The 72,089-nt window shown below is 38.9% G+C and overlaps 1 protein-coding gene across 1 annotated transcript; it reads right to left on the reverse strand.

Annotated features, from left to right (window-relative positions):
• Nucleotides 1–4,345: 4,345 nt before the first annotated feature.
• COL1A2 (collagen type I alpha 2 chain) lies at nt 4,346–40,887 on the reverse strand. Its single transcript, XM_082632772.1, has 52 exons — nt 40,668–40,887; nt 37,891–37,901; nt 37,243–37,257; nt 36,561–36,596; nt 35,343–35,435; nt 33,979–34,032; nt 31,095–31,139; nt 30,953–31,006; nt 30,808–30,861; nt 30,438–30,491; nt 29,964–30,017; nt 29,385–29,438; nt 27,755–27,799; nt 27,408–27,461; nt 27,263–27,307; nt 26,559–26,612; nt 25,925–26,023; nt 25,755–25,799; nt 25,549–25,647; nt 25,070–25,123; nt 24,803–24,910; nt 24,380–24,433; nt 24,180–24,278; nt 23,210–23,263; nt 22,662–22,760; nt 22,226–22,279; nt 21,679–21,732; nt 21,470–21,523; nt 21,151–21,204; nt 20,126–20,170; nt 18,862–18,960; nt 17,562–17,669; nt 16,835–16,888; nt 15,848–15,901; nt 15,071–15,124; nt 14,920–14,973; nt 14,716–14,823; nt 14,286–14,339; nt 13,352–13,405; nt 11,970–12,131; nt 11,125–11,232; nt 10,345–10,452; nt 9,939–9,992; nt 9,743–9,850; nt 9,544–9,597; nt 9,064–9,171; nt 8,543–8,596; nt 8,314–8,421; nt 7,727–7,985; nt 7,125–7,309; nt 6,153–6,395; nt 4,346–5,328 (listed from the first exon to the last, which is right to left on the reverse strand). Exons 1-52 carry the CDS (start codon nt 40,735–40,737, stop codon nt 5,182–5,184), a joined length of 4,101 nt encoding a protein of 1,366 aa, XP_082488898.1. The 5' UTR covers nt 40,738–40,887; the 3' UTR covers nt 4,346–5,181.
• Nucleotides 40,888–72,089: the final 31,202 nt, after the last annotated feature.

The raw sequence follows: 72,089 nt of genomic DNA on the forward strand, positions 1-72,089 counted from the left end.
TCCCTGAAAAACATGTTCCTATTACTGTCCTTACAACCTCTAATAGTGCCCAGATTTTTAATCCCTTTTAGGTTAAAACTTCTTTTTTTTAAAAAAAATATATAACTTACATATGCATGTTTTACCTAAAAGGAATAACTCATTAATTGATCTCCATTATTGACTTTGTTCTCATTTGAAGAGGGTCCATGGACAGGTGCATTTTGATGTTGCAGAGTATAAGGCTGGGTCATAAAGCATGTGCAAAGACTTGTTAAAGCATAGGATAGAGGTCTTTAGCAACGAAGTGAAAGAATGAATGACAAACCTCTATTTTAATTTGGGCCGTTGTTGGTTCATTCTCTTGGGTCTTAGGATAGGAGAAGCAGCGTGTTGAGTATGAGACCCAAGATGAAATATGAAAGTCTAGTTCAGAAAAGTCCAGGTTTAATGAAGTGAGTAGTACTTCTTTTGGTTATTGGTTTATAACATCTTTTTTGGTCATGTACCCCTTGGCTTAGCTGAAGAAAGTTATGGACCCTTTTCCAATAAATATGCACACACACACAATTTAGCACTCTATTTCAGGAGTTCACTGATGTTCTGTTTTCCCCTGGAGCCCACCATGAGTCCTTGTTTAGAGCAGTAGTCTCTGAAATGGGGGTGGGTAGGTGATACATGCCAAGGTGTGTGCCAAATGATCCAATGGAGTGTGGAATTTTCTATTTGTATTTATTTTCTGTCTTTTAACATTTTTGTCCATGTAGGTTTTATATTGCACATAATATATTAGTGCAACAGTACACATATAACATTTATATATAATTAGATTAACAAAATTCGTTGTAAGAGCTCCCATTTTTACTGATAGGGAGGCACAACTCAAAATTGATAGACTACCAGTTCAGGAATGGTGCTAATTAAATTTAAATTCTAGTCTCTCCTCTCCCTAAACTGGAAGGCCAGGGATAGGAACTTAAATCAAGAGGGGATTACAAGTGACTGGAAGTTTTAGACCTAATGATGACAGGTAACATTTGCCTACACTTCATTAAGCACTTTCACAAATGCCCCACCTAGTCCTCCCAATGGTTCTGTGAGATAGGCACAGTAGGTATGCTGATGGAAATCTCTGAGAGCAGGTATGTTAACCAAATTCTCAGAAAACTTAAGAGACTTTCCCAAGGCCCCATGGCTAGTCGGTGGTGGAGCTGATGCACATAACCTTGGCTGCCGACCACAAATTATATGCTCATTTCACTGAACTGCAGGGATAAGTCAATCATTATGGGCTGTCTGTGGCCCCATTGTTGCAGTTACTGGTGCTTCCCCAGGCCACTGAGTTGTTGATCCCTGGCTGATCCAGGCATAGGGATAGAAAACATATTTAGCTACTTGATCAGAGGGCCAGGAAGCTGAGCTAACAATTCAGCATTAACTCTCTCCTGTTGGTACTGTAATACCAACATATTTCAAAACAGATAGAGGGCTCTGGAAGGGTTTAGATACATCTATGTACAAAAAAGATTTACAATGGGTTATTAAATGGGAGTTTTGAGGCTGGCTTCATGGGAAGTGCCAACCACTGTTTCTCCCAAATTTCCCCTGGTGCCACTGTCAAAGGCAAAGTACTTATCTAGATGGATTGTTGTTCTGACCCAAAATGACATTTCCAACTTTTCTTATATATAATCCAATTTCTGAACTTCCTTTTCAGTGATATTAAGTGGAATAGCATAAAAAAGTCTTTTGGCATTAAAGATAATAAATGTGTTCAGCATTGCTCAGGTGTCTTTGCTCTTTGCCAGTGCATTAGCTGTATTGACTTTGGATTTTAAATGACCGTTTTTACCAGACTTCATTAATATCTCTTCCCCTCATCTTGGCTACCTAGCTCCTTCAACTCTCTCACGTGCAATCTTCTTCCCTCTCACACTAACACAAGTTAGAGGCAGCTGACCTTCACATGACCAAGGGTCGGGAGATGTTGTGAGGAGGTTCCCTTGAGTCTGGTGATTAGCCTCTGAAGAGGGGACCTGCTGTTCAAAGGCCAAGCCTTCAGTACATCGCCCAGGCCCTGGAAACACTAACAGTGGACCTCCTGTCTTGGTAAGTACCAGATCGTTCTAATATGTGGATTCTGGAAAAGAAACATTTAGCCAGACAGAAGGCTAGAAGGTGATATGAGATCTCTGGCAAGAGCTGGCCAGCTCAGTCCAAATATCACTGTTACTGCATGAGGCTAAGGTCAATTTCCTGGGATTCCATCTCCTTAATTAATAGTGTCCTCTGCTATCCTCAGAGGACACTTCGTTTAAAATTGTGTTCAGGCATTATTTTATTCTCTTTCTGCAATTGAACTGCGAGATCCCTGAGGATGCTGCTGCCTGGTATGGCTTTGTACACCCCTCCCCAGTGTCCCCCAGAGTGGCTGGGACATGATGAATGATGACTCTTAGGTTAGGATTTTCCTTCTCTTTCAGAAAGTGGGTGGGCGGGAGGGTGACCACCCTTCCCCTGGAGTTGGTCACTCCTCAACCAGGATTGTTTTCACTGTGACTGCTTATTTCTTTTCATGATATTTTAAGAGTAAATTTGTTGTAAATGATAAAAGTAATATAACTACATTATAGCACATTTGGATAATTTAGAGATAAAAATCATTTCTATCATTACTACATAAATGTACCTACTCAGTATTTTTACTCGCATTTAAAATATTTTTAATGACAGTGTGCTTAAATATTATATTTTAAAGATTGTAACATTCTATTACATTTTTTTGTTTAATTATCCTTGTAAATGTTATTGAGATACAAAAATTTATTTCACTATTTTCCTATTATTATCTGTTAGATATATCATTATTTTTCCTTATTAGTATTTATTAGATATTCTATCATTTATTTCTTTCTTGTTATCTATCAGATATATCATTATTTAACTGTTTTCATATACTATCTCATAAGGATGATTAAATGATTATTAAGTGACTGCTTGCTTAGGAAATCTGCCTATTTGGATACAGTTTGACAAAAGTCATTACTAACATGTAGCATAGTTTTGGCTCGTAGTTGGTACTCAGTAAATGTTGGTTTTCTTCCTGCTCTTTCTCCCTTCCTTATACCAACTTTATCAACTTTATCGTGTGTTCTTGTATTGTGAGCCTGAGGGCATAGCATATGCTTTATCCAGAGATTTCTAACTGGTTATTATGTAAGTTTGTCTTGGCTGTTTCAATTAGTAATTTGTGGGGAGTACTAGTACTCTGATTCCAGAGGTTCAGTTTTCTTTATGTTGCTTGGTTAGGTATATTGATTCGTTCTTGCCAGACATAAAATGTTAAAACTACAAAGGATTGTTGAAATCACCTTATCCAGTGGTTTGCCAATTGGTGCATGTCAGAATTTTTCAAGGTGCTTAAAAGAATACTGATTCCTTACTAAATCTTAATTTGGTGGATGAGGATTGGGAATCTGCATTTTAATAAGCATTCTAGTGTTCTGATTTAGGTGGTGGAAGGACCATAATTTGAAGTTACCATTTGGTTAACAGACCTTGCTAACTTTTTAGAGTTAATTTTAGATTTTTATCATGTTCAGTCTTTTGCTTTAAAAACTAATTGAATCTCGAGATGACTTATAATAGGAGGCAAATATTACAATCACAATTATGTTCTGCAACAGGAAATAAGCTCTAAATGAATCTTAACATTTTACTTGACACATTACTATGTTTAAGTGTATTAAAGATGTCATTGAAAGGTGCAGGGGAGGAAAATGAACTTGATTTGGCAGGTAGGTGTTCATGGTACTATTATCCACAACTGTCTGTGCTGATTGACAGCACACACATTACCTCTTAACAGGCATTGTACTCAGTTGCATCAGATTTAAGTGTATGGCATTTTTACTGAATATTTGAAACTGTTTTAGTTAATAGTATTAATTGTGCATAGACCAACTTTCAGCCACTGTTTCAAAGTGCTTAATAGATAATAAACCAAAAAGTTCTATGGACCTCTACTTAGAATAAACTTAGGTCAACAATTGCCATGTTGCCTAGGTATTATGTATTTTGAGTAGGGCAAATGTTTAACAGTTCAGAGAAGGAATCTTCCCCATGTTATAGATAAACTGAAACTCAGAAAGGTAAAGCGCTCAAGGTCATTTAGCCAGAAGGAGCTGAGCCAGAATTGGAGCTCAGATCTCTAGGGTCCTTGTTCTCTGCTCTTTCTACCATACCAAACTGCCCTTTTTGCATAGTTCCTATCTAATGAGAAATACTTGGTCTAATGGCTGGTTAGAGATGCTATAATCCATATTTATACTGCAAAGAGCATTGAAGCAAGGAATTCTACTCAATATTTTCTTTGGAAAACCAAACATGCTTTATTTCATTTTTTGCACAATTTATTTAAACATCTCACATATACAAAATAGGTACAATTTAATTTTTCTGCTTGTCCGAGAAACAAGGCTTCTTTGGAACCATGGGAGAGGATGAAAATGAGACTGGCAAAGAACAAATGCTGAATTTAAAGAAGAGGACAATGTTGGGCAAATGATCCACTTACTTTTATTCGGGAATAAGATGTAAAGTACTGATGTTAAATCAAATGAAAAAAATACACAATACAACTCAACACAGAGGAGTATTTCTTCTCAAATTCTCCTAGCACCATCAACATTCTTCAAGTATCTGAAATACTATTAGTTAGCACCTTTGTATTTTGAACAAAAAACAGATACCTCAGCTCAACTCTGTCTAGGTCAGCACCTAATGGTGTAGATCACACTCACAGGAAAGTGTTTTGAGGTAGTTTACACCTTTGGAAGTTTGGGTTTTAAACTTCCCTCTGTGGAAGATATTCAAAAGCCACAAGTGGTGCAAATGTTCATGGTTTTTATTTTTCAATTTTTATTTTGGTTTTCTTACAAAGGTTGACATTTTCCACAAGTTTAAGAGTGTTGAAAAAAAAATTCCAAATCTTTTGGAGGGGGGAAAGGGAAAGGGAATTAATTAAATCGTATTGCACAATGCTCTGATCAATCCTTCTTCTTCTCTTTTGCCCACAATTTAAGCAAGTAGATGTGCAGAAGAAATGGAAGGATTCAGCTTTCAGTTAAGAAAGAAGAAAAAGAAATGGCCAAGAGAGAAATTTTTCAGATTTCCTTTTTCTTTAATTTAGGTTGAGTTCATTTATTTGAAACAGACTGGGCCAATGTTCAATCTGATTTCTTGGTCAGCGCCACCGATGTCCAAAGGTGCAATATCAAGGATGGGCAGGCGAGATGGCTTATTTGTTTTATATTCAATGATTGTCTTTCTCCATTCATTTATCTTTTTCTGTTTAAAAAGAGAAGAAAAATATACATAAAGCAGCACTATTATGGAACCTAATCATCTTGTATAATATTATATAATTATATATTGCATACAATTGTATTATATAATATATAATTATATAGAGCATATATTTATATATAATTATATATTAGATAATATTTATATATAATTATATGTTATATAATATTATATACTAGATATTATAATAACCACTTTTTGGCTCATGTCCTTCTGAAGATGTGTGTCTCAGATCAACAAGTGTATCTGTGAAACAGTAGCATCAGTGCTGTCTTTACAGGGAGAGGTTTCCTACCAGTCTAATTTTATTAAAAAAAACGTTCCAAGAGGTTTATTTCTACATTATCTTTTCAGGATGTGTGTGGTCGGGTGGCTATGCAGTACTACTATTAGTGAATTTAAATTTTCTTCAATTTATTGTATATTATAGAGAAAGCATAAAGAAAAATTAAATGTAGGCCATACTAATAAGTAAAATAAAATACATATAACTATAAGTTACAGTTTGGGCCCTTTTAACCGCAAGTAATTTTAAGTTATGGGTATACATCGTCATTTAAGAAACTTATGTTAAAAGACAAATAACTAATACATGGAACAGAGTATATATTTCAGTATTTCAGAAAATTTCAGAAGGCAAGATCTGATAAGAATATTCTGAATTTACCATCTGAATTTAAACAAATACATTTATGAAAGAAAAATCAAATAAGTTCGGTCTCTAATTCATCTGTTCATTTAATGGTCTATGCTCCACTATCCCACTTCCCAAATAAATGTTATTCCCATATTTCACTATTACTTACCGAGCAGCCATCTACAAGAACAGTGTAAGTGAATCTGCTGTTGCCCTCGGCAACAAGTTCAACATCATTGGATCCTTGCAGAATGACAGCCTTTTTCAGGTTGCCAGTCTCCTCATCCATGTATGCAATGCTGTTCTTGCAATGGTAGGTGATGTTTTGAGAGGCATGGTTGGCCAGCAGGCGCATGAAGGCAAGTTGGGTAGCCATTTCCTTGGTGGTTACTCCTTCACCATTATATTCAAACTACAGAGAATAAGATGGGCATTCCAGTTAAATGAAGAAGGACTCAGATACTAAGAGTCAAATTTAAAAAAACAGTCTGGTATAGAGAGGAATAATGGACTCAGATCTGAACTTGTACTTTTAAAGGAAACTCAATTCACTTGTCTTTGAAATATAAGCTACCTAGAAGGAACATAAGAACTACCAAGCTGAGGCAAGTCATCTCAAAAAGGGACCTGTTTCAGATAAAGCCCAGATATACATACACACACACACACACACACACACACACACACACACACACACACACATATGAGTTTCTTTTTTAAAATAAGAGAGCAAGGATCTAGAGATTCAGACCCCTTTAGTTTTCGTTTTCTGTAATTCCCACCAATAAAGTTGATGAAAACTTTTAATTAGAAATTCAGAAAAGCTCATATCTTGAAAATACATGTGGCATGAGTACTGGACTATATGCTGGCCAGTACTCCTTCACACTAAATGACATTAGTCAGTTTCTCCAGTGATTATCAATTAAGTCACATTTGAATAATTATTTTTGAATTATATGGGTATGTCTAATCAATCCATCTTTAACGTGCAATCTAGGATATAACCAAACCCAAGAACAGAGTAGTTTCTTTTAAAAAGCCCATTTTGGTAAAGGGCTAAAATGTAGATAATTAAAAAACAAATAATCCTAACAAGATATTATTTAGTAGGAGAAGGAATGTTTGTAGGATTCCTTACCTGGGTACCACCATTGATAGTTTCTCCTACCCAGACATGCTTCTTGGCCTTGGAACTTCTGTACCAGTTCTTGACTGGGATGTTTTCAGGCTGAGCCCGGATGCAGGTTTCACCAGTAGAGAAATCACAGTATACTTTGATAGCATCCATAGTACATCCTTGGTTAGGGTCAATCCAGTAGTAACCTTTTAAAAAAAACAAGACCCAGATCATAAAACCTCTCATTGAGTGGCACATAGGTTCTAATAATTACTAGTCAAAGATTCTGATACCCATAAGTAACAGTTTTGATTGTACTGTTATATTGTCTACTCCACATTAACAGGAAGAGGGTGGCTATTTTCTAAATTAGACAGTTCCTCCTCTCCTCTCCATGAAAATCAAATCAGGGTACTTACTACCATGAAAAGGGCAAAAACAGATATCAAGACAATCTTGAAAATGGGTGCTGGTTGGGAGAAGAAAATGTTTTATTAAGTGGGTATGATTTCACATAATGCAGTTTTTACCCAAATACCTTTTTACTCTAAATATCAGTGGGAACTGATTTTGAAAAGCCTAACTTGAGAGAAGGGTCATTCTGGTTGGACATCTCAACCTACCACTGCTCCATTCTGGGTGGCTGAGTCTCAAGTCACGGCATGTGCGAGCTGGGTTCTTCCTAGAGCCTTCTGGAGTAAGAAGAGTCTCAATCTGGTTGTTGAGAGATTTCAGAGTAGCATCAACTTCATAATCCTTGGGTCTGAGAGACGGTGGTGAGCGAGGCTGGTCAGCCCTGTAGAAGTCTCCATCAAAACCGAAGTCATAACCACCACCACTTGGGCCAGGAGGGCCAGGAGGACCAGGAGGACCAGGAGGGCCCTGCAAAGTATAAGTAAGAAAGAGGAGGCTTTGTATTTGGTTACAGTGAGAGAGAACGAGAGCAGGTTTTCCGTCGAGATTCACACAAAAGCATGTTCTAATAAGTAAAAAAGAATCAAGTTCATGTAAATAACAACTTGCTCCCAGGCATACTTGCAGGGATGGGCTTATAGAGCTCATTACATAAAGACAATTTTTATATATTTTAGAGAACATACAGAAACAGGGGATTACTTTAACGTGTTGTTGTAATTGTCTTGGTTTAGTCTAAAGAAGATATTCCTTTAGGTCAGTGATGCCCTTTATTATTTCCCTAAATCATACTTACAGCAGGACCTTGGCTACCCTGAGAGCCACGAATGCCAGCAGGTCCGACTGCACCAGGATGTCCAGTGCGACCGTCCTTGCCAGCAGGGCCAGAAGGACCAGAAGGGCCCTAGGGAAGAAGGAAACCAAGTCTGTGTGAGCCAGCAAAAACCCCACAAGGGAGAAGAGGTCTGGGGCTCACTGCCTGCCATAGGCTCCTTTCAGAGATAAACGTCTCTTAGTTGACCTACCCTAGGACCAGCAGGACCCACAGTGCCAGGAGCACCTTGATCGCCATGATGACCCTTTAAAGAGAGAATAGGAAAATCACACTTTCAGAACATGTGTCGATACATAGATTTCAAAAAATTGAATGGAAAACTTTAGTTTCAATGGACTCTGGATTGAGAAAATTGAAAATGTAAAATGGGACTCTTTTCTCTCATTATGTCTATTGTATTCAATTATTTTTTTCTACAAGCCATTTCAGAAGTGCAATATTAGTCATTCCTCTAATTATATTTATTTTAAGTGGGGTTGAAGGACATTGTTGCCAGGAGATTTTAATATATGTATATTTCTATCTCCCCTAACCCTCACCTTTTCATGTTGGGATGAAATCACATTACCTCTGAGCTATGGAGTTAGAGAACGGGAAGTGAATATGATGTAGGACATTTTAGAACAATAGCAGTGAAATTGTGAGGAAGTTCATTCTGAGTTGAAGGACTTTAAGATCTGTGTACATGCTGGATGTCCACATTGTACTTACAGCAAGACCAGGAAGACCCTGCAATCCATTGTGTCCCTTTAAGCCAGGAAGACCTCTAGGCCCCTTATCACCAGGCTCTCCCTTATCACCTCGAATACCTTGTGGGCCCTATAAAGAAAAAGGACAGATAGGACATTTACCTTTGAAAGATGACACTCATTTCTCCACAAATATTGTTCAATCTGTTTACAAAGATAATTCAAGACATACAAAGGTCTAAAAGCTATGTGGGTGCTACTCCCAACTCTTAATCTGCTTTAGTTGAGCTGTCTGTAAAGTGGCTAAGCGTTGTGATAATTTAATACAAATAAGAATAGATTTGAAATATAAGAGATTAAAAGGTATTTGTAGCAACTCTCCACATGGACTAAATTTTAAAAAATATATAAAATCCAGTCTATGTATTATTTATCTTCTTTAATGGACAGTGTGGACTGATTCTCCCTAACTGTTGTACAGAAATCTTCACCATGTACATACACTAGGACCTCTTGGACCAACAGCACCGGCCAGACCAACAGGACCAGAAGGACCCTGTGAATTAGAAAAGAAAAACACAATTTATCAGCCAAGCCAAAGATCCTCCTCCCTAGGCCACCACAGTTCCCAAGTGTGGGGAGGTCAGAGGTAAAGCCTGTTGAGGATGACAGCATTAAGGGACTGGTGTTTATAAACTTACAGATTCACCGCGGTGTCCATGTTTGCCAGTGGGACCCACAGGGCCTTGAGGACCAGGTGCGCCCACAGTACCAGTGGGACCAATGTTACCAGGGTAACCACGCTCCCCCTGCCGAAGGCAGAAATGAAGCTTAGTATCAATCTGGCCTGTAGTTTAGTCCTTTTTAAGTTAGAGAACAACGGTGAGGTGTACTGACCTTGTGTCCAGCTTGACCATCGCGGCCTGGGGGACCGTCACTCCCAGGGTTGCCCTGTGAAGACACCATGCCAATTAAGGTGCTTAGGGAGGCTCTGTAGCTCACTGACCCCTACAGTTCAGCTATCTGCCTTCATTACTCCCAGTGCCCAATGGAGAACCCCCTTTTCAGGCTGTTAAAAATAGGAATAAGAACTTGCCAACCTAGATTTTTATAGAGTTGTTTTTTTTTAATATTTTGGCCAACTTGAAGTATGCTACTTAAAGACTCATTCCCCAGCCCAGGTTATTTTTAGGATTGTCAATACTGGGAGTGGTGAGTACATGTAGACCTCAGCTCAGGATACAAAGTCACACACAAGGAAGTACTGCTAGGTTATATTTTACAAACCAAATGTTGGACTCACATCACGACCAGCTTCACCAGGAGCACCATTGACGCCAGGATTACCCACAGCACCAGGGGGACCACGGGCCCCAGTTGGGCCTGCAATGCCGAGAGGGCCAGGTTCACCCTAAAGAGACAGAGAAGACAACATTCCTCTCATTGGATTGAGTGCCACTCTCATTCTCCCAAAACAGTGTTAGCCAGGGGATTCCAGTTTTAAGCGAGAAGAGGCAGATTGAAAGTGAGTGGGCCACATAATGGTAAGAAGTGTCATTAGTGTCATCTTTGCCCTCCTCCTGCACACTTAGATGGTCAGCTTTATGTACTTTTGGAATGTTGCTCTGTACAAGGTGAGTCTAGTTTCATCTGATTTTTCAAATAAAATGAATTCATAAAGTTGGGAGAGTTTATGGAGATTAGATGGTTCCTAGTTGCTGTCATGTATTAGGTTTAATGGAATGATTCAGAACTTCTAGAGGTTCATTCTTCCTACAGGATAGATGATGCTAGCATTTCACACTGCAGAGGAGTAAATGCAATTAGAGCTTATATCGTTTTTAAGCATGTAAAAAGAACAAAAATTGTTCTGCATAATGTTGAGCTGTGTCTTTATAGCATGTGTCTAAGTAAGGTGGTATTAAAGCCTCTTAGATAAGTGACATGTGATCTGTATAAAGAAAATGCCATGAATAAAAAATCTTAAGTGGAGTTATTCACTGATCAATCTGTCACAGTTGAAGTGGCAGCTTTTAAATCTTTTCTTATGTTAATGAGAATAAGAATGGTGTCAAACACTCACCACAGATCCAGCAACACCTGGTAGACCACGTTCACCTCTAGAGCCTGGGAGACCCAGAAAACCAGGAGCACCAAGAAGACCTTGAGGACCTGGGGTGCCAGGAGATCCCTAAACAACAGTAAAAATAGAGTATTACTGTAAGACCCTAGGAGATAACACAGGTTGGCTTGAGGCTTCTGAGAATGAGTTTATCCTCAGTTTAGAAAAAGGCTAATGACCTCCTATTAGTAGAACATATCTTTGGCTATCTTTTTTCTAGTGAAGACAATGAGTTTACATCTTGGCATGTTTATTTCTTTGTACCTGGTTCCTCCTTGAGACCAATGGAACAACATTTAAAAATATGTGGTTGGGATTAATGAAGCCATCTTGGAGTGAGGGAATAGAGTTCTTATAGAATTTATGCTGGGAAGCAAATTTTGACCTTGGCCTCTAACTGCACCAGGTCTAGTAAAGTCACATTTCAGAGTAGCAATAATACTGCACATTGCATGTTTAAAAAAGTGGTAGCTTACTGATATTGATTAATTTATAGTAGAGTGACCATAGCAATGGGATGCTGTTCTAATCCCAGTACCAGTGAGGTACCCTCACAACAGCTTAAAGGACTGTATTGATAAAACAGTGAGTTCCCTCACTTATTGTCATCTCCATCTAGTGCCTTCTGAGCATCTGCTGAAGCCATGACACCTCAATATCTGTTGGATAGATTTCTTGGCTCAACTGAGCTCTACTTGAGAGCCTGCAATACTCATCAACAAATATATGCCACCTGAAGATTTGTATAAGGGATTTATATTAATTCAACACAAGGTATTAAGAAAGAGGAGTTTGAAATCACTTACAGCAGTACCAGGCTCTCCAGAGGGACCCTTCTCACCAGCAAAGCCAGGAGGGCCAGAAGCACCTGTTTCTCCAGTTCGACCAACTGGACCTTGGTCACCACGAGGCCCACGAAGTCCTTCTTTACCAGGAGGACCAGGGGGACCAGGGGGGCCAGTGATACCCTGTGAACAAATACATGAGGTCATTTACTTTCTGTTAATCATCACGGAATGGGAGAGAGCAGCTGAGGTTCTAAATATTAAGATGCAAACAACTTGAAGCAACAAAATAATATCCTGGTCATTTTGGAGAAATGTTTAGAAGTTTTAACAATCTTTCTTGTAGAAAGAAGCAACTTTCATCTTCCTCTCCTGGGGCTGTAATAAAGTGAACAACTGAGGCAGAAGCTATGGCAAATGTCTGTGAGAAAAAGCAATGCTGTGCCACCAGCCACCTGGCATACTGGAATCAAAACTATGTCGAGTTATAAGAGCTAGCTGTAAATGAATGGGAATTTGGGTTTTGGAGGACTCTGCTTGTTTCTTTTTGAAGAAAGCCAATACAGGCATTTTGCTCATAATTGAGGAATCACATATGCTCTCAACTAGGTTTAATTAAATGCCTACAGGGAATGAAGATTTTTCTGTTATGAACCTGTGAAAGGATTCCAAGAAATCAACATCTTCGCTATTTTTTTTCCCTGAAACCTTAACCAGAAGACTTAATCCTTTGTAATTAATTAAATTCTCTTGAGTCCTGACAGGAGAGTCTGAATCAGAATTAAATTAGAGGCCAAACCACCTTTAAATTCAGGAACAATTATACTTTAACAGCGGAGGCAGAATGTTGGCCATAAAGGGTAATTAGATATAGAAATATCTGATATGTGACTAAAACTGTTCTGTTTTTTATTTTTAACAAAGAGACCATGCCCCTAAAAGGGGACAAGGGGACTTATGTTCACATGAATAAAAGTCTCTTAAACTGATATTTCTAATATAATTTTTGATGATTTTGCCTTAATGATTCAGAAAAACTGATTTCAGATTAGCAAAGTAATAGCAAAATATTAGTAGCATGTTTTTCATAGGGAGTTTCTTACCAGTTTCCTACTAGGGGCTAGGGATTTTGGCCAGAGTAAATAAATGAAGACACATTTTTTTTTTTTTTTTTTTTTTTTTTGCGGTATGCGGGCCTCTCACTGTTGTGGCCTCTCCCGTTGCGGAGCACAGGCTCCGGACGCGCAGGCTCAGCGGCCATGGCTCACGGGCCCAGCCGCTCCGCGGCATATGGGATCTTCCCGGACCGGGGCACGAACCCGTATCCCCTGCATCGGCAGGCGGACTCTCAACCACTGCGCCACCAGGGAGGCCCAAGACACATTTTGAAGTGATTTACTTACAGAGGGTCCAGGAGGACCAGTCCGTCCAGCAGCACCAGGGAAACCAGTAGCACCCTAAGAACCAAGCATATTAAAATTCCACAGTCAGCACCAACTCCAGGAATTTGGGTAAGATGGAAATTTCTCCCTTGGAAAATCCTCAGTACATGTGACCAAGGATGGACCAAAGAGTAGGCAGTGACAGCCTCAGGTAGGGTATTATGTTAAATATACCCAGGACCCCAAAGACCCTCCATCTCTACACATCTTCCTGACCAGCATGCCCCCAGTTGCAATGCCTATATTGTGCATTAAGGCTCTGATAGTTCTTTTTTGAAATGCTAACATATTGCCTGATGGTTGTAAAAGCAAGAAGACAAGACACTATACTATTATTATATATGATCTGTATATATTAATAACTCTTAACCACCTGGCTGGGTGCTAAGGGAATGGACACTGAGTAAGTAATTTTGTTTACAGAAGAAGGTATAATAAAAGACCAAGGGTATTAATTGCTGTCCAATGAGATGAGGAAGAAGTCAGTGGAGTTGATTCCTGGGGAGCTTTGGGTCTCTAGGAAGTCAGTGTGATAGCACTGGACACCAAGGGAAGGGACCTAATCAGGCAGAAGAAGGGGGGCATCAACAAAACGATAAAAGGTACCAAAGAAATATTTTACCCATTTCACAATTAAACTACTTGGGGTTAACTTTGGTTATCACTACCTCAAGTGAAGTGGTAGCAACATACAGTGCACTGAGTTCCAGCTGGGATTAAGTTAACATTCCATGAATCTGATCTTAACTACATTATCAGAATTTCTTTAAATAGTTTAGCTTGACTCTCAAGACTCTCATTATAGTCCAAATTACCCAAAATTTCCAAACTTTCAAGTTGTCCCTAATAGATTCTGAAGAAAGAAAAATTATCAGAATACACTGTAAATACTCACAGGGGGGCCTCCATCACCACGACTTCCAGCAGGACCAGGGGGACCATTTGGACCCTACATGGAAACAAAAAAAGATGGTCAAATCAGAAAACAATCTTTATAAATATTACTCTTTTCTTCAAATGGATCATCCCCATGTCTATTAGAATCAAATCTAGAAATGTAAAATGATTATCTGTGTTATATAAAATAAATGCCCTTACTTCAATATTACCACCTTTATGGGTAATCAAAGAAGTGAGATAAAACAATATTTATGAAACTTTTATAATGTGTAAAGTGGTATGCAAATGTTAACTCTTATTTTAAAATTGTCTTCTATCTGGTATGTTCCCTGATATATAGCAGGCACTTGATTGATTTATGTTGAGTTATAAGATTTCATGGGTAACTGCATAGGCTATGTTGACCATCAGTGAATTCAACTTACAGATGGGCCAGCAGCTCCAACGGGGCCTGTGGGGCCAGTAGGGCCATTTTCACCCTTGGGTCCTTTGGTTCCTCTCTCTCCTTTAGCACCAGCTTGACCAGCAGCGCCCTGTTGGAAAGGAACAGTTATAGTTCAGGTGTTCCAACTTACTCTACTTGCTAACTTGGAATGTTTTCAGATTAACCTGTGTCACATGATACTCACAGCAGGACCAGCAAATCCATTGGGGCCAGCGGGACCAACCTCACCACGTTCACCCTAGGTGGGAAAAGGGATTTTAAAATGTCTTAGCAATCTTAGATTCATCAGTGTCTAGAAGTTATGAGTGTCTAAAGTGACCCAGGTTTTTACTTACAGGGCTACCACGAGGACCAGCAGGACCAGCGGAACCAGCAGGACCAGCTTCACCCTATAAGGGGGCCAAAAATGAGTTTGTCAGTGTTCCTTACACAAATGCTCAAAGAGGTAGGAGGGAGAGGGAACAGGCGTAGACAGTGGGCTCTTGCCAGGGTTTGCAATTGCATCCAAAGAGATAACTAATTCACATCTCACAGAGAAAAGTGAAATGGATTCTTACCCTGCATAATATTGTATTCATTTTGGAGGGTGAAATGGTATTGGTCATACACTTGCCAAAACACTATAAATCAGTGCCCACAATACCAGGAGGAGGACATTTTAATTTTTAGATGGACACAGGGCTGATCTATTTGCTGCAATTTGTGCAATACAATAAATAAGGTCTATTTTAAGTGGACTGTTCAATGTGAAATGGGCACACTATGTATTTTATTGATTTTTTTTTTTTTTACAATGAAGGCTTCAAGAAGGCTCAGTGCATTAGGATATTGTTAATGGGCAACCCCGAAAGACTTTAAAAGACTTTAAAACAAATGATAGGGATTGAAGTATAGATCAGATACCTGGCACGTGTATAGGAAGGGAAAGAGAACTTTAAACACACAGCGTTTGTTTTTGCTGCCCCATACTAATGGATAAGTTTTTAAATAAATGGGCTTTATACCAAGCCATAAAAATGAATTGCCAGGGCCCTTTGGGGCCAGGGTGGCAGGGAATTTTAGATACCGCCATTGGATCAGAGAGCTGCAACTCAGTGAAAATGCATGCTTACCCGGTCCCCATTGGCTCCAGCAGGACCAGGGGCACCTACAGCACCAGGAGCACCCTAGTACCAAAAAGAAAACAAGTCTTGTTAATAACACCCCCATACCGTCAAAAGTGACCCTTGCTGTTTCCCCTTGCTGTGCTTATACAGTGACTGAACACTCTGGGTGGGCACCAAGAAAGCCTTTGAAGCATTTCAGTTCTAATTATCAAGACTATTAGAAGCCACTCTCAGGAGGAGAGTACCCTAGTGGTGAAGGTTATGGAACTAAGTCGTGGGCAGGTTAGGAACACTGGGGAGATCTGAACTCTCTGCTCTTGTAAAATTCCCTGGAAAGTAGCAAATGACTAGCCTTGCTAAGAACTGTGAGGACTGTGTGAGTCGGAGAAAGGATATGATGAATGTGCCACAGGGAGTTATCAGCCCTGGGGGAGAGGTGAGAAGAGCCCAAGTGGCTTATGGCCTGGAAGAGCCATGATATCAACACTCTAGGTAGGATTATTATACCTTTATGGGATTATATTGGCATCTCCATGGCATTAACAGTTAATCTTTGGGGCTGCTCTTTGAGTGATAAATTCTTAGGGTATACATTTGAATAAATAGGACCTTATTAGGGGTTCTGGCTTCCTAAAATGTAAGAATTATTGTTTTTTCTAAAGCCCTATGATAACTTAAACAATCACTTAATGTTCTATTAAACCTAGAGATTTTGGACTGTAGTTTGTACTTGGTATAGTTAACACTAAGGAAGGTAGAAAATTCAGGCTATGACTTTCAAGGGGATAAGTCCTCATTTGAATTTTTCTTTTGGAACATGTAAAATGGTATTATTAGTCATAGATCCAGGAAGGAATGGAATACTCTTTTACAAAACTTGAATCCCTCTTTTGTCAGTTCAGTTTTGGAAAGCTTCTCAACTCAAATTGAGTGAAATGTAAAACAAAACAGAACAGAACAAAACAATCTGAGTACCAACAGAATTCTACTCACACGAGCACCATCTCTGCCGTGGCTACCAGCATCACCTCTGAGACCAGTTTCACCCTGAAAGTAAAAAGCAAGAGCAACTTTTTGTTTTCCGACCAAATTTTTGAATCAAAATTAATCCGCAGTGTTTTTACAGAAGATGCTATAATACTTTTGTTCATTTAAGATCTTTAGTAATGTTTTGATTCCCTACCATTCTATAAAATATTGAATGAGGAAAAAATAATTCAAGGCCCTTTCCAGATTAGTGTTAAATATTCTTTTCTAATTTCCATATACCCTCCTGAAGCGTAATCAAGCAAGGTACAAATTCATGTGGACAGAATTATAAGGCAACATCACAATGGGCTTCAGTGCCTGATCACTCTTATGGCATAACTAATGCAGCAGCACGGTTGACAGCTGTTCAATATAGCTTCTTCCCATTAATTAGGGCAGGCTGAGGCATTATTGTTAGTGGCATTAAAATGAGCCTCATGTATTACTCAACACCATCTGTTTGCGTGAAATTCCATGGTAGCAAGGAATTTTGCCAGATTAGTGAGTTTAGAAATGCGTAGGTGCTAGGTGGCAGAGGGAAATGTATATAGATAGATATCAAAATGCTACCAGACCACCTGCCAAGAACTGTAAAAAAAAAAAAAAAAAAAAAAAAAAGGTTGACCTTGCACAGCCTTCTTTGTGAGAATTCATCAACAATATGTATTGAGGTAAAACACTGAGAGGCTACCTTTTCTCCCTTGCCTCCAGGTATGCCAGCAGCACCTCTTTCTCCTGGGAGTCCACTAGGACCAGATGGACCAGCAGTGCCTGGAGCACCAACCACACCAGGTTCGCCCTTGAATCAAACACATGTGAAATCAGTTATTTCTGTGGTACAAGAAGAAAATGAAAAGCCAAACTCTTGAAGCATTCCAATTTAAACATTTAATGGATAGCATGCTCGCCTGCTTAGAGACACAAAGGAGGCCTACTGAAAGGAGGGAGAATATAACCGAGGAAGATGCTGTTAATGACACAGTGACTAAAGAGAAGAGGGCAGTAGGATGGGTGCCTGTGATTTTTCTATAACCTGCTCCCAGTCCTCTTAAGGAAGTCAGGCATGGGAGAGAAGAGGGTACGACAATGGAAGGCAGAGAGTGAAAAATGCCCACAAACGTTTTTCAAGGTTAAGTCTCTTAGCTCAGACAGGAAATGTGGAAAGAGACCTCATCAACCGGGGAGATGTTTACATTCTAATCTTCTTAAGAGTGTGGACTATAGCTTCCATTTTTTTATAAAACCTTACAATTCCACATATTTAAAACCTGTTGACTAGCTCCTGAGATAAAACCCTTTGAAAGTACTTTCTCACAGAACCAATATTTCCTTTCTTACTTCCTCTCTCCCTCTTACTTTATTTTTATTTTTTCCAATATCCTTCCATATACCAAAATAGCCTTTTATAGCAAATCTTTACCCCTTAAAGGTAAGAATCAGAAGTAGTATGTTATCTTCTCTTTATTGTGGTTGAAGTAATCTGTTTTTCAGAAATGTGTAATTCCATCTATTTTAAGATCTAGACCACAGATTCTATTTTGAAACACAAGTTTTCAGGCTTATGTTTTTGGGATGAATGTACTGTCCAGTTAATTTTTATCATCATAAAATTATCTTATTGTTAAAATTTAGATTACTTTTTGAAATTTTACTTTATGAAGTAGGATGTTGGGAAGGAAAAAGTTCATTCTCTAAAAATAGTGTCCAAATGTATACAATGTTTCTAGATTAAGACAAAAGTATAAATAGTGTGATGAGAAAAGAGTGAAAACTCATACTAATTCATTTATGTGTGTAGAACACTGGGGTTTTGCCTCTTTTGGAATAATTCAGGTCTGTTGGAATCAGATTGTTATTTACTGAGGTGGAAATCATCACAGAACTGGAAATGAATTTTAAAAAATCTGGGAAACAATTCATTTACTACTGTAAAGGATTTACTTATTCTAGAGCACGCTGGGCCAAACCAGCAATATGTAACAAAGTTTTACCTTGTTCCCATCGGGCCCTGCAGGTCCAGAAGGACCTCGGCTTCCAATAGGACCAGCAGGACCAGCAGCACCACTTTCACCTGGGGGACCACGCTCCCCCTGTGAAAAGGAGATTAGAAGAAGTGTCACACTGTTCATCATTTTCAGAGATACCACTTTACACATTAGAGTTCACACTTGTTTAGCTTTTGAATCCTAGTTCTGCCATTTACTAGCAAATTATAGTGATTTTTCCCTTAATTTCTCTACTAGTAAAATGAAGGGATGGGATGAGATAACCTCTAAGGTCTCATTCAGCTCTAATGTTCTATGGCTACAACTCCAAAATTTGTTGCTGTTAGAGTGTAATATTCAACTTTTGGAATTCATTTCCTTTTTTTGTGATAGGTCCATAGGTAAAAATAGATGCCAGTTATGCACAGTAGCATCATTTTAGGTGAATAGCAATGCCAGATGTAAATAAGATTAGACATTTCATATCTATGTTCTCTTTATACAATTGCATGCAATAGTGATGTAACAGCTATAATATAGTTAACAGAGAATATATGTATGAAAATGTGTGTATTTGTATGTGTGTCTCTCTTTCTACCTATCTATCTAAATATTTCCCAATTTGCATGTAAATATCACTACAACATAGTATTCTATGGTCCAGAATATTTAACATGTAAGTCCACATTGCAACTGTTTCAAAGGCCCTTGTTATAATTTGGTTCTATGATACTATGGTTCTATGACAGTAAATTTGTTTGGGCATCCTAGCTATATGGTAACTAGCCACATAACAATATACTTCAGAGGCCAACTAATCTCTCCAGTTATTCTAATGACCACAGACAAATGACATCAATCTATTTAATATTTAAAATAAAAGTAGGCTCATGATTTCATCTTTTAGACTTTGAACACCAACACACATTGGAAAAATTGATTTTAAATCTTAGTAAGATATTACTTTTCCTTAGCTCAGGTCGAGCCACTGTCATAAATTATCATACTTGTTTGTATAAATCACTGAATATAATACATATATTAGTTCATTTATGTTTCTTATAATCCTGTGGTTTTTAAATAAGAAATATGAGCAATTATATAAAAAGTCTACTATCAATTTAGAAATTGAATGTTCTCTGCAGATTATGTTTGACTACAGAAGAGTGTCAGGAATTTGCTGTTACAAGGTCATCAATAGTTTTTAGGAGAAGGCACCATTTGTTTTAAAAACATTGCGAGAATTTTATGAAAGTTAAGTAACACTTACTCTTGGACCAGCAGGACCAGGGAGACCAAATTCACCAGGGGTACCCTAGGCAAAGCATGAGAAAAAATAAAGTGTGAAACTTATTTATGTTCTCTAAATCCACATATGTTTATGATACTTAGAAAAGTTTTGAGAGTGAAATAAAGCCAGATAGGCTCTACCTACGTGACTGTATAAGTACACAGGCTATTAGGAACAAGAAAGCTTTCAGTGGTGTATGGAAAGATTTTTAAAAAGTGAGAATTCCACTGACATTAAATATATATCTATCCTAGAACCTGGTATCAGAAAATTTTAGTCTCTCATTATTTGGTTTATTGCTTTTTAAAAAGTGACAAAAAACGATCTCCTTTGACAATATAATAAATAACGATGATGAACAATATCAGACATTGCCTATTTTTAGTTATATAACAGACTGCTTTCTTAATAGAAATGATCATATTCTGCACATTACCTAGTTAATTGTATACCCAAGTGTATCTCCTTTATTACTGACCAGCTGTCTCCTTAATGTGCCCCACTGTTGACAAAGGAGAGCAGGCCACAGAATGTAACTGAATTGAGGCACATTCATCACAATTACAGATAAAATGACTCAGAACTCATGCCCTGATTGTGAATAGCAGTGTCATGTCTGAATGCCAAGAAAAACATTAAAAGCAATTTTTCAGGGTCTAGTTTGATGGAAAATCAGTGCATTTTTTTTTTTTTAACTATGGAGAGGGAAATAATTTGTATTTTAACATTACCAAGAACAATACAAAAAGTAAAGCTATTAAATGGAATGTTCATGATATTGTACTTCCATAATGTGATGTTTCATTCAATCCTTAAAACAAAGTAATTTGAATGAAAATGAGTAACTTGGCTCATTCTCTCCATCAGTACCAACATATGTAGAACACTATCATTAACATATGAAATATGGAGTTTCCTTTTGCATATTATAATTGCACAGTAGGGTATTAAACAGAGGGAAAGTCCCAAGTTTAGGCGAATTTACTATCACTTGTTTTACTCACCCTTTCTCCTGCTTTGCCAGCTTCACCAGCTGTACCTGCAGGGCCAGGCAGACCCTAGATGAAAAAAAGACAAACCTCAATCTTTATGGCTATATTTGGGGGATTTTCTAATAATTGTTTTTTTGGGGAAAATATCTAATATCAACATGATCACTATTATGTGTTACTAAAGGATTACAGAAAAGTTTGCCTTGAAAAAATGTACGCTTCTTTGCTTCAGTTCTGAAACCATGTTCTGTGTGGTGGGGAGAGTGTTATAGTTATTTACAACTGGATAGTCTGACCAAAAGCAGTAGTCTGTATGTTTTAGCTGACTTACCTGGAAGCCTGGAGGACCAGCGGGACCCTGTTCACCTTTTCCACCCGAGACACCCTGAAAGTGATAGGAAAGATTACATAAATAGAGATATATGCCACCATTGCTATCTAGCTACATAACTTTTAGACTGGACAAAAAAGAGATGGCCATTTTTGTGGGACTAGATTCATTTTAGTGCAAAATAGAGCAAGAGTGAGAGAAATACTCACCTGTGGTCCAGGAGGTCCCTGAGCACCATTGTTTCCATCAGGACCTGGAGCACCCTAAAATGTTCAACAGAAAGGCTCAGAGTTAGTTGCCTGTGAGTCAGACAATTTAAGATACCCCAAAGCCTCCCTCATATATTACTTCCTCACAACAAAGCTTGTTATTTCATCGTGAATTAAACACATTGTGGCCAAGGCCCAAATACTACCTACTAACTTGTGATATGGCTCATAGGAAGTCCATGGATGAAGGGCAATTTATGAAAGTCAGAGAATGCTACTAGTATATTCATAGCCTTTTAATCATAAAATGAATTAAATAAAACCCAAATGCATCCATAAATATTTTTGACTTAATATACATTCTGATTCATCATAGCTCACTGCCTTATAAGTGTGGTTAAAGAGAAAAGACATTTTGTGATGGTAAAAGGAAGCTTGGGGATGCCATCTTAGAAAGAAAGTGATGGAATGATATCAGATGGCCTCAAAAGATGTGTATCCTACGTGAATACTATGTGGATAGAGCCACATAGAAGTTAGTACCTACCCGAGGACCTGCAAGACCAGCATGACCTTTTTCACCATGTTTGCCAGGTTCACCCTATAATAAACATTAAAAAAAAAAATACATTTAATGTCAAATTAACCATGACAATTTTGAAATGTGAATTTCTTGCCTTTTTTCTTTTTTTAGATTCCTAGTCCTTGAATTCTGTTATTTAAGGCATGATCCATCATCATGCAGCTCCAGATACAATAAAGTACACTTATGTCTGCAGGAGCATATGACTCAAGATGTGGATTTTCAGCAGGAACAATGATACACTGGAGGTCAACTTTTGTTGTGGTAAGTGGCTTGCAGTTTCCTTGTGTTGAAAGGAACCCCCTTGAGGTAGAGTGGACTGAGGCAGGAGAGAAATAATGAGTTTTGGTGAAATGTGGCAAAAAAGTGCCAAGGGAGAAGAGGTTGTGGTGATCCTTACAGTGGGGCCTTTGGGTCCAGGGAATCCGATGTTGCCAGGCTCTCCTCTTGTTCCAGCTGCGCCAATTGGTCCAGGCCTGCCATCAATACCAGGGAGGCCCTGAAACCAGAGTTTATTTAAAGTTTACTCAGCACAGGATCTCACAACCTCAAGCTTGTGATACTGCCACAAGATGAAACAGAATCGTTTTCTGATTGTATAGAGCTTCCTGTATAAAGTGTCAATAAATTATGAATCCACTTTCCTTTTCTAAATAGGATGTTGGTACATGCACATCCAAATCAATCTCATATGTACAAAATTCCCTCTTTCTCCTCTCTTTTCATACCCTTGTCACCCTCTTCAATATTCCCTGCCATGTTTTTCTTTTTCCTTCTCTCCTTTTGCTCCTGTGTTCATTTGGACTCTGTAATTACAATCTATTACTTTGCATTCTCAGATATGTATGTGGCTAATATATATTTTCAATGTGTTCACATATAAATAAGCTACAGGAAACACTTGATAAGGGTGCAATAAGTATCCTTGAAAATATAAGCGATACTTACCATCGGACCTTCTTTACCAGCTGGGCCAACATTTCCAGGGGAACCAGGAAAACCCTATAAAATAAATGAGGATGCTTTCCTATTGGCACTTTAACACATATACTCAAGGCTCCAATTAATTGAAATCTCACAAAAGCACTTTCCCCCCACTTTTTGTTTGTTGACTAGGGCAAAACATTAGGGGTATTAGCCACTAGCTGGGAGGTATGAAAGAGCTCTGAAAATTTTCTTCTTTCTATTTTTAATGCCTTTCCTTTTACTGAATTTTAGTGCAACTGATCCATTTAAAGATATCTCAAAAAACTGTTGAGCAAAATACTGTATGTGCAAAATGTGTATGTTTTTAACCTTAGAATAGAAAAACAAATACTTTTAGTAAGTAATTTTCAAAGTGGATTTTTTAAATTGCTATATTTGGTGTCTTTATTACTTGTTTATGGTACAATGACAGTTGATACTCATCCGTAAGAGATGATGGAGGCAAAAAATTACTCTATTGCTATGGATTAGAGTGTCTACAGATCTAAAGGTCATTTCTCCATAGCTAGTGTGATGCTGAATACATTACAGCACTTTGTGATCGCTGGAAAAATGATTCACTTATGAATCTAATAAACTGATAATGTATAGTCCTAATATATTTCATGAACACCTTATATAAAACTCACAAATTGAGATAAAAGATTCATGCTGATAGGAGAACCAACCTAATTTGGATATATTAAAGTAAATCTATTCTTCCAAAAACCTCACAGCCATTGTATCAAGTAATAAATAGGAAATTTATGAACTAAATTCGTCAAAATATCTACTGGGCTTTGATAAAGTTAAATTAAAAAGGGAACCATCAGCAAGTCTACTAACAAATTAACTTTTGATTTTTTTTATTGTTGTCTTCAAATATTAATCATCCCTTTAGAAAAGGAAACAGTGCTAGGTGTGACTTGCTCAAAATCAATCTGAAACTTACTCGGGGTCCCATGAGGCCAGGCTCTCCAGGGCGACCAGAATCTCCACTGGGACCTCGCACACCAGCAGGGCCAGTTCCACCACGACTACCAGGAGGGCCCTATTAAAAAGAAAGGGGAGGGGAGGTTGTTAACTCCAGTGACATACCCACGGCCAGAAGCATCAAGTTCCTTCCCAGGATGTGAGTAATAGACAACTTACCATGACACCAGCTCTGCCATCGGCTCCAGGAAGACCACGAGAACCAGGGTTTCCCTGTAACAAAGTACATGAAATAGAAAAGAATTGGAGAGTATCCTTATATCAGGTAGGGCAGAATTTACTGAAACATGGCATGCATGCAAGAAATCTTGATGACCTTAAGGGGGAGATACAATTACAAACCAAGCCAAAAAACTTCATCCAAACACCAAAGGACTGTGTGGAGGAAACATTCTGCAAAAGTAGGTCAACATTGTTTCCAGACCAATTTTATAACATATCATATTGAGAGTCAGTGATTTAATAAAGCAGATGGAAAGCAGATGTTTCCTTCATCCAGAAAATGCACTCAGTAATTCTGACCAATTCCCAACGAATGGGTGCCTCTGGTGTGTCTGGGTGTCAAGAGCATTTGGAATGTACCCTCAGCCCAGGAGGTCCTGGGGGACCAGCGGATCCAATTTCACCAGTGCTGCCTCTCTTTCCTTCTTCGCCACTGGGACCAGGAGGACCTGTGGGCCCAGCAGCACCCTATTTAATGAAAAAACAAAAGAAGGGGACACAGGAAAAGTAAAATTTGTGTTCATATCTAGCTAGAAAAAAAAGTAATAACTTTAAAAAAGTGAAAATATTACTTTTTGGATTGAAAAATAGTAACTCCATTAAAATTGTGATTATAGAACTACTTACGGGCTCGCCTTTGTTGCCACTCTCCCCTTTGGAACCAGCTGGACCAGGCTCACCCTAAGGTCCAATACAAAACAGTGGTCAAATGACAAACATTTGTCACAACTCTCTGGAAGACAAACATCAGGGGCTATTTACGAATCAAAGTAAAGAGAGCTTTAGTTCTCTAAGAAATATGCTCAGTTCATATTTAAACGACCTACAGGGGAATGGTCTTGGTTGAAAGGACAAGACTGATATAATAGAAGTGTGCCTCACTGACCTTTCGGTAATGTTCTAGGATAGCAGGAGGGGTGTGTCTGTGTGTGGGTGTGAGGGAGAGAGTATACATACGTGTGCATGAACTTACAGAAGAAACACACGCTGAAAATGCTAAGGAAGAAATAAGGATGATAAGATGACAAGACGAAGTCTAGATGGGGATGAAATGATGGTAGAGCTGGTATTTCAGACTGATGAAAGCATCAGCCATGACCACTTACAACAAGTCCTCTGGCACCAGTAGCACCAGCAGCACCAACAGGTCCAGGGATACCCCGGGGTCCAGGGAGGCCAGGAGCCCCAGCAACACCAGGAAGGCCCTGGGAAAGAAACGCAGCATGGTCCCTCATGAGGCAACTGGCAGGAGAGACAGCATCCATTAAAATACCTTTAAAACCACAGCAGCATATTTTAGCCATATACTCACGGCAGCACCCTTAGCACCAGGAAGGCCATTGGTTCCAGGGTTGCCCTGTGACGAAAAGGAAGGGAGAAAGATATGGTTCATAGGAGTATTTCTGTTCTTCTTTGGCCCCACCTTCATTCTTTTTGTTTTCTTCCTTCTACTCAATGAAGTTAATGACAGTGGCTACTTACAGGAGGTCCAACAGGGCCAGAAACACCTGGAAGACCCACTTCACCACGGGAACCCGCGGGACCAGCAGGACCAGGGTTACCGACAGGTCCAAGTTCACCCTAAAAACAGGAATGACATTGAGGCATTAGTCAGCAAATAATGAAATAGCATATCTCTGTTTTTAGGTCGCCAAGTTTTATGAAATTTCTTCAGAATTACAATAATTTCCCTTATCTGATCTGGTACCACAGATTGGGGTTTGTGTTCCTATTTTCCTGGCCTGGTTCTGCCATCTTGGCTACCATTGCTGTCTTCACCTACCTCTGTCTCTCTTGGTAGAGACTCTGGTTCTCAGCCAGTCAGTCCCAACTAGTTTGGGAGTATCCCAGAGGAACCCCAGGGAATCCGTTTCCGTGTTGCCATCTCTATCTATGCTCATAGTGCTCGGGTACAGAGAGATCATCTATTTCAAGTTTAGAGTAAGAAAACTGGTCATTCTGTATCTGAGAAAACTGGTCATTCTGTATCCATTTTGAAGGAGGGACTAATTAAGCTACCTGTTCTGTAATTATCTATATGCAAACACAGTCCCTATCTTTCACATCACAATAAAATGTTTATCAAGGTAATGACAATGGTCACCAGCATTTTTACCTTGGGGCCAGGAGCACCTGGGAAGCCTGGAGGGCCAGCAGACCCAAGAGGGCCCTGAAATCAAAGGAGAAGGTGGAAAGAAGTTTCCTCAGTAAATTAACAAAACAGTGGGATAGGGAGGGTGGGAGGGAGGGAGAAGCAAGAGGGAAGAGATATGGGAACATATGTATATGTATAACTGATTCACTTTGTTATAAAGCAGAAGCTAACACACCATTGTAAAGCAATTATATTCCAATAAAGATATTAAAAAATAAAAAATCAAGTTATTAGTGGAATGTTTAACAAAATACAAGTATGACCTGTGCACTAAAGCCTACAAAACGCTATTGGAAAAAGAAAAGCCCTAAATAAAGTGATCATCAATGGAAAAAAAAAATTAACAAAACAACAACAGAAGATTGAAGTGGCTTAGAGTGGCTTGATCTTAATGTTGGCAAAGAGAAAACTGACAGCTAATCTGTTGTCATTGGTATGTTATCGAAGGGAAGACATTCCAGGTATCCCAGGTGAGGTAGATTTTACTTTATATATCAATTACAAACCTCAGGGATAGTAGTTCTTATAAATAGAACCTTTAAGTGGCCTCTTAGAACATTTGGTAAGGTGTCTAAAATGGTGTTATTTCATAGGGAATTAATAAAGAAGCTAGCTCCCATCCCACACTCTCAGTCCCTTCCAAATTCCTCAGTGTCACCACTTACAGCAGGACCCACAGGACCCACACTTCCATCACTTCCACGGGCACCCTATGAAGAAAATAAAGAAAAAAGTCGAGTGGAAAGTTAAATGGCACCTATTAGAAGATTTTAAAAAAGAATAAAAATGAACAAACGTGGAAGCACTCACAGCTGGGCCAGGGGCACCGACACGTCCTCTCTCACCAGGAAGCCCACGAGCTCCCTAGAAGCAGAAATATTTCCATTGAAATCCAGAATGCTAATTTAAGAAAACGTTACAGGCATCATTTCCTTTTTCCAATTTCCAACATGCGCAAGAATCCACTAGAAATAAATAGGTCTTGTTCTAATTCCAACTAAAAGGTAATGATTTCAATTAGCTATGCAGAAGGCTATTAGAAAAATATCAAAGAATACAATGCCAAGGGAAATGGTAATTAGCAAAAACATTAAAGAAGTTCCAGCTTGCAAAGAGTGTACACATTTTTGATTTACAGTAAAGTAATCAATACTTACTACTTGACCTGGAATTCCATTTTCACCAGGGGCACCAGGTTCACCCTATATGGGAAAGAAAGATTGAGTTTTTTTCATTATATGTGTTAATTATTTTCTTCTGATTTGGTAGTTTTTACACTATTACTTCAATTTCAACCATTCATATATTTTGTAACATTTCTTACATAGATTGTTTCTCAATTATGCCAATCACATACATTTAAAATATTTATAAAATATGGGTTTTTATTTAGATAATACCAAATATCACAGAATCAGGGAGATGTGGTCTAGTGTTATTTACCCTTTCCCCAATTTTCCCCTTAGATTTTGGATATCATTTAGACTAGGCTTATATATTAGCAATGATAACATAAAAAGAGATGATAGGATAAATTGCTTTCAACATAACCATATTTACCCTCTTTAAAGTTATTTTGAACACTCAATATTTTTATTTTTATAAAATATGCATGAAAAATTGAAGTTTCATAATATTTTATAAAACTGTCTTATTTACTTCCAATCTACATTCTTTTTTTTTTCCAATCTACATTCTTATCTTGAGTAAAAACCATGTTGGTGGGGGTAGTGGTGGTAGTGATGCTGGTGCTGGTGGTAATTTAATACAGTGGCACATGAAAAGGAACTTTCCTTCAAGATAATCTAATTTAGATATAGAAGAAACCTGGTTTTCGAGACCATTTAAGGACCCTTCATTTCTAGGATTCTATCTGAAGTGTATTCTTTGTGAGTAAGCACTAGAGTGGGAGTCAGGAATTCTAGCCTGTGCCCTTCTAACTTCTAGATGTGTGACTTTGGGCAAGTCACTCACTCTCTCTAAGCCTCAGTTTCCCTCATCTGCAAAATGAGAGGGTCTCCAAAGCTCCTTGCAGCCCTAACATTTTATGATGCTGTGATCAGTAGTCTGAGCTCTTATATTAGGCTCCAGGGAGAATGAGTTTGACCTTATCCATTGGTGTGGCAGCTGGAAAGTTAGAACGGATTCTCCATATTCATGTTCATTTCTGGTCCCACTAGTATTCCTTACTCATTAATTTGTGATTACGTTGGTATTCACTTTAATATCACATTATCTCCTTAATAGGAGAGAGAACATTTTATAGTTGAAAACGCTGTCAGAGAAGAGCCCAGCCAAGAGATAACACACTTCTGAGACTTTAATTACCTAATTAAAATTTTTTTGAGTGTGCACAGATAAATCACAGGGAAGAGGTTGAAAAGTATATTGTGACATGAATGTACCCATCTAATTAGTGCATGGCAAAGGAGAATTTACTATTTAAAATAACATAGTGTTCTAATATCTGATTATATGTTTATTTACTTTTATTTTGGCTGCAGAGATCGACTAAAATTATAGGAGAAAAGGAAATGGAGGAAGAAACTATTGACATGTTTTTTAATCTCAATTGCTTAATAGACACTGAATTAAATAAATATTATTAATAATTGGCCTTTTGTTACAGAATCCCATAGTCCTCACCACTGAGGGATTTAAAGTATTGAAGAGGAAATAAGATATGCTTCAGAATATGATTAGCCTTCAGTAAAAATATACTTTCTGATGGTGATGGGAAATTACAATCAATTGTTTTAAAAACAGTGCTTCTGATTTAGTATTTACCTTCACACCTGGAGTACCAGGCTGTCCCTTCAACCCATCCAGACCATTGTGACCCTGAAAGGCAAATCCTTATTATTAAAATGCTATTCCATTACAGTGTTTGGTCAACTCAAACATCTTGTATCTTTGCAGTTAATATCTCCTGCTTCTGACTGCTTCTGTAGAATGGAGTCCCATTGCCCCAGCTCCCAACAAACTCCCTCTGCTGCCCTAGGTAAGTCACTAAGCCTCCCTACACTTGAAAGGGAAGGATAAAGAACTAGATGCTCTCTCATGTACTTTCCATCATTAATAATTTTATGATCTTCAGAGAGCTTTAAATACCTCTTAAGTTATACCCATTTTATACCATCTTCCCTGTAGGGATCCTCCTTTCTTTGAAGCTATGAACAGACTAAAAAAAAAAAAAACTACACCCCACTTTACTTTCCGGCCACCTTACCCTTTAACTCTCTCTCCACTCTGGCAAATTCCAGGAATTTGGAAGCAAATATGTGTCATCCAGGAGTTTAAATATAGTTGAGGTTTTTACTAAAAGTAATCAACATTTTCTCTTCTGTGGGTAAAGAATGTGCTCACCCTAATGCCCTTGAAGCCAGGGAGTCCAGGAGTTCCAGGGAAACCACGAGCACCCTTAAAAAGAAACATAGAAGATGACGAATGACGTTTTTGTCCTAAATAAAAAGACGATGATTTCTTCCCTCCAAAGTGTTTCTTCTCATCAAAGTCCAAGCTTGGAATCAAAGACTAGTATATGTGTAAGCACAGAGCAGCAAATAAGTTGCTCTAATTTGAGTAACTAATACTATGGTACTTGTAGAACACACAATTTAGTTGTTTAAAGGATGCTCACCATCATTAATATTACATTATTTGCATTAATAAAACCTGTATGCATTCTTAACTAGGCTCCTTTATTTGTCAGATGCCTTCCGTGAGTGTTATAAGTATGACTTCTATGTTGCCACTTAGTCTGATTCTAGTTTTAGCAACTATCTTATATATGAGATACCTCTGCTGTTTGGACTATATACTGTTGTAAAAAAATCTCACCTGTGGCCCAACAACTCCTCTCTCACCAGGTCGTCCAGATTTTCCGGGGTGACCCTAAAACATGAAAGCATCATAGGGTAAACGCTTTCTTGGTAAACTATCAGATGAAAGTCGGGTCATCTTGGCTTTTACAACAGGGAAAAAAGGCATCATATAAAAATGTGGATCCAAATATATATTTAATTAACAATTATATTGCCTTAAATACAAGAAAAGTAATCATTATTTCATTAAAATGTTATTATCCATATGGGGAAAATTATGTCAGGCATATTCAGCTTTTGGCAGAATACTTAATTTGAATCCAGAAATTCTGTTGAGGCAGGAGTATTTAAATGGCATTTGGAAATGCTTAAGAGTAAATACTTACATCCTCACCAGCCTTGCCAGGAGGGCCAGGTGGACCACGAGAACCTGCAGGACCCTAGGAAAATGGGAGACCCATTGTTTTGTTAATGCTATATTAAGAAACTTCTTGAAAAAAATATTTATCACAAAGGGGGAAAAGTACTCACAGTTTGACCAGGCTCACCAGGCTCACCAGGAGGTCCTTGGAAACCTTGAGGGCCCTAAGAAAAAACAGTATGTCACATTCCAAGCCTTTACTTAATTCTCTGTCTTTTTACATAAGAGAGATTATAAGCTTTCAGTACTTACAGGGGCTCCAGATGCACCAGGAGGGCCTCTAGGTCCCATCAAACCCTGTAAAGAGGACAGACATAGTTAGCACTGACAAGTCGTCATGGCCTAGGGTTGGGTTAGACAGGACTAGCTTAGTGGTGCCATAGACGTTTTGTGATGGACAAATTAACAGAATTGTCCTGGTCTCATTTCATAGTTTTTGTTCCTCTCAAGGAAGCATTTAAGGACCCAAGTTTCCTCCACTGTTTTCTCTGCCTTTGCTTTCACCTTTGCCCCTCCTAATCCAAATCAGAACTCAGTTAGATGAGGTGGCCACAGGTTCCTTAAAGTTGTGCACAATTGGACATATTGAGATTGCTCTAATGCAGTGAAGTGACTCAGTCTTTGCACAGTACAGAATATACAAGTGCTGTTCATGCAGCTGACGAAGCATTTCCATTTGGATTTCCTTATCATATGTCATTTCCTCATATCATACTCAGCTAAGAAATTGATATTTTTATTGCCACAAGGGGCATAAATTGAAAAGGATCAAAAGTCTTTCTTAATGATTAGAGGGAGGTTTGTTATAACCTTATAGCTCCTTTAAGGACTATTGGTGACTGATGAAAATATCAAACAAAAGTGGATATAATAAGGGGTGAAGGAAAAATATTATTGAAACATCCTACTGGAAGAATCTATTATATGCTACTATTATTGAAAATATGGCCCAAATGACAGCAGACTGTTTTCGCCTTTGTTCTTCATTCTGTAGCACACAGAGTAAAACAGAGTGTTACTAGTTTGGAAGCTAAATACACATTGTGTATTTGGAAGCTAAATACACATTATGACTCCCCTTTGCAAGGCCTGTGCAAACTCTTCTGTAGGGGCCATTCCTCTAATGCTGAATATATTGCACAGACAAGTCTCAGGTAATTTGCTCATGACACATCAAGCATGGGGACTCTGCAGTCAAGTCTGCCCCACTGTATTAATGCCTAGAGTGAAATAATATGGATTTTATTAAAAAGCTCATCATCTTAATTATGAGTTATTTATTTGGTTTTAGAAATTGCTTCAAAGTTAAAAGAAACTGTCACTTTTCAATCAAAATAATATTTTTAGGTGTACATTAAAAATAATTTTCCTTGACACCATGAATTTTTAATTATATTTATTCATTTTTCCATGTATTTGCAACAATTTCATTTACATAAAAGGTAGTTTATTTTGTGGAGGCTGTGAGATGGACGATGATTATTCATTAATTCAGAGAAGAACCCTGTGGGGTTTTATAGTTATTGATTTTCCAACATGGAAATTTATTTTAGTGCTTTATTGCTGCCTATCTCTCCTATTTGTGAAACATATCTGTTGATTACATATGTCTGTGAATGTGTGTGACTGTGCAAGCTTAAATTATATTTCACTGATATTTAAAAGTAAAACACTCTGCTTTATGCCCCCAGAGAGATGTTCCAAAGTCAGGGGAATCTGAAATCCATATTAATTTTCCAGGCTTATGTAGGCTTTTTTTTTTAAATTAATGCTTTACTTTTTTTTCTTTTTAGCTTCTTCTTGAAATATAGGTACTGCTTTAAAACTGACTAATGTCCAGCATTAGCTGAAATGGCTGATTTCAAATATCCAATATAAACAAAGCCAAAAGAAAATGTCTACTTCTTCATTTCAGATATGAATGTTTTAAATTACCATGCAAAATCAGGAAATTGGAAATCATCAATTAACGGCATATTACTTCTCAAGTGAGAGTTTTAATTTACAGAAAATATTGTCTTGCCCTTACAGTGTATTAGCTTATTGTGGACCATTAGCTCCAGCAGAATATCTTTTGAAGACAGAGCACTGAATGCATTGTCCAGGTAAAATTTATATTTTAAAGACTATCTTAACTTGGGCAGATAAATACCTTTGTTTGCAAACAATTAATTAAAAATCACTAGATTATGTGTGTGTATGTATGTAGGTATGTATGTACTAAACTGCAGTGTTTAATCAACTTAACATTTTTATTTCCAGCAATTTTCGCCTCTATTTTTTACATACTAGTATATATTTTGCATGCTCGTATCAGTTTTTTTCCCCCTAACACATCTCACTAATGCTTGTTAGAAGGTTTACATGTTAAAGATAGACCATCATCATCATAGTCATATTCCCTCCTATACTGATTTATAATTAGACTTTAAAAAAGAATTTTTTATCAAGATGGAGAAAAAGAAACATTTCCTATGTTGTTAATTCCTTGAGGGAGGGTGGGAATCTGTCATATTCACTGCTATATCCCAAATGCATAATATAGTTTGGGTCTTATCGAAGACCAACTTGGTAAATACTTGTTAAATAAAGTAATGTTTTATTCAAGTACTGGATACATGAGCCATGATGTTGAATATCAGACATCTTGCCTGGCATTCTGTCATTAACCGCATATATGACCTTGGGGAAGGACTTAAACTCTCTACCTAGAAAATGAACGGGCTACACTAGAACTTGCTGATCCTTTCCAGCAAGTTCATAGAACTTAATAGTTCTGCGTCTCTGTGGGTTGCTTCAAATTCTAGGCAATGTTAAAGGGCATAAAAAATTAATCAGAGTGATTACTTTTCTGAATTAAGTTGGTGTACCTAAATTATGATTACTATGTCCAGAGATTATTTCTTGGATATAAATATCTGATCTATCCTAAGGAGGCATGTTTGTAGAAAAACTCAAACCCCCTAACTTAGGCTTAGATTTTTATAGATTTGAATACAAAGAGAGCTGCTGCTTTTATCTGATCTGAGTATTGAGTATTAAACTAGGTAGCTAAATAAATGGCAATGTGAAATTTAACATAAAGTAAATTCTCTATTCAGTAATTTTTTGGCTATATAAAAAGAGATAAGCATACCATTGGTCCAGGGCCAGCTCCAACTCCTTTTCCATCATACTGAGCAGCAAAGTTCTAGATGGGGAAAAAAATAAATAAATAAAATAAAATTATATATATATATATATATATATATAAAACTATTGGCCATGTATTTCATTTTCTCATTCTACTTCTAAAGATTTTTCTGTTGTTGTTTAAAAGGAAGCAGTATTTCTGACATAATTATTAGTTTAGACTTCCATATTGAGCTAAATTCCTAAAAATTCAGGAGAGATACAAGTTTAAAATTTAGTCCACACCTAGTTTGAAATAGAGAGCTTCCCTACCTTATTTATGAAACTTTTCCTGCCCTGTTAACCCTCTCACTCAAATCCCCACCCCCTACCTCTACACTGAGGAAGACAGCTTTCTAAACTTTAAAAGTCAGTGAGGGCCCCTGATAAATTAAGCAGAAACCAAGAGAACAACTTTATATTTCTACCTGTTGCCCTGCTCCTCCATGACTACACAAAATGACTAAGGGACCTTTTTCTTGCTGTAGTTTCAAAAAGGATATAAAGAGTTTTAAAGTTTAGAGGAAAATTAAATTAAAATGCCCCTTGGAAGATTAAACTTTTAAAAAATAGTTCACAGTAATAGCTTTACTGTTAAAGATCTCTCTTACAGTGGTAGACCTATTAAGAAAGGTGCTTTTTAATGCCCTCAGTAGATAAGCAATCATAATAAGATCTTTGGGGGAGAAAGGTCTTATTTTACTGGCGTACAGTTGGGTATTAGAATCAGGCTTCTGATTCATAGTGCTAACCAATTAAGCAAATATGTTTTCCTTCCTGCAGTGAGGCCATTTGGCACTCATACCATTGTTAAAGCATAAAGCTAAAAGAAGATATTAATGAAAGAGAAATGTACTTTTCTCAAATTAGTTTCAAGCAAATTAAACCAAAAACTGCTTTGAATGTTGGTTCAGTAGACTTCAAGCCAAGGAGAATAAAAAGAGTAGGATGTTTGTGAAATTGCTTAAGATCAGGGATTTCATTTATAATTCAATCTAATCAAACTTTTTAATAATGCAACACCTCTTATTTGTGTCCTACTGATAAAAGATATTAAATTCCCAAATTAAATAATGGTCACGAGGGCTGCAGCTACCTTCAGCGAACACAAAGACCTGTCCTGTAATTGACAAGGGCTCACAAAGAGATCGGGCAAAGCAGAATCTTGAATGAAGAAACCAAAGAAATGAAATAAAATACTATACTAATATCCAAATAGCAGACTCTCCCTTAAAACTACTAAAAATAAATTCCACAATGAATCTTCTTCCAATACAGATGTAAGAAACTGAAGTTAGCTAAAAGTTAACAATACTTAAGACACCTTACCCCACCAAGACCAGGGGGACCAGGAGGACCAGGTGGACCAGGAGGGCCTGGGATACCATCATCACCGTCTCTGCCTGGTGGGCCTGGTGGACCCTGTTATGTAAAAAGTGAATTAAGTCAGGGTTAGACAGACTCTGCAGAAACCTAAAGGAGACCTCAGAATACATGTGGTAAGATCAGTTGGTCAGAATGTACAAGTGGTGTGGAAATTTAAGATGCCATATTTGCCACTATTGACGTGGGTCTATTTTAGAAGGAGGTTTAGTAGCTGGTGTCTGAAGAAGACACAAGACAGGATAGTTCCTCTTGGAAGAGGACTATGTCAGCCATTAATTCATAATGGAGCTCCAGTATTCAAATGAAGATAAAAATTATAGCTACCATTTATAGCTATAAATTCATATGGTTAACAGTGCACAGTGATGTACTGTGTATATTGATTGTCAGTTTCTGACTGATGAACTTACTCAATTGCTTTGGTATGTTATGTGTGAAAAGCAGATTAATTGATATGATAATTAATAGTTATTTTATCACAGGGTAGAATATCCTGCAGATTTCCTACCATTAACACTATTGATGTTGTTAAAGTAATTTACTGACATAACCCTACCTCTGATAGATTGCTTGAGTGGAATACATTTAAGTCTGCACTTCTTGATGGATACAACGTATAGGTGTTTATATATTGATGAAAGTGTCATATAATGAAACCATGTGGTTATACATGCCACATAAGCATAGCAAGGAGATCTAAGAATACGATGAATAAAATGCAAGCCTAACTTGTACATTTATTAATTTAGACAGAAACATGTTGTTGGCTGCTGTTTAACTATTATTCCCAGCCTAGATAAGAGATCTTACTTGAAAAGCAAACAAAACATGTTAAAAAGAGAAGGGCCATGTGGTGGTAGGTAGATATATTTCCATTATGTATGTGTTGGACAGGTCAACTAAAAACAAAGAAAGATAGACCATGCAAAGAATATGGCTGTCTGTAATAGTTCTACTTTCTTAAAGGATAATCTTGACCTAAAAAGAATATTGATTATATATAATAATGCTTATTCACTTTCTGTAAGGCATTATTTGCTTAAAAGGTAGGCAATTATTTGGATACATAATATCCTTATAAATTGTCAGTCTCCTGTAGTTTCTAATATGTAGTTATTAAAATATGGGCCAAAGCCCTTTAGTAGTTCAAAAATTACACACCCTTTCTCCACGTGGTCCTCTATCTCCAGTTGGGCCCTACGAGGAAGGTAGAAACGGCACAATGATAAATGCCTAGGCAATTTCCAGTGAATGAGCAAAACATTCTTGATAATAATTAGTCGGTAAGGCTGATCTAACCATAATGTTATTAGATAGTGGCTATAAAAATGGCACAATACAATAGACAAAAGTATTTTGTTTTTATTATAATTACATGTAGTTTTTTTAAACTGGGAGATTGGAGGCTATAGTCTCCAGCATTAGGCCAATATTATGACCACTATTTTTAGAAAGATGATTTCTGTGGATAAAATTATCATCTTGTAACATCGATAACAGCATATTTATATAGTCAAAGCCCTTTAAAATAAACTTTTGTTTATCACCTATAATTAACATAATACTCATTCCATCTCCAGAACAAAAACAAGTCTTTTCTTTTCCTTTAGTATGTAAATCACCAGTTGTATAATATAAGTATAATTAGAGATGACTCTGGAAGATAATAAAGCTTTGTTATCTTACACATCAAAGCTATTTTATTTTATGGTTTAGCTAATGCATATTCATGTGGGCAAAATCTTGACAAAGTATTTTCCTTCTGAGGTATACCATAAATTTAGTTAAATTGTAAGTTATCGCTGATCATTTCAGGTACTATGGAGAAGTATTGGATTCTTACCTTTCTTGCAGTTGCCTAGAAAAGAATAAGTAAAGGATTATTATGAGGAAGATTATATATATAAATATATATATAAAATATATAAATATATAAACTTTAAAATGGCTCCCATTTCCATGTAGTATACAAACATACCTACAGATTGTATATATTATGCATTACTATTATCTTAATATTTCAAAGCACAATTTTAAATTTTACCAATGAATAAAATAAAATACGTATAGAACCCAGATATATACTTATCTGTAATTATGCCTCAAATCCAATTCATGAACTAAGAATTTGTTCATAATAATCTTGCAAATGATTCCAAGGGAGTGATAAAATTCTCTAGCTTTGTGAAGTCTTCTAGTTTGTAGCAGCTGATGCTAAAACCCAAACTTCCACTGGATAATTTACTCTCTTTTCTTATGGGTGTTCATTTTAGGGTGGACTTATTCAGTAGCCCCGCCCATTTCAGAAATTGGGGTGGGTACTTTCTAAGGCAGCCAGAAAGGTTTGACTACCATAACTCCCAATGATTATTTTGGAAATTCGAGTTGGTCAATATCAATACAGCCTCCTTTTCCTTCCCCAGAGAAGACATTACTGTGGCCAAGGCAATCAAAGTTTAAAATAACAAATTCTAAAAATAATTTTACTCACCTCTTGTAAAGCTATAGAGGAAAGGGGAAAGAAAGAAATAATTATTAGTATTATTTTATTGATCACTAGCAGTGACTAACAAATGGGTATATTAGTCTATAAAATTGACTTACCTAATTAAAGGACAAATTGTATTTTTTATTAACAATATTCTAATGACTTAATTATGCACGTCAAAATTATGGCAGGGATCAGCAGGATGATTTGTTTTCAATATTAATATGTAAATATATTTTGAATTAAATTGTTAATTATTTACTACTTTATAAATGCTGTGAAATATTAATGTGTCTAAAGGATACTTCTAATGTTTAGTAATTAAGATGCTATATTGCACAGGTGAATCACTGAATAAGAGCAAAACCAGTATATTGATGAGGAAATAATTTGTATTAGTTTAGACAATTTTTTTTTTTTTTTTTTTTTTTTTTTTTTTTTTTCTTTTTGCGGTATGCGGGCCTCTCACTGTTGTGGCCTCTCCCGTTGCGGAGCACAGGCTCCGGACGCGCAGGCCCAGCGGCCATGGCTCACGGGCCCAGCCGCTCCGCGGCATATGGGATCCTCCCAGACCGGGGCACGAACCCGTATCCCCTGCATCGGCAGGCGGACTCTCAACCACTGCGCCACCAGGGAGGCCCTAGACAATTTTTGATACTTAAAAATTTTTTAAGGGGGAAATTTAGAAAAGTATGTTACCTAAAGTTTTTTTCTAAAACATTAACGTTACAGAGTTTGTACCATTCTTAATGTCCTTTTCCAAAAGGTCTAATTTGCAAATAAGTCACCATGAAAATGGATTCATTCGGACATCTGAAATTTTGCTTTAAATAGGTTCACTTAAGTTAGGTAAGGTCATTTTACCAATGTGTATCACTTTTGTCCCCGAGGAAGAATTGCTCTGTATAAATGGAAAAACTGTGGATTAAAGATCTAGAAAAATAATGGGAAAAATACACTAAAGGAATATCCTCCCCTTTGCCATAATTGCTATAAGCCCTTAAAGACTGAATTCCTCTCCTACGGTATAAAAATTATAGGTTAACACAGGATATAAGGCCAAGCTGGCAACAAAATGAATCACCCCTAAAAATTGCTTTAATTAGGTGGCCAAGAAGTGTGTCATTTGGAGTGGGAACAGCTGCTGCAACAGTCACAGTTCAGGAGGGTGGACCACATCCAGCACTGACATTTAAGGGCAATTTATGAGAATTACTTTTAAATTAGGAAAATGATATGTTTACTTCATTGTGTTCATCAGTAGGAAGAATAATTATGCCTGGACTTGATTAACGGAAGTTCTCATGATTTTGGAAATTTGCCTTTTAATTATTCAGACTGAGCCACTTTGAAGAATGTGTGTTTGGTAACTTTTATTCAGACTGTAGTTGGATGTTGATCAGAAGGTGAATTGCCCTTTGTACCTTCAAACTTCCCTAGGTCTGTTCTCATCTTTTCTCTAGGAGACAACTCTTTCCCCCTGCCACCCTCAGATCTCATAAAAAGAAATGAAGTTGGTAATGTGCATTTGTTCAATGCAACTATTCCTTAGCATTCACAGTGTGTATACTAAAAGTGGATGAAGGGAGAAAACACACATACACACACAAATGCATCAGTAATGATGCAGTGGTAGACACCGTGGCATGTGGGTGGAGCAAACTTTTAGAGTGTTGGGTGTGGCCAGATCCCCCTGTTATCCCCATCAAATCAGCATCTTTGGTAATTAGTCAGCCATTTTCAAGGCAAAACCAGACTGATTTTCTTCATTCTATCTTGACATGGAAATCTGGTCATAAAACCTACAGCTGGAAAGCCTCCTTGGAGTCCATCCCATTTCTATCCTGCATTTTAGAAAAGGCTCAGTTTGACTTGCCCAAGGTCACATGATAAATTATTGGCATGGGAAAAACCGGGTCTCCTGAATCTCAGATCAGTGTTGATATTTCCCAACTTGCTATGTTCAGAATGCCTGTCTTTGGGAACATATTAAAGAGATAACTCTGGCTCAACAAAAGGCAGGGCAGATTTTAGCTAAATAATGTTACCATTTCCATGACCAGGTAATGAAATGAGAAGCTAATTTTACTTTTCAGAATGTATCCATTTTTCTTCCCAGGATACACTGACTAGCTATTGGGATTGGCTTCAATGAGAAATGCAGATCATTCTCTGTATAAACCTGTGGAGTCTTTAAATGGGGATTCCATAAACCTTAAGCCCTGGACCCCTGTGCTCTCATTGTCCTCCCTCCAGAGGGCGCCTGATGGCCACCACCATCATCATCATCATCATCATCCAGACCAGTCTTAAAACACCCAGAAGAGAAAAGCCTTTAGGGGGTGAGTTTTTTTATTACTAAATTAAGGGCTTTCTAAACCAGGCCTCAAGTTTCACAAGGTGGGCATCAGTGCAGTTTGGGGGCCTTTTAGGCGGAGGCCTTTGCCTTCCTTCATCATGTCAGTTAATATCTCATCCTGAAGGAAAAGGATTTCTGCTCCCTTTGAGCTTCACTAACTGGAGGATCCAGATCAAGTAAACAGGTTCACTCTGAGTTGAGAGAAAAGTTCCCTAACTTTTGGCGAGAGTCGAGGAGCCTTTTTTGCTTTCATTTCTAAAGTATTTTCCATGTTTCTCATAAATGCCAGCGTTTCTCCACATGCCAGAGAGCCTTCCCTCCAAGCTGTACCTAGAACTTTGTTAGGTTTTCCCTTTCAGACCAGGTGCCCACCCATCTAACCTCTTTCCCAGACTGCCCGAAACAAGCTGAAGGCACTTACATTGGCATGTTGCTAGGCACGAAGTTACTGCAAGCAGCAACAGAGTCCGCGTATCCACAAAGCTGAGCATGTCTACCACCTAGACATGCAGACTCCTTGTGTCGCAGAGCCCCTGGGTCACCGGCGGAGGTATCACCTGGCGGGCGCAGGCATACAGTCGTGGCGAGTACCTCCAACTTCGCCGAAACCTCCTGCCGCCTTGGTGCTAAAATAATAAAGCCCGGATCTGCCCTATTTATACGGCCAAAGTTTCTCTGGCCCGAGGGCGCTTCCAAAAGCGCTTCCACCAATGGGAGGGCTGGGGCTGGGGGCCCGGGAAGCCACAGCTGGGAGGAGACTGCGGGGGCGCAGAGGAGGGAGCGGAGGGGGGAGGGACGTGGCCACGGGGCTGGCTTCTTAAATTGGTTCCATCCTTTTGAGGACGTGGACACTTTTGAGGCTTTCAAGGGGAAACTCTGACTCGCTGTCTGCATACCTCCGCCCTCCCCATCTCCCCCGGCCCTCCCCCGCCCTTCCCAAGTTTGGAAACACTTCTGTACACGTCGGAGAGCTCTGCTGACACCGACGTGGGCAGAGTTCGCAGATCTCCGGGCAGCCGGGCAGCTGTAGAAGGGACTGGAGCCCAGAGATCAAAGCAGGAGCTGTCCAGCTCTGCCTACCTGGTGCCCCGCGGGCCACAGGCAGGGCGGAGGGCTGGCGGGCGCGGAGGGGGCAGGGGACCAGGGAGCAGGATCCGACTGCGTGGCGCAGCCCGAGGCCGCCCTCCCTCCGGCCCCTCCACCCCGCCCCCACCCCCGCCCAGCTTTTCTCCCTCTCTGGGGCGTCTGTGCGCCCACTTTTTCAGCAGTAACGCGCTCTCTCTCTTCTGGCTCCGGGAAAGGGTGAGAGGGGGGTTCAGTCGGTGGAGGGTTTACTTGGAGTCCGAGGACGCCCACCGTTGGGAGGGTGGGGAGGGAAGCGGGCTAGGGTCAGCGTGGCATCCAGCACCAGGGGGGATGTGCTTTACGCACACCAGACTAGACCGAGCCACGGGAGAAATCATGCGACCTCCTCGCTTCCCTCTGTTGAGGCTGATTCTAAACCGAGGCTTTGGGGATTATCTGGCCCTGCGAAGTGTCTGCAGCTGACCAACACGGACTCCTTTCTTACTTCGCAGTCTCTTTCTGAGGTTGCGGTGGAAAAGTCCACCCCCTCCCCTTCGGGTTTCCAGTCTCCCCCTCCTCTTCTCCACAGACTCCTTGTCTGGATTTACCAGCTACAGCCTGAGCCTAGACTCAGATAAGCCCCCAGTGAGGCGCCGCCCGCCATCCCTTTTGTCCTCTCTGCCCATTCATTCACCGACCCCACACTTACGGGAAAGGCCCAAGCACCTCCCAGCTAATCTCCACACCTTGGAGAAAACGCCTAGGCCATCTAGAGGGACTTCTAATTTGAGTTTGTGATACAGGCTGTTTTCTCTGGTAACACCTCAAGCGGAGCTCCCACCAACGTGGGTGTTAGTTCTCTCCCCACCACCCACGTTAGGGAGAGAGCTCCTTCTCCCCTTGAGGACCCTTCCCACTCTGCTCCCCACCAGGGAGAGGAGAGGACCCTGAGGCCTTGGAAATGAGAGGCCAAAACTCTTGAGAATCTAGAATACCGAGTGCAGTCAGCTTCAGTGGATGGCCTTTTCCCCAACCCTTCTGAGATGGCATTCCAGGTCCAGAGGAAAGGCCTCTGCTTGCTCAGCACCCCCAATGAGGCAGCCATTCTCTCCCAGAAGTCAGTGCAAAAGGGGCATCTTTAGGTCAATTCTGTCTCCACCAAACAGAAATGAGTGGGCTGTAGTTCCTTGCTAATCTTTTTTCCTTTCTTTTCCCCATCTCTCTGCTCCTCCTTCCCCCCCCCACCCCGTACTTTAAGAAGAATTTCTGCCTAACTCTATCAGCAGCTGCTATAAACCAAAGGGATTGAATATTCTTAAACTGGTTGCTTCCTCTTAGCTTATAAACAAACAAACAACAAAGTTAATGGAAATAAAAGAGAACAACCAAAAACTATATTAAAAAAACAAACCTCTTCTTTTATTCTAATTAAGAGCACTGACTTGGGAGATAACTTGAGAAGACTTTTTGAAATTGTAGTACATTTTTTGGAAATGTGATTATAATTTCCCTTTTAGCATAGCAAAATGCTCAGCAAGGTTTTGAGAATTCGAGAAATTTAAGCACACATTTATAAACTAAAGGAAACATATCTCTGCAGAGTAAACTGGTAACTGGAAAAGCATTCCTGGAAACTGATGCAAATACCAAACGCTGCCGGGCTCCCTCCCTGCTGATGTGGCAGGGTTTGAAGCAGGCAGTCGTGAGTGTTTGGTGGGAGGCCCTGGATCTAGAGGAAACAATGAAAATGGAAAAAACGGAAGGGGAGTTTTTCTTTTTTAAGCGGGAGACAAATTTTCGTTCCAGCAGTTTTTACACATTATTTTGCCCTTCTCTTTCTCTTACTCGTCACTTATTGGGGAGGATAGTTAATTGTTTGTGTTATTGGAGGAGTTCTTTAATGCTTACATTTAGGTCTCTGTTAAATACTTTGTGCCTCCAAACAAAGCAAGAAGCTTTGTGAGTGGATAGGGGTGGGGCTGGGAAGAGGACTGGCTCAGAGCCTAAACTGAGTGTCCTGGCAATGGCTGTGATGATGTATGTGAGTTTAGGGGAAGGCTAGGTGACTGGGTGGGGGGCAATTGGAGACTAAGAGGAAAGAAAAGTAAGGGAGTAAAGTGGGGTAGAGGCCGAGAGTGGAGGAGTGGCGAGAAGGAAGAAGGGAGGTAGAGATCAAAGACCTCTACATTTTGCTGTTACACAGTTAACACCTGGGTTCCTATTCCTAAATCATTCTCTGCTGGAAAAAAAGATGATCACTTTAGCTCCCTATAACCCACAGATTACAAACTGGGCCACACCGTAAAGTCTGGCAAGAGGAGGGTCGAGAGTCCCACTGCTTAAAAAAATGCAGGGCAGCCTGATAAGACTATGCTGCCTATGCGTTTATTCCTTTCTTTTCTTTGATCAAACATCAAACTGACATCTCCTTTCAAACATTTTTGAGGATCCAGTCTGTGGAAAGCACGAGTACTACACTATCTTATTCTAGTTCTAGTTGAGTTGGTTTTTTGCTGAGAAGGTATTAGTTGATAATTAAGGTGGTAGCTGAGAAGGTTTGAAGGCTGACTTCTGTCTGTGATATTTGTTTGGAAGACATGGAGATTCCTGCCCTACATCACATCTTTTGGGTCATTCGGTTCTCGCTGATTATTTAAATAAGACCAGATGAATACTCACTCAAGTACTATTTAGTGTTGTACCAGGCATTGTGCTAATTGGTGGGTATATAACATGGTTATTGCCCTCGGGGGCCATATAGTCTGTTGGAGATTAAGAGTGTAGGGAGTACTGCGATGGGGGAGCACACGGTGCTTATGTGTTTGGGGGACGATTAGATGGACACCTAATCTAGATTTAGGTGGGTGGAATCAAAGAGGGCTTCCTGGAGGATGCAAGAAGCTCAAGCCTTAAATATGAATAGGATTAGAAGAGATGAGGGAGAGATCCAGGCACAGAGGCATTAGAAAACTTGGAAGTTCTGAGGAATGGAAGCATTTCAGCATGGTGGGTTTGTGGAGGGAAGTGGGGAGAGCAGAGGAAGGAGCTGGAGATGAGATTGGTGGATTTAGCAGGAACCAGATCAAAAAGCACCCTTTCAGCTGTATTCTGGTGTTTGTGTTTTCTTGACTATGTTCTGGGGAGTGTTTGGATGATTTTAAGCAGAAAACTTGTGTAATGAGAGAGTGCTTTTAAAACAGATGACTGTGGCTGCAGTGTAGGGAAATGATTAGAAGGAGAACACAGTGGAGACAAAGAAACCGGTTAGGAGGTGGTAGTAATTCGGAAGGAAAACGATGGTGGCCTAGGGTAGTGCTGGTCGAGTTGGAGAGAAGTTGGCAGACTTTGTAAATATTTTGGGAGTAGAAGAAAAAGACAGACGTTTGGTTGTGGGGAGTGAGGGAGAAGGACTCAGGGAGCATCAGGAGGTTTTTTGGCTGAGCAACTGGCTGCCTGGATGTATCGTCCATCAAGCAGGGAAACATTTGAGGAGGGGAAGACTTGAGGTGAGGGAGGGGAGGATAAAGAAGTCAAATCTGGGCATGTTCAGTTTTAGGTGATTGTGGACCATCCAAGTGGATAGGTCTTATAGATGATTAGATTATTTAGGCCTAAAGTCCAAAACGTGTACTGGGCCTAGATTTATCAATAAGGGAGTCAGCAGATTACTGATGTCATGGGAGTGGATGAAATCCCCCACGTTGTACATGTAAATGGAAGAAGTTGACAATAATAAAACCTAGGACAAAAGCCAGAAGAGCTCCAGCATGTAAGCAGTGGACAGTAGAAGAGGAAAATCCATAAAGGTGACTGAGAAGCAACAGCCACGTGGGATGGAGGAAAACCATGGTGTTTCCATCACAGAAGGCAAGGAAATAGGTTGTTTGGGGGAGGAAAGCAAGAGAGGTCAAGTAAGGCTAAAAAGGTGACATAAATTGGCAAATTGGAGATCACTGGTGACCTTGGTGAGGGTGGTTTCAATGGAATGAAATCCTACTGAGAGAAAGTGGAAGAGTGAGGAAATAAACACATCTAGAGTAGAATTTAAGTTACATCAGGAGTATAATAGGAGTCGGGAGAGAGCTGGGATATAGTTTAAGGGTGATGTTAGGATTAATATGGAAGAGAATTGTGTGTGTTAGAATGAGACCATCCAAAGCAGATGTTTAATCTTCATACAAACCCCATTTTAAAGCCTTCCATTGAAATTTTCTTCTCCTTCTTCAGGTTTCCTACATTATATTTCTCCTCATTTGCTTTTTATTACTGAAGCAAGGAGCACTTAAGTGCTTGCAGATATTTTTTTTAAACTTGGTAGTGAATGATCAATTTTTTTTTTCAGGAGATCCCTTTAAAATGTGTAGACAGGGCTTCCCTGGTGGCGCAGTGGTTGAGAGTCCGCCTGCCGATGCAGGGGACACGGGTTCGTGCTCCGGTCTGGGAAGATCCCACATGCCGCGGAGCGGCTAGGCCAGTGAGCCATGGCCGCTGAGCCTGCGCGTCCGGAGCCTGTGCTCTGCAACGGGAGAGGCCACAACAGTGAGAGCCCCACATACCGCAAAAAAAAAAAAAAAAAAAAAATGTGTAGACAGAGTCAATTTATTTCATGGTTCTTGAATCCCAGTTAATCTGGGAGATTCCTCTGGGATTCAGTGCCCCATTTTTCATGTCTAGAAATATGAAATAGACAACCACTTCTTTACTTAAGCACAACTCTGAGTATTCTAGAGTGTACAGATTGTATGGATATAGGTGTTTTGTGATAGCTTGTTACTGACTATTCCAAGCCCTGTAATTCAGAGGGATATATTAGGGCACACAAATTTCTGCTTTTAAGTCCACCTTTTTCTTTGAGAAGATGCTGATTACATTTCTTCAGCTTGTTCCAAATCCATCCTTAAATTGAAGAGCACCAGAATGCTAATGCATTCCAAAAGTCCACTCTGGGTTCTTAGGACTTTGGTTGGCTTGGTTTCCAGACTTATATTTTTCAATTCTTTTCAAGTGGCTGAAAGAAATAAGGAGACTTCTGCTTCAGTTGAAGCTGAAGATTCTGAGTGTTGGTAATTGATTGATTCACCCATTAAGTTGAATTGAGATATATTACATATAGAAAAAGAATTATAAAGATTTAATTATATATGATACCATATTTAGAATTTATATAATTTATATTTCGTCTTTTAAAAATAACTAGCAAATTAAGTTAATGGTATTACTGACAAACTCTTTAGAGTTTAAATTTGATTTTGACCTTTAGAATTCGCTACTTGCATAGATAATCTTCCAGTTAGTTAATGTGACATCATAACTACCTATTATATAGTGTGTTAAGTACTGTGCTAGGAATTTTACAAAAATTATCTCAAACCTCCAAAAATCATTATCTAAATCTTGGTGGGGTATGTTTTATTATTCCCAAGTTTACGAGTAAAAAAACTGAGGCTTAGAGAGATGAAGTAACTTGTCTGAGGCTTCCCAGATATGCTAGAATGGGTCAAGCCCATTCTTGGGCATGGATCTGTTGCCTATTGTACATTTTCAAATGCCTTGTACTTCTAATATGTAGTATCTATCACCATGATAACTGATTAATTAATTAAGGGAGCTAGTTGTTCATTGACTGGCTTCATTTAAATGTGAGGTCTTTAATGACAGAGACAATGCCTATTTTATTCACACTTCCAACTCTAGATCCTAGTACAGTGCCTGCTGAATAAGAGCTGCTCAACAAATATTTACTCAACAAATGAAGACTGATTTGCATGACATAACTGGAGAATATGGAACTAAATGTAAATTCTGGTTGTTTCCTTCACTGATGGTTTACCATTTAACCCACACCCTTAAAAAATTATTTTTGTTAATAGGTAAGAGTGGCAATCAACATATGAAATTTACTTGAATAATACGTGAATATATTTTAACCAGCTCACCTGATAATAACACCTAATTGTTCCTTGATATCTCATAAAGATTTTATTTTATTAAGTCAAATTTATGAAGGACGAAGTGATTGAAGAATAGGAAAAAGCTAATTTTATTAATGATAAAGCCACATAGTTTTAGAGTTGGAAGATAATTTAGATATCATCCAAATCATAATCGTAATTATAGTGTGTGGAATCAGGATTTGTTTTCCTACCATATTTCTAATGTCTGGCAGATGTCAGTTACACATCAGGTATTCAATAAGTTTTAGTTGCATGAAATAATACATTTTATAAATGAGAAGACATGCCTAGAGAGGTTATATGACTGGTAGCTTATGGTAGACCCGTAACCAGGGGTCACCTGATTCCCACTCTCCTGCTCTTTTCTTTAAACTAAAATCATATCTAGCATTTGTCTGGAATATTTTGCAATATTTAACCTTTACAACAATCTGAAGATTAGTTATGATTTTACAGAGGATAAATTGAGGCTCAACAAAGTTAAAGGTATTCTCCAGATCAGTAGTTCTCAAAGCGTAGTCCCTGGACCAATAATACTAGCCTCACCTTAGAACTTGTTAGAGAGAAAAATTGCATGCCCCATCTCAGACCTACTAAATCAGAAGCTCTGGCTGTGGGTTAGCAGCAATCTGTGTTTTAATAACCCTCCAGGTGATTTAGTGTTGAGGATTGTGACTGTTAAGTTAAACTTGAATTAGATAGATCTAAATCTAGTATCATGGAGAATAGCTGTGAGCATAACAGGATAGAAAAGTGGGAAAGTCCAGTTAAGAAAATGTTAATTCCTTTATTCTCCTTCACTCCAGAGAGCCTTCTCCACATCCATTTTTGCTCTCTAATACATCTGTTGACTTAATATGTCTTTTCTTGATTCTCCTTGGTTCAAGAGGATGGGTAGCTGAACATTCTGAAAGGCTATTAATTGTTCTTTGCTCACAGTCTTTTTGTTTTTGTTTTTTTTTTTTTGTTTGCTGATCCAGACTTTATTTAAAGGTATTAGGGTAACATAATGTTTACAGTGGAAAAATGTGTGTTGAAGGATATACCTTAACTCTTCAAGAAAGCTGAGTGTGATTGGCCTAATGCTTAGAACTTCGTGCTAATGAAGTCTGGTTTGTAGCATCAGTTCCCCTCTGGAACAATTAACTTCTCCCTGTTTCAGTAGCTTGGAATTCACTCTGTGGACCTGGGGTGTAATTCCCTGGGTAATTAAATAGTTCAGGTGAGGCAGGAAAGATTCATGGTTTACTGCAAATCCATTACTCATTCTAGAAAATGCTCCCAAAAGTCCGGGTGATGTTCTGAAACATTTTATTTCTATATTGACATCACAGACATATATGCTCCTATTTCCTGTAGTTCCCATATCACATTTTGATACTTGAATTAATATGGCACTCCACAGCCTTAAAAAATGGATTTTCCTTCTGAAGCACCCAAGAGAGTAAGAGAATAGATCTTCCTGTTCAGAACTTCAGAAAGTGCAATATGCTGGTCTAAAACAATCACGGAAGTCATTGTTTTTGCCTGTGAGTCCCTACTGGGTTTTCTGACAGGCTCCTTATGTTACAACTGTAGCCACTTAGGCACAACTGCAAACCCAGTCCTGCCTAGACTCTGGAAATAGGCCCTGTCCTTGTACATGATGAATTGAAGAAGCTCCAGTTCTAGCATTTTCTAACTACCATTCATTGGATTTGACTCTGTGGCACTCTTCTTTTATCTGGGCTTCATATATCTGAAACCCAGTCTACATGTTAAGCCCATTCTTACAACATATGTCTTTTTTTTTTTTTTTTTTTTTTTTTGGCGGTACGCGGGCCTCTCACTGTTGTGGCCTCTCCCGTTGCGGAGCACAGGCTCCGGACGCGCAGGCTCAGCGGCCATGGCTCACGGGCCCAGCCGCTCTGCGGCATGTGGGATCCTCCTGGACCGGGGCACGAACTCGTGTCCCCTGCATTGGCAGGCGGACTCTCAACCACTGTGCCACCAGGGAAGCCCACAGCATATGTCTTTATCTTGTCTTCTTACACCTGAGTTCTTCTTTTGATAATGTGCTTGTTTCCTCTCTAATTGGCTTTATTCACTCTATTCACTCATTCATGCATTCATTCACTCAACAAACCTAATGTCTATGCAAGATACAATGTTGGAAACTGGACCTGAGATACGATCTTGGAAGCCCAACCCTTTCTGACACCCTGGAGACTGGAATCCTGCCCCTAGACTTCAGCACCATGTCTCCACATTCATGTCTGCTACTGTTGCAGACCTACCTGCCTGTATCTGCTTCCTCAGGGATCTGTATTCCAGCACCTGTTGGGACACCTGCATTCCTTCTTGCAGGACCTCACTGACGGCACTCCTGGCTTGGCCCAGCACATACTAGTTATCTCTGTGCTTTCCCTGCTTCTGACTTCCAGCTATTGCCTGCAGCTGATTCTATTGCTGTTGCACCTGCTTCCAATCTTCACTTTTCTCTCAGAATCTCCATCTGCAAGACGAGGATGGGTTTTACCAGTTCCTCTAGCCACATCTTATTTTGGATTGCATCCTCAACAATCAGTGATGGAGTTCCAATTGTGCCAGGTGCAGATGCAGGGATAGAGGGATAAGATATAGATTACAGTCTCAGGAGACATCACAAATGCAGTAGGTCCTCCCCAGTTGTTAGGGGACAGAGATATTTCAGTTTGAGGTAGTTAAGATTTTAGGGAGAAAATAAGGTTATAGAGGGGTAAAAGGCAGGCCCTTATAAATCTTTGTATCATCTCTAGAGCATCAAGACAGCATGCTAAATGAAGAGAGTATCAGTGACATTTTTCACGTCTTAAATTACTAATAATGGTTATGGTACAATTGCTTTCCATTTACCATATCTTGCTCAGTAGAAATTTCTCAGGGTCTTTCTCCCCTGCCATTTCAATGAAATGCCCATAAATTTGCTTTGCTTTGCTGAAGATAATATGCATGTAAAAGGATTTTTCCCCCTGTATCTCTTTCTCCATCCAAATGTGCAGTGCCTTTCAGATATCGTGATTCGAATTGTTGACTCCTGCATCCTCAGTCCCAGAGATAACTCTCTAAAGCACATGCCATCAGGCCCCTCTCACACAAATATCACTTTCCTCCTTCCTTGCAGCTGCAGGAGTACCATTTTAAGGTCCTGGTTTATGTCTCCTCAGACTCCCTTATTTCCTAAAGCCTCAAGGCAAAAACCTCTGTTACTGCCATGCCATCTGCTTTACTTTACTTTTTTATTCCCAACACCCAATTTCTTCTTTTTCTAATTATCCCCAACAGGAGTGACTCATAATTCTTATATACTGGAACTTAAAAAAGTACACAAAACTAAATCTGCATATACTGAAATCCCTTGTTTACTAAAATTTGAAGTAGGGGCAGTTCACTAATGGGGAGGGATTACTTTACCTAACTGGAGAAAATAAGGCATTATCTCATTAGAACAAAGATATTTTGCACTTATTCAGTGTACAATGTATTAACAAGGTTTAAGGGAGTCCATAAGGAGGATCAAAGAGCAAGAAGTAACTGTTTCTACTTGGGAAGGTTGAGCAGGGAAAGGGAATGTTGAAATTGACTCTTGGAGGAAATTCATCAGGCAGAAAAGAAAAGAAAACCCTTTCTAGGGAGATGGTACCACATGTGTAGAGGCAGGTGACATTTATCATAATTTGTACTCAAAAATAATGTTATAATTATTATCAACAAGGTGTGTTGTGTGCTACTGGTGTCTAGTGGATAGAGGCCAGGGACGCTGCTAAATATCCTACAGTACACAGGACAGATTCCGTAACATGTGGTCATCCACCTCAAATGTCAACATTGCCTCTACTCTATAAGATAGGTCCCATGAGACCTGGAACCTAGCCTGTCTTATTCACCCCTGTGTCAACAGAACCTAGCATAGTTTGAGGCAGAGTTGGTACTCATTTAACATTTGTTGAGTGAATGGAGGCATGAAAGAAGAGGGAAAATGTTTGGGGAGGGAAAATACATATTCAGAGTTAGAAGTTAGGGTATAGTTAAAGAGCAGTGGGAAAGTAATAAGGCTATCAATAAAGTAAAGAGGAATTAGGAAGGGCATCTTGTGCTATCTTAAGGAGTCTTCTTTTAATGTATAGTCCATGGAGAACTGCTCCATGGAGGGTTTTAAGCAGGAGACTGATACCATCTGATTTATGTTTTAGTAGGATGACCAAGCAGTGAGGAAAGAGCCTGGAGGCTGGGCAGTCACTTAGGAAGGCATTGTAATAGTGCCAGAATGATGAGGGCCTAACCTAAGGCTGAAGCAGTGAAGATAGTTAGAGAGAAGAGGGCAGATTTGAGAGATATTTAAGACTTAGAATTCTTAGGAGTTGGTGATTAATTAAATATAGAAAGTGGGGGAGAAGTTTCTGCCTTGGGCTGCTAAGTGGATGTTGGTATCATTACTTGAGATGAGGAAGATAGGAGGAGAAGCAGAATTTGTATGTGTGTGTGTGAGCTTGTCTCTGTATACTCATTAAAACATTAGCTTATATCAGTACACTCAACAGACTTTTGATTAACCAATTTCCCAGGCACTAAGGGTATCAAGGTAAATAATTCCAGTTTTTAAGAAGCTAGCATGTTCATAGCAGGACTGTTCACAATAGCCAAAAGGTGGGAACGACCAAATGTCCATCGACAGATGAGTGGATTAACAAAATGTGGTGTATCCATACAATGGAATTTTGTTCAGCCATAGAAAGAATGAAGTAATGATACATGCTTTAACACAGATGAACATCAAAAATATTATGCTAAGTGAAGGAAGCCAGACATCAAAGGTTGTATAATATATGATCACATTTATTTGAGATATCCAGAATAGGTAATCTGTAGAGACAGAAAACATACTAGTGGTGGCAATGGAGAATGACTTCTTAATGGGTATGGGGTTTCCTTTGATGATGATGAAAATGTTCTGGAACTATATAGTAGTTACAATTGCATGACACTGTGGATGTACTAACTATTTTATACTTTAAGATGGTTAATTTTATGTTATGTGAATTTCACCTCAATAATTTTTTTAAAAGGAAGCTTGCAGTCATGAGAAAGATAGACCAGTAAAAAATATGGCAAATCAATGTGAGCCATCTATAATTGTCTCAGAAAATACAAAATGTTCTTCAAGCTGAAGAAACTGTCCAGAAAAAGCCTCAGTGGCTATGAAAGCCCATGGCAGGAGCAGGGAGCAAGAAGGGATTGAAGAGACCATTTGCTCTATTTTTATAGTCCTAATTGCTGCACTTCATGTAAGGAGTAATGGAGTTATTCCAGAGACCTAAAGTGGCTCCATCAGTGTCTTGTGACAAAGGTCTGAAATAGTACAGTTCATCAGTTCTCGGAACTTGAATCTTTTCTTTCTGTAGACTTCATCTCCAAAATATTTGTAGGAAGTAAAGTCAGAGAATGATAGTGGTAAATTGAAGGATTACAAATAGAAAAATAATTGAGAAAGAATAGTGGAAACTCATGACACAACTTAAAATCTAATGGCCTTTAATGTTTTAGACAAATTTCCCAAAGAACATTAAGGAATCTCCACTACTTAAGTTGTTTTTGGAAGTAAAGAATGGGCCAAAAGATGCACTGTAGTGACCAATAAGGAATTGGCAGAGTGGTGTCACAAGTAACTGAAGGTGTTTTCTTATGTAAAATTACCATATTTACCCCCTTATTTTCTACACATCTTTTAAAAATAGAATGTTGTTTTGTACATGTTTACAATACCTTCCAAATATGGTAATGAAGAACTGGAATCACTTAATAGTTAGGATAGCTCCATCCTCAACATTGGAAGAAATATTACTTGACCTACCTCCTTCTCAAGGGAATCATTTGTCCATTCATTCAGCAAACATGTATTGAATCAGAGGCACTGAGAAGAGAAGGATGCTTAAGATGAAAATTGCCTTCAAGTTGCTCATTATTTAGCGGGGATGTGTGAGAGAGAAACAAAAAAATGTGATAGAGATCTTTTTGTGGGAAAACAGAAATGAGGTATCTAACTTTGCCTGAGAATATTAAGGTGAATCCCCAAGTGGAGATGATGAGTCCTGATGGGTTAGAGTTTGTTAGGTTGGAACTGCATGAAATAAACAGGAATATATAAAATATAGCACCATGGTTCAATCGAATTATTCATTCATTTATTAAATACTAATTTTATGCCTACTCTGTCTCAGGCACTGTGACGCATTGAAAATCTAAGGTGAGAGAGTTCCAGCTTCATAATCTTATAGACCAGCAGAAAAGACAGGCATTAAGCATGTCTGCATAATAAACTAATGAATCCTCTGACAGGAAATATGTGGGGTGCTATGGGAGTACATGGCAGGGGGCCTGACCTGGCCATGGGACACAGGGAAGAACTCTGAGGAAATGACAGACTCAGAGCTAGAATGGTGTCTTGGTTAGCTTGGGCTGCCATAACAAAATACCATGACTGGGGACTTAAAAAAAAGACATTTATTTCTTACAGTTCAGGAGGCTAGGAAGTCCAAAGTCAAGGTGACTGCAGATTTGGTTCCTGATGAGAACCCTCTTCTGGCTCACAGATGGCTGCCTTCTTGCTGTGTCCTCACATGGAAGAGAAAGAAAGAGAGAGCTCTGGTCTCTCTTTCTCTTCTTAAAAGGACACTAATCCCCTCATGAAAGCCTCACCCTCATGACCTCATCTAAACCGAATTACCACCACAAAGTCTCGCCTCCAAATACCATCACACTGGGGATTAGGGTTTCAATGTTTGAATTTTTTTTGTGGGGTGGGGGGACACAAACATTCAGTCCGTAAACAATGGGTACCACATAGCCAAAGGAAGGGAGATGGGTGAGGTAGGGGTTGAGTTCATAGAGGGATATTCCAGGTTATCCAGAGGACAATCAGGGAGGGCCTTGAAAGGCATCTTAAGGAATTTGTCTTAGCAGCAATGAGAATCCACTGAAGATTGTTAAACCCTAGTCCAAACATTAACCCTAACTCTCACTCTAATGCTAACCCTGATCAGATTTTGTTTAGGAGGATAACTCTGTCTGTGGTCTAGAGAATGGATTTGAGAGAGGAGACTGGAACATGACCCTTTAAGAGACTCTTCCAGATAAGAGATGAATGGTAGTGGGGTCTGGGGTGATAACATCGGGCGAGAAGAGAATTAGGTGGATTTGGGATGTGAGAATCAAAAACAGGTATACCTACCAGGTTTCTGCCTTGTTGTGGTAACATTTCTGAGACAGAAGAGTGGATCTGAGCTTGTGAAAATTATAAATTCTTTTTCAGGCATGTTGTGTTTGAAATATCTGAATATAATTTCCCATGGCCAGAACATGTGGGCTGCTTGCAGTAAAGAATCACAGGAGAAGCAGAGAAGTAGGCAGTATCCATGTCATGGAGGACAAAGGTATATCTTGTAAGGTATGGAGAATCACTGAGGGATTTTCAGTAGGGCACTTGTGTGTTTTAGAACAATTATTCTGGCAACAGAAGAATACATCATAAGGAACTGATACTGGAAGCAGGTGGTTAAAAAGCTGCTATATCACATGACACGGTGGTGGTAGGCTGGACAGGAGAAAGAAGAGGAGAATCATATTTCAAGGACACATTCATAGAATTTGTTGTGAGAATGTCAGGATTAAGAAAAGAGTTGTGAATGATTCCTAAGTGTCCTTTGGAACACCGAGTGGATGATGATGTCATTAACAGAGATGGCGAAAGTAGGGGGAAAGGCAGAGTTGTGAATTTGAACTTAGATTTGCACATAGTATCTTTGAGATTGTGCAGGATGTCCATCTGCTGCTGACTAGCAGGCAACAGCTGCTAGTTTCTGTGACATCACTACTGGTAGCCTTATTAATGCTGGCTTATTTCAGTTTCCCTCTGTAAGTCCTTTCTTTCTCTTGGTCCATAAAGATGAGCCACCTCTTCTCTCTGTACACTGTTTCTCTGAGAAGACCTTTTATCAAGGAGATAACCAAATATCACCACTCTAATGTAAGCACTACCATAAAGGTTGATTCTTGTTCTATGAACTCAATATTAGCCTTATATATACAACTAGTTCTAGATATTTCTATTTGGATGTTTTGTCATTTTCTCAATTCAACATACTCACATCAAAGCTTTCCAAAATTCTTTTATTATGTCCAGAATCCATATCATTTTTCCTGAATCTCTTTGTGCGTTAATGTTCTCCTAGTCATACTCATCTGAAACTTCAGGGTCATCTCTGGTTCTTCCACAGTCGTCATTCTCCAAATTCAATCAATCATAAATTCCTATTTTTTTCCTTTATGCTACTTGTTTCAATCTTTCTTATATTGTTATCCCCAATGTTCTAGTTAATGAAAAGAAAAGAAAAACACTTATTAAGACCCTACTGTGTGCCAGGTAATCAAAGGTGCTCAGAGTGTAGTACCACTGGAGAGGCAAATACGTAAACTTACAAATACCATTTAATATGATACGGAATCATTGCTGAGTGCAATGTATAGTGGAGGTCCTAATAATTCAAACTATGAAAATCAAGGAAACATTTACAAGAGAAGAAAAACCCTAGCTGAGTCTTGAAAATGAATAGGAATGGAATGGTAGAGAAGCAGAGAAAGATGTAGCGGTAGAGGGCAGAGCATGAACAAGAGAGTTGAAGCTTAGGAAAGGTATGGCATGTTGAAGCTACCCTCCATAGTTAGTATGGCTAGAATAAAAATTATGCAGCAGAAAGTGGCTGGAAATAAAGCTCAAGACTGACCAGATCAATCATCCTAAGTAAGGAATGCATCACTCTACACCCAGATTGCTATCCCAGCTTTTGAGCTGCTTTTGATGCCTCTAGTCTCTCACTCACGTGACTGACAAAAATTTATTTTATGTGGTATTTAGAATGAGCTTTCAAAGTACTGTCATGTATATGACCCATCTACCCATCACAACAACCCCTTGAGGTGGTAGCAAGCTGAAATTAGTAATTTTCTCAGTATTAACAAAGCTAAGTTTAGGCCCTAGATCTTCTGTATCAGATTGCCAGGTGCTTGCCATTTGTCTATGCATTTTGTGTATTTCTGTCAAACTATCTTGTATACAAAGCTATGATTATCATCCTACTGCTCAACAACTTTTATTCGCTCCCTATTATCGTACATTAGCAAGAAAAACTTATCTGCTTGACGTTTTCAAAGCTCTCCATAATTTGGAACCATCCTACATATTTAATCTGATTTTCTACTTCTCAGGAAAATTTACCTTTGCACTTCGGTTATCAATTGGTGCCTAATAAACTAGCCCAAAACTTAGTGGCTTAAAACAAATTCTTTATTTATGGACTGGGAACTCAAGTAGGGTTTAGCTGGGTGATTATTGTGTTCTACTTTTTATTGAGTGAGGTCACTCAAGGTTCAGCTGGTAGCTGGTCTGGTCCAAAGAGTCCAAGATGACTTTGTTCATATATCTCTTGCCTTTACAGAGATGCCTGAAAGCCTGGGCTCAGCTGGGACTGTTGACAGAAATGCCTACATGAGGCATCTCTATAGCACAGCAGTCAGTTTTCATATTTGGCTTCCACAGAGAGCGTTGTAAAGGACTAAAGCAGAAGCTGCAAGACTTTTTCTGTCTTAGCCATGGAAATTACACAGTGTCACTTCTACCTCATTCTGTAATCATAAAGAGAGCCTCAAGTGCCAACTGAGATTCAGTAGGATGGGATTACACAAGGGTGTGATTACCTGGATGTGTGGTTTATTAGGGAGTAAGCTTTGGAGACTAATAAACACATTTAGCTTTAGTCAGCTTCTCATTGCTTGTGCACACGCCATAGTTATTCCTGCATCTGGACTTTTACCCATGTAAAAGTCCCACAGATTCCATTCCACCTCTCCTTTGGCTTACCTAAATCCTAACCAGTCTTTCAAGGATTGTTCAAGTCTCATCTTGAGCATTTTGAATCTTTCTCTGAATACTCTTGTTCTCAAAAAATCTTCTCTATATTTAAAATACAATAGTATTTATGGTCTGGCAGTAGGACTAGAAAGGAGGAGACTGAGTTGGAGATACTTGGGGGGGGAGAATCAACAGGGCTAGATACCCGTTTGAATGTTGTGGGCTAGTGACGGGAATCAGTCAGAGATGTTGTAGATTCGAACCTCGATAGGTGAGAGGATTGAGCTACAATTTACAGAATCATGAAATACCAGATGAGCAGTGGTTTGGGGGAAAAGATGAATTCCCTTTTGAACATGTTACTTTGGAGGTGTAGTGGAAGAGGCGGATGAAGGAGATGAAGGAGTCTTGCAAACAATAAAGAGAAAGAAGTGGAGATTGGGAGAGAGGTCAGAATTAGAGAGAGAGATCTGGGATCCGCCTGGTGAGGAGGTGCTGGTTGAAGCTGTGGGGTTGAATAAGCTTGCCAGAGGAGAAGTTGTGGAGATGGAAACCAAGACAGCCAAGGGCAGATCTGAGGGGAATTTTTGCAGCAGAAAGAATATGAGGATCCAGAGAAAGAACAAAGAGACAGGAGGAGACCTGAGAGAGTACAAAGCTCCTTAATCCAAGGGAGGAAGGCAAAGATGGTCAAGTATTAAGGCTGAAAATGTGTTTAAGAAGCAGGGAATAAAGACCAGCGAACTTTATCATGAAGAGGTCACTGCCACTGATCTAGGAATCATTAGGAGGAAAGCTAGACTGGACCTAGTATAAGTGTGTGGTAGGGTTAGGAAGCAGGAGAGTAGTGAGGACAGACTGGCCACTTTTTCAAGAAGTTTAGCAATAAAGAAAAAATAGGATATCCTCTGTAATAGAATTACAAATGGAACTCTTAATGATGACCATTCTTCTCCGATGCTGGTCGTTATGTGGGAGTCGTGTGTGCGTGTGTGCGTACGTGCGTGTGCGTGCGTGCGTGTGTGTGTGTATGCTGGCGGGGGGAGGTATATATTATGTAGCAGTATTTTACCAGCCAGGTTCTGTATTAAAATCACCGGAGGACCAATTATACTCTTTAAGGCCCCAAACCAGACTTACTGACTGAGAATTTTTAGAGGTGGGTCCCAGGCATCTGCAGGTTAAAAAAAAAGTCTTATAGACACTGACTTAAGGGTTTAGGTATATCCAGGGACCTGGAGCTTCACAAAACAGTTGATGTCTTCATAGGGGGTAGGGCTAAAATGGAATTAAATTTTTAAAATCGAAAATTGGGAAATAAAAACTACAGTAAGAATTCAAGATGTAAAAAAGTAAACATAGAAGACAAATATCTCTGTATTGAAGACAAACATTTTAGTAACAACAGAAGAAGTCATATACTTCAGATAGACTTTTTTTTTGCTTCAGCAAGCAACACGGACAGTTTTATGAAAGTCTATCATCAGAATTCCAAGCCATTTTCCTTTTCCTCCCTTTTTTTTTTTTTTTTAAACTGGGCTGGGGGAGGAGAGTAAAAAGAATGTGGTTTGTGAGACCAGTTAAAGCTCAGAAATTATTTCAAGCCAAACACTTTTTCTAGTCTGCACTTTTTGAAGTCTGCAAGTCTGGATATTGGGGGCAGGGGAGTGAGGAAAACTGTGGAACCATTTGTCATTTCCTGGGAGGAACCCTACCCTTAACCCTTAAGGGAACCACATTTGAACACACATACTTCTGGGATTTGACCAAGAGTACGTCCAACCCTAGCCATTTTCTTTCTGTATTTCAGATTGGTGTTTTCCTAACCTACACCTCAGGGGAAAAGAATGGCTTTCCTTGAAAAAGAAGCAAATAGCAGTACCATTTGGGGATGTCAGTGAGACCAACACTGTTGAACTCCTTTCACACTTTCTTATGACAATCCAAAACACAGACACAAACAGTGTCACATTTTATTAATCTTATTTAGATATGAATTTGACTCATAGTGTTATGTTGTTTGTATGTTTTCATAGGTAAATCTTTATCAAAATGGAGTGTTTGGCTTTTGTTTTGAACTAGCATGCCAGGAAAGGGTTACAGAAGCCTGTCTCTTCTTGATGTTTAACAGCTGGTAAGAAAGCACAGCCTCTCCCTCAAGCTCAGCTCAGTCATATAAGTAACTCAGGGCCATCACCATCCCCTACTGCCTTGCTTCTCTTAGTAAAATTCCTTGCAAAAGTTGAAATCCGGTGGTAAGCAAAGGAAGCAGCTTTGGTTTATTAGGTCGGGGAGGACTAAGGGTGAGATTGTTGTAGTTAAAAAGGAGGTTTTAAATGCAACAACTGGTATGGAATCTCCAAGATTTCATGGTTGGAGTGTTGTTCCTGAAAAGGGATAATTCAGGATGAGGAATAGTCTTGGCCTTACTGAGAGCCTGAGCTAGAATTGGAAGCCCCAAACTAAATCACAATCAAGTCTGAAAGCTGGGCATCTTCAATTACATGAACACTACTTGGCAGTTTTTTGCTGTATGCAACTTACAGTAGATAACAACTTCCATTGTGACTCTAATCAGTGTCTTACAGAACTGAGCTTGCTCGATACAAATAAACAGGGACACAAAGATGAAGTATCCACAAAATGGCACACCCTTGGGTCAGCATAATAACCACTTAGGTTGTAGAGAAATCCACATGATTCATGAGGTCCTTAACTAAACACATTAAGGAACTACATATTACATTTTCTCCGAGTCAGAATAAGTGCTTTAAATAGCAATCAGGAAGGAGAGGTCGAAATGTTGGTCTCGGAATGGCCTCACTCTCTGTGTCTCTCTGTCTCTCTCTTGCTCTTTCTCATGAAGATAAAGTGTCAGGGTGTAACCCTCATCTTTTGAGTAAAATTAAGTCCCCAAGGAAATAAAAGGAACTCATTTTTCATTTAAATCCAGGGACAGCTGGGTGGATCCAACGCACTAAAATGCTCATGTGAAAGCCATAGTAGGACTGATTTAAAAGATAGGAGTTGGGAAGAGAGAAAGAGACAGAAAGGAAGAAAGACAGAGACAGAGAGACAGGGCACAAAAGTTTTATAAATGCATACACTCTGCTATGGACAGGGACGGTTGGTTCCTGGGATGGAGGCTGAGGGCAGGTGCCCTCTGTGAGGGCGTCTCTGTTGAGCCACGCTGGCTTCTTGCTGGAAGGGAGGGCTGCGGGACCACAGCTGGGCTGGGCTCCAGCTGGTCAGCTATGTGGCACTGCTGCTATTGTTGAACAAAATTCTTTCCTCATTACACATCTCTCTTCTCAATTTGATAGAAAGTACAGTTCTTGGAATTTTTCTCTTCATGAACTTGAAGGAAATCAGAAAAGAGAAGCTTATTTTCTCCTCTTTTAAGGGACTATATGCTGAATCGGTAGCTTGAAGCTCCTTTATATAAAATTAGCTCTAAGAACACAGAGAAACGAAACAGAAATTTGATCAATCTTATACAATGAATATGCAAGCAAAACCCATAATTTACCGGTGGCGATGTCTGATAGGGCTGATTGGCTCTTTTTAATGGACTCAATTCTGTGGCGATTTACTTTAAACTGGTTGTGTGAATTTAATAAGTCTAATATTGTTCCTAATCATATATGTTAAGGGAAACTTCTGGAGCTGGAACATTAATCTTTTTTGGCAAATTATTAAAATCCCGGCAAGAACAGAAATGAGACGGGGTAACATCCTCTTTCAGCCTCATTTCTTTTATCTGTAAATTGGGGGTAATATTTTTCGCCTACACACATAGAATGTTGAACAGAACTATTATTTGTGAATTCACCAATTGCTCTGGAAAATCAAATGGGAAGGCTTTATGTTATAAATCAGTGATGCTCAATCAGGGTGGGGAAGTTGGAGGAAGAGGAGTGGTAGTCACCTAAGTTTTTAACTTGAAGAAGACTGCAGCCAGACTTGAGGACACCAATTCATAATCTTTCCCCTCAGTTTAAGGGTCTGAAGCTTCTAATTCCTTGTTAATATGGCCCCAAATAAGATAGAATTTTGCATGATCAATTATCATTGAGTTGGCACTCTTGTGTCTTTAACAGCTTGGATAATTCAGGCCAAAACAAAAGCAAAAGCAAAAATAAACCCTGTTTTTGCCAAAAGCCAAACTTAAAAAAAAAAAACATGAAGAAAATGGGACTTGTAGCCCAAATTCTCTAGAGCTCTATGTCTGTGGCAGTCTAGCCCAGTGATTCTGACAGTGTGGTTCCTAAACTGGTAGAATCAGAATCACCTGGGAAACCTGTCAGAAATAGAAATTCTGGGCCTCTTCCTCAGACCTACTGAAACAGAATCTCGAGAGGTGGGACCCAGCAATCTGTGTTTTAACAAGCCCCTGGGTGATTCTGGCCCACACTCAGGTTTGAGAACTACAGCTCTAGTCTAATCCTGCTGACAATTTGGTCACATTAACTGTTTGAAAAATTACAATGGTTGTTGTCTCTCAGCCTCTACTTCTCTCTCTTTCTAATCCCTCCTTTGCATTGTCAGTAATTATCTTCCTAACGTGCCGTTTTAATCATATCTTTCTTTCTCTCAAAATGTCTCGGGGGATCCTATTAACTACTACATATGTTTATACAGATATTGTAACTAAAAGGGGTCCTCATTATCAAATCCAGCCAACTAGTTTTACAAAGGAGACTATTCTGGGGCAGAGAGGTAGAGTGGGGATGCCTGGGCAAGTCAGGTGATAAATCCTGGACGTTGAATCAGCATCTTATATCTGGTTAAAGTGTGCCTGAAGGCAGCTTTGGGGACGGGGAGATACGGGAGAAGAGGGAGATGACAGGAAAAGGGAAACAAGCAAACCAGGGTGTGTGTTTAGAAGACGCAAGAAATCTCAGATCCAAGCCTACTGCTTTTTGTTAGTTGGGATGGTCAGATCCCTTTTTAATTTTCTTGATACTAGCTCATGGGGTATATTCGTTTGCCAGTGCTGCCGTAACAAAGTACCCCAAACTGGGTGGCTTAAACAACAGAAATTTATTGTCTCCCTGTTCTGGAGGCTGGAAGTCTGAGTTCAAGGTGTTAGCAGGCTTGATTCCTTCTGAGAACTGTGGGGGGAAGGACCCATTCCACGCTTTTCTCCTTGGCTTGTAGATGGCTATCTTCTTCTCCCTGTGTCTTCACGTCACCTTCCCTCTATGTGTATCTCTGTCCAAATCTCCCCTTTTTATAAAGACACCAGTCATATTAGATTAGAGCCCACCTTAATGACCCCCTTTAACTTGATTATCTCTTTAAAAACCCTATCTTCAAATAAGGTCACATTCTGAGGTCCTGGGGTTTCCGATTCAACATACACATTTGGGGGGTTACTACCTTCTCCTTTGTGCTTGGATGGTCCAGCTCAATGATCCCAAATGGAGTACTGTAAAGGAGAGTGGTGAGTGGGACAGTTGCCATTCAGAACAATTAAAAAATTTTTTTCCACTTGGAAAACAACTCTGGTGTTAACTACTTCTAGAAATGAAGAATGCTAACGCTGGAGTTTCATTTAGAGAACTTCTGGTCTGACATCAAATTTAGACAGAAGAGCCCATTGTTGGAAAGAGCTCTCTTTACCCACAGTCACAAATCTCATCATGCTTCTGATTTCAACTCCTGTGCTTTTGAGTTGCTGCATGCCTAAGTGGTGAGGTGACTGGCCCAAGGTCACGGCTGGGACCCCAGACTCAATTCTCCTTCCAGGATTCTGTGCCCCTTATGGCTAGCGTGTCTTGCTGAGGGGGTCAGATTTACTTCTGAATACTACACACTACATAGCACTTGTGTGCTTAATTTTCCAAAGTTGTACTGCCACCTGAGACAACTGCATTACTATGAACCATTGGAGGGTTCAGCTTCTTTCCATCAAAACATATTTCGTGGGCTTCCCTGGTGGCGCAGTGGTTGAGAGTCCGCCTGCCGATGCAGGGGACGCGGGTTCGTGACCCGGTCCGGGAAGATCCCACATGCCGCGGAGCGGCTGGGCCCGTGAGCCATGGCCACTGAACCTGCGCATCCGGAGCCTGTGCTCCGCAACGGGAGAGGCCCGTGTAATGCAAAAAAACCCAACCAAACAAAAAACCCGTATTTCCCCCACATTTTTACTGTACAATATTTGCTTGACTTCGTAATATTTCCCTTAACTTGTTTGCTAGAACTCTTGTAATAATTGGTACAGCAGGAAGAAAAGAAAAGACTGAACTGATGAGTTGTTTCCAGTCAGAAGTCACCCATTTCCTGCAAATTGTCAGAGAAAAAGAAAATGGGTTCAGACAGCTTTTTGTCTTTCAAGACACACAGCTGCATAAAAAGAAAGAGTTGCTGATCAGTTTCTGCCCTTGGAAAAAAGTAGGAAAAAGCCTCATTAATTTAGACTTAATTGTGAGTTTGCGATTATATCAACACATAGAATAATATGAAAAAGATCATAAGGGAAAAGATTAATTAGAGGAAAAGTGTTTTCAAGTGTACAAGAAGCAAGCAGGTGAAGAAGTAATCTCTCTTGTTAACCATTCTATCCCTAGCATCTACCATAGTTCTTGGCAAATAATATGTGCTCAATAAATTTGTATGGAAAGAAAGAATGAATAAATGAATAAAATAGTATACTTATAAGCAGATGTTGGCAATACTTGGACTGGTGCCTGGATATGATCATCTAATTGCAAATCTTGCTTCGTTATTTATTAAATTTGAATCTCGATGAAGCAGTTCTCAGTCTACTTTTAATTACCATAGATTCTTTAAAGCAATAAACCTGAATTTCATTAGAAGAATTATATTATCCAAACTTCATTAATTCACACTCCTTTTTCCCCTTTATTTAGTATGGCACAGTGAAGTCTAATTTCATTGAATGACCCAGAGGGAAGTAAGTGATACCAAATAGGAGACAAGAAAACTGATTAAACAGAAACTCCAATGTTTACCAGAACCCCTGTCTTTCTTTATGGAAGTCAACCTCACCTGAGAGAGAGAGAGAGAAGACACAAAATATATTTGTACACAATATAGATAGATGAACATGGCTATCTTTGGTGCGCCTGAGAAATTATTAGAAAGTATAGGAAATGATCACTGCTTTAAAGATAAGAATCATAAATATCTCCCCTAATCCAGCAAACACCATCACCCACACAGAAGAAGCAATGTTTAAATCCAGCTGATTAAGTCAATTCTATCAAAATAGTACAATATACCTTACTCAACTTTGCTCAACCCCAGAAGTGCAATAAACACCTAAAATGTCATCTTTTAAAATATTGTTCAAATTCTTTATTCTAAACTTCAGTCTCTCTTATGTTTATGAATGCACTTAGTGTAGATAAGTCTCTGTGCTTAATTTCACTACTTATAGGCAAAACTAAAATTGACATTCTGAGGCAACTCCACTTTAGTCATCTCAAATGGTTAACTCTGATTGGCATTGGCCCTACCTAGCTGGAACCATTCTTTCCCTTCAGTTAAGAGCCAGAGCTGATTACAATCAAGAGAATAGAGAGAGATGGAGAATGGTTTCCTTCAGCTAATCCTGTTTGTTTTATTTAGGTCTACTCTCTGGATTTTCAGCAGATAATCACAGTTTTACTTTATTCCTGGTACCAGGGCTTATTGTCATGTTTATCAGAGTTGTATTTTTCGCTGACATGTTTGGCCTGCTATTGCTTTTAGTGCAATTTGTTTCTCTTTCCCAAACCATAAATGTATTGTCCTTTGGCTCATTCTCTTACATTAAGCAAATAAAACTTATATGCCTTATTGAGTCTTTGCATCCTTTATTAATAGCAAAGACATTCTACTGGGCCTAATGGAAAACCACTACATAATATTAGATTTCATAGAGATGATAACCAGTGGGGTTTTTTTAAATTGCTGAGTGTGATCAGAATGTTGCATTTTTCTGCTACAAAATATTATTAAGAGCTACTCTTTATTAATAGTACTTCCCTTTTACCAGGCATTTAGCATGAATTTATAGTTATTCTTCACGACAGCCTGAAGATGTAGACTTTTAAAAATCACATAAATGCAGATGGGAAAACCCAGGATTCTAGTCAGCCAGTAAATGGTAAAAGTTGGATCAGAATGAACTCTGCCTAGCTCTGAGGCCCATGGTCTTTCAATAAAGAGCTGCCGCTCAGCGAGGTCTGTAGTTCAGTACGGAAAACAAAGTTTCTAAGCATTTAGATCCCTCTGAAGTGCCTCTTTAAAACATCATTTTCCAGAAAATTAATAAAACCCTCTACTCAGTTGTGATTACTCTGAATTAAGTGAAAAATAGAGAAAAAAAAATCAAAACAGAAATAGAGGCTTGGTGAAAGGGAGACTATTCCCTTTAACCATATGCCTCCGTGGCACTTATAAACTTGCAGTTCTTTTTGACTGCTGGCCAGAAATGAATAGGGTAACAGAAATGAAAGCAGAAACAGATGTGGGCAAGTCTAGGTGACCTGCCAAGTGGAAGATAATGTTCTATACAGATTCAGACACAAATACAGTGAATAAAAATCTTAAAGACATGGTCATCTGCATTCACCAGGCAAAAAACAATGAAAAAAATACACATCTCCTGTGGGTGATTCTTCAGAGCTTAGCTCCAAGTTTCGCCGTATAGAATTCGATTTCCATTCTGAATTGTCTTCAGCTTCCCTTGCTAAGAATTATGGGTACAAAGTCTTAACTGGTTGCAAATGTTTCTGTGGTAAACTTTTCCATGGGAGTCACCAGCTCGATTCCGCAGGGTTGCTTCTTTTGCAGTAAAACTTGGGAAGAAAGAATGATTAACAACAAAATCTTCCTGTAAGGACATTGTTGTAAAAAAGTTGTCAATAAGTTTGTTTTCTCTGTTTGTTAAAGGGCAGGATGCTCAAAAGGAACAGGTAAAATAAAGTCATAAAAAAGTACTTGGACTCTAATTCCTTCTTAGCCAGACAACTTCCAGTGGTTTAGGAGTACAACCCAGAAGAAGTATGAGTGGTTTCCAGAAAAAACAGTGTAAGTGGCCAAACCAAGCAATCTACTTAAAGTGGGCAAAGCAGAGCTGGAGGCCATTATGACTTCGAAGCAAGAGACATTTTTTTTTTTCCTTCTCTCACTGGTGGACCTAAGTGTTGAGTTTTAATAGGGAATCAAAACCTGAATAGATTGCTGGAGAAGAATCAAACTCTTAGGTGTTAATCAGTTCTGTCATCTGTTGTGTATCTTCATTAAGAATTAAAATTCTTCAAAATAAGCTTTCCCATCAGGACTAAAAGACAGAAAATCTATTATCATGGTTTCTGGATGATCCTTCTTATATTTCCCAGGGGTCAAAAGTCTTCATTAAAACATACAGCCATCCTCAAATTGGACTTCCCTGAAAAGGGCTTTATCATTTAAGACTTCTTAATAGAAAGACAGCAGGGTTTTCCTTTATGAAGTCAAATTGTAAACATAACAGGTGGTCAATTAGCACATTCACCTAAAATATTTATCTGGTTATTTATTTATTGCCCTACTTTTAATCAAAGGTGAAGAGTGAAGTTCTTCCTAAGAGAAATCACTTTTCTTTGTTCTTCAGATAATGTCAGAGGAGGTCACTTCCTGTGGCTCAACCTCCAGGACTTCATAGGCACAGAAGCTATTCTTTTTACTTTACCATTTTGGAGGACCCAAAGTATCTGAGGGCAGCAGTGTGTTCTGACTGGCAGTGGGGAGCTCTCCCACGTGTCTGCCACATTCTTCACAGGGCAGGACAGGGATGTGCTCAGCTAAACTGATTTGTCTTTCCTCCTTCCTGCATCATGTCACTTACAGGCTGTGGTATGTGGAATCCCTCCCGTATCTTGGCATTTCTCTCCAGAGGCCCAAGACCTTCTCCTGGAGGCCTCCCTCTGGCATGGATAGTAGACTGTATCTCTCTTATCTTATCCCTTGGGTATGACTGGGAAAGCTTTATATATGAGGTCTGGGGCTTATATCTCTAAATCTGTTCATATAGCACCTACAGTGAGTTTGTGTTGAGAATTAGAAGGGGACTTAGAAGGATGAGGAGAAGGCATTTCCCATAGCTTCTTAAAGGACACCAAGGAAAATGGTCCTGAATAAGTACCGTTTGCTTGCTCAGCTCTGTATTTAGACCCTGGTGTGACTCGTAACTTCCTGTGAGAATCAACCTCATGGAGGTGAGGGTGAACTGGGGGGTGGGTTTCTTTGGGGATACTGGGCTTGGCAATGCCAACCCACCCCATAGCTGTGGACATTCTAGATCTGTGGTTCACATCATTTATGTCTTTGTGGCATGCTTTTGAATTCTAGATTCTCAAATCAGCACACTTGAAAAGATGAAGAGGTGAAAAGAGTTTTTATTTCTAAAAGGGAAAGTTTTGGAAAACTAAAAAAAGAAAGAAGTACTGAAGTAACCACACTCTTCAACTGGTCACACTTAGGGCCTTCAGCTTGAATCCCTATTTGAATCAAGTTTTTTTTAATGCTCTGACAATACTTTTGCATTTTTGAAGGAAGATCCTCACATGTTGCAGTGACTGCTCAGTTACTCTTTCATGCTAGATCGAGTTTAACCTCTCTTTTCTTACTCTCAGCAAGTATACTCTATTCTATAGTATACTGCATGGCCAGGTGAGTTCAGTATCCTATCAGATGGGCCACACCATAAGGGTTCATGTCCTTAGTTGCAGCAAAAATACATTTCACATATTGAGCCCAAACTGTACAGTGATGAAAAGTTTGTCCATCAGTGTTCAGAACCTGTGCTCCAGAAATCCCTCACTTTCTGGCCCGCTCCAGCCTCAGCTTGAAGGAATATATCAGGAGCATTTGAGTGGTAAAGCCTGTCTTTCTGTGCTTTTCCTAGCTGATTCTTGTTAAGAACTGTTAAAGCTTTGAGATTTTGCCTTGCTTGCAAACTAACAAGTAAGACTGCCACAGTTTCATGGATACTGGTAGAAGACAGAAGACTGCTGGATGAGAGACAAAGGGCTGTTCATTACGCGCAGTAATAACAATGGTCAGAATATGTTCCCCCCCCCGCAATTCTCTGAGTCCCAAAGGGTGGTTTAAAAAAAACAGATGACATCTGCATATGCAGTAGGTTGCATTACAGGAGAGGAACCCTGAATTTAGGGAACCCGAATCTTTTACAACAAGCAGTAAGCTTTCCTGTGTTTGCTCTCTATTTTACTGGATGATAAACATGTTTTTCTTCCAAGGTTGTTCATGGTACAAACATCCTTGAAAATATAGTCCAGAATAAAAGAGCAATCAGTGCTTCTCTTGCAAAATGTGCAGAAACGGGAGACCCATAAAGAATTGTCTCCCAACAATTTCATGTATGTACAACAGAGCTGGTAATACATTATTTTTAGGATGAAGGAGAGTTGAATTATTTTCACCCAGGACTCTAATTCCATCTTAGGCCATGTTTTCTTTTTGTAGGGTTATTATACTGATTTGGAAGATTAAGAGAAGACAAAGCTGAAAAGAGTTGTTCTTGAGTGTTCAATTTACTGACAGACTCATAATTTGTCTGTTCTCAGTAAATGCTAAGTAGTGGAAGTAAATGATTCTTCACTAAATGGTGACCTTTCTTTTCAGGTTATTGCTCCTGAGTTCATGCCTCAAAAAACTACCAGTGGGTAGTACATCAGGTTTACCAAAAAGTTTGTTTGGTTTTTTTCCATAAAATGGCTCTAGTAGCGCTTAGTTGTCTTTAACTTCATTTGAAAAAAATTGTTAGATTGTATTATGACAGCTGTCATATCAGCGTGCATTAAAAAAATCAAAATTGGTGAATGTTTGTTTAGCCATTTTAATATTGAAATGGAAGAAAAAAGCAACATTTTTGGCACATTATGCTTTACTATTTCAAGAAAGGTAAAAATGCAACAGAAACACACAAAAAAGATTTGTGCAGTGTATGGAGAAGGTGCTGTGACTGTCAAAAGTGGTTTGTGAAGTTTTGTGCTGGAGATTTCTAGCTGGATGATGCTCCACGGTCAGGTAGACCAGTTGAAGTTGATAGTGATCAAATGGCGATATTAATTGAGAACAATCAATGTTATACCACATGGCATATAGCCAACTTACTCAAAATATCCAAATCAAGCGTTGAAAATCATTTGCACCGGCTTGGTTAGGTTTATTGCTTTGATGTTTGGGTTCCACATAAGTTAAGTGAAAAAAACCTTCTTGACTGTATTCCACATGCCATTCTCTACTGAAATGTAACAAAAATGGTCTGTTTTTAAAACAAATTGTGACAGGCGATGAAAAGTGGATACAGTACAACAATGTGGAACAGAAGAGATTGTGGGGCAAGCGAAATGAACCACCACCAACCTCACCAAAGGCCAGTCTTCATCCAAAGAAGGTGATGTTTTGTATATGGTGGGATTGGAAGGGAGTCCTCTATGATGAGCTCCTTCCGGAAAACCAAACAATTAATTCCAATGAGTACTGATCCAAATTAGATCAACTGAAAGCAGCACTCGATGAAAAGTGTCCAGAATTAGTCAACAGAAAACACATAATTTTCCATCAGGATAACACAAGACCGCATGTTTCTTTGATGACCAGGCAGAAACTGTTACAGCTTGGCTGGGAAGTTCTGATTCATCTGCCGTATTCACCAGACATTGCACCTTTGGATTTCCATTTATTTCGATCTTTACAAAATTCTCTTAATGGAAAAAATGTCAATTCTGTGGAAGACTGTAAAAGGCACCTGGAACAGTTCTTTGCTCGGAAAGATAAAAAGTTTTGGGAAGATGGAATTATGAAGTTGCCTGAAAAATGGCAGAATGTAGTGGAACAAAAGGGTGAATACATTGTTCAATAAAGTTCTTGGTGAAAATTGAAAAATGTGTCTTTTATTTTTACTTTAAAACCGAAGGAACTTTTTGGCCAACCCAATACTTAGGCGTCATCTTTCCAATGTTCAATCGTTACCCAACCACTGTAAAATCATTAAAATTTGTATACCATCCTCTCCCACAAACTGGGACTTTAACCTGAACACTACAGGTAGATTCTAACTTCAAAAATTGGTCCTGTAATTGTCACTGAAAAAAATTCATTTATAGATTGGGGAAACCAATTATTGTTTTGTCATTTCAGAAGTTTATAAAATTAACCTTTTAACTAATTAAAAATGATATAATGAATTCTAAACTTCAGCAGACTAAAAATACAAAAGTGGGGGAACTTTTAAGAAACCGAGCCATTAAGGGGGCTCATTTGACGAGTGAAGAGAAAAGAATAATTAAAACAGTGTCTCTGATTCAAAGAGGCTCCAGGTCAGTCTTCTCTCTGAATAAACAACGTTTTCTCAGTGGAAGCCTGGTCTGCGAGCAATTAATTTCAAATGGTAGTTTTATATGTTCTGGGAAATGTAAATATCAATACGGGAATTATCTCCCCCTCCTCTTTCACTGTATTTCCTTTCTCCAAGATGGATCATATTGCGGGGTTAGAATTCATACAGGGTTCTCTCTGCTAACCAAGAAAGAGCGGCCTGATGAATGCTCTAGGAGAGCACAGCTTTGGCAGATAAAAAGAATGGCAAGGAAAAAAAGACGGCATTGCATCAGACTCAGATTATTTTTCCCTGAGGAAAAGGACAGCTTCAGCCTTCTCTTTTGTGAGCTTCCAGTCTGCCATTACTCTTCTGGGTCTCCACAGAGAAGTAAATAATTTCCAGGTTGCTTTCATTTTGTAAAACAGAAAACACCCTGAGAGGATTTAAAGAAAATAGTCATGCTCATCAGAGATACCCAACTTCATGACTCTTTGCTCTGTGGAAGTCTTAGGGAGAGTTTGTCCTTGTAGTGTTTACAGAGATGGAGTTTCTTATGCTGTTTTTGTGGAGCATATATTCATGTTAGGGATTGAGCTCCATGCAAAACACAGAGAAAGAAATGTCTGGTGCATGAATGGGATAGAAACTTTCTTAAAAACACCTTTTCCTTTTCTCTATATATTGCTGAAGTACACTTTTAAAAGTTTTTCTTTTAAAATTAGATTCCAGTTGGTTATAAAACTGTTTCTCTAAGGACCATCGTTTTCATATATGTTTCTGTCCAAAGGGTATAATTTCTTGGGTTTGTAGAGGGCTGTTTTGTTCAACACGTATACTACTTCTCTGCCCATTATTATATATCTTTTCTATTCAAATGTAACTCCTTCTGTTGGTGGTAATTATGGAGCCTTGCTATTATGCTAGTCAGTGGGGGAGATTACAAAGGTGAGCATCGTCCATGACATCAGGAGTTTATAGTCTAGAACTCAGCAGATCAGTACAGTAGCCACTAGCCACATGCAGCTATTGGACACTTGAAGTGTGGTAAGTTTGAATAAGAAAGTGAATTTAAAATTTTATTTACTTTAAATTAATTAAAATGTAAAATATCTCAGTTTTTAAACATTTATTACATGTGGAAATGATAAAAAGATAGTCTTAAGATTTATTTCACCTGTTTAGATGGACAGATTTATCAAATAAAGGAACAACATGCCCAGTTAAATTTGAATTTCAGATAAACAAGGAATGATTTTTTAGTACAAGCATAATTCCTGTTTTTTTATCTGGCAAGCCTACCTGTTTTCTTCACTTTTTTTAATATGACTACTAAAATATTTAAAATTACATATATGGTTCCCATGGTATTTCTGTTGGATAGTATTGCTCCACAATAAATATTGTTATTGACTTCCTAGAATACAAAACTTCATGAAGGCAAGGAATTTTATAATTGTGTTTTCTGACATAAGTATAGTTGATTTCTCAAACATAAGATTTATAACATGGTTTTTCCTGGGAACCAAACTGATGGGTCTTAGAAGAGTTGTTTAAAGCTAG

The sequence above is a fragment of the Mesoplodon mirus genome (genome assembly GCF_964341445.2).
Source record: "Mesoplodon mirus genome assembly, chromosome: 9".
NCBI classification, from domain to species: domain Eukaryota; kingdom Metazoa; phylum Chordata; class Mammalia; order Artiodactyla; family Ziphiidae; genus Mesoplodon; species Mesoplodon mirus.

What these genes read in the sequence shown, in the direction of transcription:
- COL1A2 (XM_082632772.1), bottom strand. Translation starts at nt 40,737, where the DNA reads ATGCTCAGCTTTGTGGATACGCGGACTCTGTTGCTGCTTGCAGTAACT. An exon ending in CTGGTAAAGAAGGTCCGATG is followed by an intron (nt 22,761 to 23,209) that starts GTAAGTATCGCT and finishes CTCTGGTTTCAG; the next exon opens with GGCCTCCCTGGTATTGATGG. An exon ending in CTGGACCCAAAGGCCCCACT is followed by an intron (nt 22,280 to 22,661) that starts GTAAGGATCACC and finishes TGTTTATTATAG; the next exon opens with GGTGAACCTGGCAAACATGG.